Source organism: Temnothorax longispinosus, unplaced genomic scaffold, assembly GCF_030848805.1.
Source record: "Temnothorax longispinosus isolate EJ_2023e unplaced genomic scaffold, Tlon_JGU_v1 HiC_scaffold_14, whole genome shotgun sequence".
NCBI lineage: Eukaryota > Metazoa > Arthropoda > Insecta > Hymenoptera > Formicidae > Temnothorax > Temnothorax longispinosus.
Genome location: NW_027269925.1, coordinates 169833 through 241921, shown reverse-complemented (window position 1 = coordinate 241921; position 72089 = coordinate 169833). Strand labels below are relative to the sequence as shown.

The 72089-nt window shown below is 37.7% G+C and overlaps 4 protein-coding genes and 1 long non-coding RNA gene across 5 annotated transcripts; 4 read left to right on the top strand and 1 right to left on the bottom strand.

Annotated features, from left to right (window-relative positions):
* Nucleotides 1–22449: 22449 nt before the first annotated feature.
* Nucleotides 22450–24011, top strand: LOC139823585 (uncharacterized). The gene is made up of 6 exons (XM_071796114.1): nt 22450–22611; nt 22720–22815; nt 22918–22995; nt 23086–23300; nt 23380–23516; nt 23609–24011. Exons 1-5 carry the CDS (start codon nt 22599–22601, stop codon nt 23467–23469), a joined length of 492 nt encoding a protein of 163 aa, XP_071652215.1. The 5' UTR covers nt 22450–22598; the 3' UTR covers nt 23470–23516; nt 23609–24011.
* Nucleotides 24012–24614: 603 nt separating this feature from the next.
* Nucleotides 24615–26568, top strand: LOC139823598 (uncharacterized). The gene is made up of 2 exons (XM_071796130.1): nt 24615–25910; nt 25978–26568. Exons 1-2 carry the CDS (start codon nt 24615–24617, stop codon nt 26566–26568), a joined length of 1887 nt encoding a protein of 628 aa, XP_071652231.1.
* A 30-nt stretch (nt 26569–26598) lies between these two features.
* LOC139823597 (uncharacterized) lies at nt 26599–27783 on the top strand. Its single transcript, XM_071796128.1, has one exon. The coding sequence runs from the start codon at nt 26599–26601 to the stop codon at nt 27781–27783; it is 1185 nt and encodes a 394-aa protein (XP_071652229.1).
* Nucleotides 27784–35327: 7544 nt separating this feature from the next.
* Nucleotides 35328–36011, bottom strand: LOC139823596 (uncharacterized). The gene has a single exon (XM_071796127.1). The coding sequence runs from the start codon at nt 36009–36011 to the stop codon at nt 35328–35330; it is 684 nt and encodes a 227-aa protein (XP_071652228.1).
* A 3103-nt stretch (nt 36012–39114) lies between these two features.
* Nucleotides 39115–43585, top strand: LOC139823581 (uncharacterized). Its single transcript, XR_011734822.1, has 3 exons — nt 39115–42720; nt 42819–43039; nt 43448–43585. It is a non-coding gene; the product is annotated as an uncharacterized lncRNA (long non-coding RNA).
* Nucleotides 43586–72089: the final 28504 nt, after the last annotated feature.

Here is a 72089-nt window from a genome sequence, read left to right as displayed (position 1 = left end):
AGTCCTGACAGATGGAAGGGGAAATGAGAAAGAGAAACAAGAAGAAGGAGGGGAGAGAAAAAGGAACAGAGGAAGAGGGAAAATGTAGAATAAAGGGAGACGGAAAAATGAAAAGGGGGGATAGTGAGAAGGGAGGAAAAACGATGGGAGGATATGGCGGAGAGAAAAGGGAGGAGAGGGAGAGTAGGAAAAAAGTGAGTGTGGTAAGGCTGAGGGGAGGGGGGAAAAGAGTCAGAGAGAGTAAATTGGGGAAAGTAAAAAGAGTGAAAGAGAGGATAAAGAGGGGGAAAAAAAGAGAAAAGAAGAAAGAAATTAAGAAGGGAGGAAGAAACAGTGATCAATTACGCAATAGGAGATAGAAAAGCTTGGGAAAGAGTGACAAGATTGGAGGTGGGGTGTGAGGTAGATTCGGATCATCAATCAGTAGCAGTATGGTTGGACAAAGGGGGTGGTGGTGAGAGAAGAGGGACAATAGCGGAGGAAGAGAGGTAGGTGGAAAAGACGGACTGGTCGGAAGAGGCAAGAGAGGAGTTTTGAAGAAGGACAGAGGAGGTAGAAATAGGTAGGGGGGCAATAAAGGTCGAAAAGTTGACAAAAAGAATTAAGATAGAAGTAAGGGTGAGAAGAGTAAAAAGAGGGGCAGAAGAAAAGGGAGTATGGTGGGATGGGGACTGTAGGAAGAAGAGGGAGGAGATAGAAAAATTATTAAGAGACTGGAAAAGAGGAAGAAAACACAAAAAAGATCATGAGAGAAGAAAGGGTATAAGAAAAGTGTGAGGAAAAAAGAAGAAAAAAGAGAATCTGCTAAAAGAGGCAAGAGAGGCGAGAACAGAGAAGCAGGTGTGGGAAGTAATAAACAAGGAAAGGAGAAGAAGGGTGAAATTATAATAATTAATAAGGAGATAACATTAAAGGAGTGGGATAAATACTTTAGGGAGATGTTAGAAGTAACGGAATACAAGCGAAGGCTAGGAGAAGGAGAGGAGGGAGAGCAGGGGGCGGAGAGAAAGTGAAGAAAGAGAAGGAGATAGGATGGGAGGAAGTAGAGAGTGCTGAAAGGGCTGAAAAAAAGGTGTAAAGCGGCGGGAGAGGACGAGATAGGAAATGAAGTGTGGAGTTATGGGGGAAGTGGTTTAAGAAAAACGTTATGGGAGAGTATGGAAAAGAGAGTGTTTTCCAGAAGCGTGGAAGGATAGAGTATTCGTTCCGATAACGAAAAAAGAGGGGCAAAAGAGGTGAGTGAGTATAGAGGGGATTACGCTGATGCCGACGGCGTACAAAGTGTACGCGTCGATATTAGCAAATAGGTTGAGGGAAGAGATGGTGGAGAAGGGGATGATTCCAGAAAGCTAAGCAGGTTTAGGAAGAAGAGAGGAGTGGTGGACAACATTTACGCACTGTATTATCGATAGGGAAGCGATTAAAGATGAAAAAGAAGGTAGTGGCTGCTTTTGTAGATCCAAGGGCGGCATTTAATTCAGTGGACAGGAGGGTTTTGGGAAAATGTCTGAAAAAACCAGGGGTGAATGAGAAGTTGGGAAAGAGAATCATGGAAATATACGAGAAAACAAGGAGTGTAGTGAGGATGGAGGAAAGATACGGAAGGAAATTTTGGACAGCGAGAGGGGTAAACGGAAAAATTAACAGAGCCGATCAGGATTTAAACTTGAAACCTTTCGTTTTCTACCTTCGTAGTCTGTTACTGTGTGTTGCTTCACAATTGCTTTACCCCACATAGCAAAATGTTGGCAGTATCCCGACAGCATTTGCCAGTAAATTTGTTTCATAATTTCACAGCAAGATCTTCTTGTGCTGTGTTTTTTATTCTATCCTATTTGATTTTTACTACCTTATAATCTGTTTTATCAATAAGTATGCCAGTTTATGTTGCATCTCAATTTTATATTTAAATATAAAACTGCATTGTATATATGAGAAAAATAAAAAAAGAAAAATTTAAATAGTTTTAGGACGTTACAAACATGTAAAATGATCTAATATTATCAATAATATATTCACTATTATTTAAACTGTACAATTAGTAAAAGAGATTTGGGTAAATTTTATTTTTAATAATTGCTTTTGAATGATTCGTTTTTAGCATATTTTATATATAAAAATCAATAAATGTATAAAGTAAAGGTTTTTACGTCTTTAATTATATAAGTAAATTATGTCCTCATCAGCATTAATAAAGTGCGGTGTTTAGTTTTCGAGAAATAAGAAGGCGTCGCTTTAGAGGACCTATGTCGATATTAGCGACTTACCTCTTCACTTCTAATAAAAATATAAAAAATGTATAGTTGTATATTCGTGAAACAAAATAAATGCGCGCGCGCGCGCGCGTAGCGCGCGCCTGTGTTGTTCTAGTCTTCTTCTAAAAAGGGCATGTCGTATGTATTGTTGTCACTTTTCCGCGATGCCGATTGGTTCTCTTGCTGCGCTTACTTCATTTGCAGCTGTCATTGTATATTTTGACAGTTGTGTGTATCAAGGGTTAATAGTATAATAGTAATAGCTTAATGTTAAAGCTAAATAGCGCGCGCGAAGCGTGCGTCTGTAGTGTCTAGTGTTGATAGAAAATAAATGTCTAACCTCTCAGCTACAAAATGAGGGGTTAGTCATTCATTTTTTATCAACATTCGTCGAGTTATTGCGAAAAAACGAAAATTTTGGTTCCCCCAAAAAATAAAATTTTCGCGGTTTTTTGCATTTATCTTGTTTCGATTAATAGATAGCACTTTTTCGCTCCTGAGAAAGTTGTAGGGCTTGAAAAAACAAAGAAAATGAGCGGTGACTTGTTTCGATTCGTCAAAAATTGGTTCCCTCTTCTCCCCCTCAAAAAGCTCTGGGTCTCATGATACAACTCAAAAATAAGCTTTTCTAAACACCCCCAACACGCCTAAAAAGAAATAAAAAAATTCAGATCACTTTCATACCAGAATGTCTAATTTGACTAGCCTATATCCCTGATACTGAAATCGCCCAATAGAATAATTAATTTTACATAAAATTAATTTAATATTTTTAATAAGTACATTGCATACTTTTTAGGTGATATATGTGACGAAATCAATCACAGCTTTGATGATGATCAACATTTAAATTCAAACAGTGATGAAAATGAAATTAGTGACAGCGATTGTATAAGGTACTTGAAAAATAATTTTTCTTTTAGTTTTACTACTGTTTTTAAAAGCTACATAACCAATAAAAAGTGAAAAGTTTACATATTTTGATAAAAATCTTGTAACACACTGATAATGAATATTTCATGAAATAACAAAGTTTAACTCGAAAATCACACATGCATTCTATGAACATATCTGACACTGTTTCACTACCCTTCTATAACTAAAAGTGTTTTTCTTTAACTAACTTATTTGAACATGTTACGTTACCTGTAAGAATTCTTATTGTATACGAAGAATATCTGTACAAAAAGACATAATATATTGATAAATGTTGAATGTAAAGTGACAAAATTTAATTGACTTTCACTAAATTAAACTGGAATCAAGCGTATATATAATAATTTTGCTTTATAATGTTTGTAATTTACTTTTCTTAGTAATTTAACATCAAAATAACATTTAAATATTTCTTCAAAATATTAAAGTATTATTATTTTTTTTATGCAGTTCAAACAATCATGATACTGATGATGGATGTTATGATAATGACAGTGATGATAACTCAGAAAACACATGCAATGATAATGAGGCATTTGATGACATCGTTATGTTTGAAACATCTCAACTGACCGTGCGAGATGTTATGATATTAATTATGGCATTCTCATTACGGTTCAAGTTATCAGATATTGGCAGAGAATATTTAATCAATATGATTAAGTTATTAGCAGGAACTGCATAAAAAAATACATATATCTAGGTTCTATAGTCATATATAGGTTCCAGTAAAAATTTGATCCTCCAGAAGATAAAATAATATATCATTATTATTGCAATATTTGTAATAAAAAGATTATATACTCTGGATCTCATGGAAATATAATGAAAAAAAAGTAACTTGTTTGAACTGTTCAACACAAACTGAAATAAATATTAATTCAAAGAATTACTTTATGTCAATAGATCTAACATATCAGTTGAAAATGTTATTTAAAAACCAAGATATAAAAAAAAAATTCTACAGTTTCAAGATTCAATTAATGAAAACAAATCAAAAGAATCAGTTGGAGATATTTATGATAGCGAGCAGTATCAAAAAATTAATAATGAAAAGATGTAGGATTGTCCCGATTGCGCACATTACAAATCGGACACGACAATATTTCCCGATCGGACACGGTGTCGATTGCACACGGTGCCGATCGGACACGGTGTCGATTGCACACGGTGCCGATCGGACACGGTGTCGATTGCACACGGTGCCGATCGGACACGGTGTCGATTGCACACGGTGCCGATCGGACACGGTGTCGATTGCACACGGTGCCGATCGGACACGGTGTCGATTGCACACGGTGCCGATCGGACACGGTGTCGATTGCACACGGTGCCGATCGGACACGGTGTCGATTGCACACCGTGTCGATCGGACACGGTGTCGATTGCACACCGTGTCGATCGGACACGGTGTCGATTGTACACGGTGCCGATTGCACACGGTGCCGATCGGACACGGTGCCGATTGCACACGATGTCGATTGCACACAGGGTTTACTTACACAATGGGGGGGTGCAGGGGGGGCGAAGCCCCCCCCGCCCACGCATGTACTTAATACATTGCCTACCGGGCACGCCGAAGGCGTGTCCATGGGGGGGGTGCGGGGGGGGGGGCGAAGCCCCCCCCGCTCCACGCATCAACCCAACCACACCACCAGGTGCACAGGGGGGTGCAGGGGGGGGCGGAGCCCCCCCGCCTACACCCCTAGGGCACCGTGTCCGATCGGCACCGTGTGCAATCGACACCGTGTCCGATCGGCACCGTGTGCAATCGGCACCGTGTGCAATCGGCACCGTGTGCAATCGACACCGTGTCCGATCGACACCGTGTGCAATCGACACCGTGTCCGATCGACACCGTGTGCAATCGACACCGTGTCCGATCGGCACCGTGTGCAATCGACACCGTGTCCGATCGGCACCGTGTGCAATCGACACCGTTCCGATCGGCACCGTGTGCAATCGAATCGACCCGTGTCCGATCGACACCGTGTGCAATCGACACCGTGTCCGATCGGCACCGTGTGCAATCGACACCGTGTCCGATCGGCACCGTGTCATCGACACCGTGTCCGATCGCACCGTGTGCAATCGACACCGTGTCCGATCGGCACCGGTGCAATCGACACCGTGTCCGATCGGGAAATATTGCTGTGTCCGATTTGTAATGTGCGCAATCGGGACTCACTCTATTTAACGTACAATGTTAGTACCGATGGGGCGCCATTAACAAAAAGTGGAAAAAGAGGATTTTGGCCACTTCAAATACTTCCAAATTCTTTACCGCCTAATAGTAGGTCTAGGTTTATTCTTCTTGCTGGAATGTTAACAACAATAAAAGAACCCAACTGTGATTTAGGTAGCTTATATTTTTCAAAATTCAACGAAGAAGCATTGCGTTTATATGAAGAAGGCATTGTAACAACAAATTTGAATAACAGAAAAATTGTCGTCAAATTTTGTCCACTAGCTTTCTGCGTAGATTCCGTTTGCCGGCCAATTTTATAAAATAGAATACAGTTTAATGGCTATTACGGCTGTTCATGGTGCTACCACATTGGTGTTTACATTAAGGATGTTTCAGGATTAAGATATCCAATGCAAATAACTGATCCAGACTCAAGAAGTCAAGAAAGTTACTTAAAAGATGTGGAAGTCGTAACTTCAACAAATAAAATTTCAGAGAGAGGAGTAAAAGGTAATACTTCTGTATCAATAATTCCACAAATAGACATGATTTGGTCCTTTAGTTTCGATTATTTACATGGACTCTTAGCTGGTGTAGATCAACAAATTTATAAACAATGGACATTAACGAAAATGCAAAATAATTTCAAGCTCAGTAATTTTGACATAAAAGCCATTGAAAAACGTTTATTATCCATTACTCCCACTCATGATATACACAGACTTCCACGATCATTAAAAGATCGTGCCAAGTGGAAGGCTTCTGAGATTAAATCTTGGGTTCTGTATTATAGTTTACCGTGTTTAGATGGAATTATCAAAGATGAAGCTTTAGAGCATTATTCTCTGCTAGTTAAAAGCTTTCATACATTGTTAAAAACAAAAATTAGTCGAAGAGAATTAGTGGAATGTGAACGTGACCTGTTGAAATTTACAGGACTCTACGAAATAATGTATGGAACTAAAAATATGACTTTTAACATTTACAGTTTGTTACATGTTGTTCATTCAGTAAAGAAAACTGGTCCCCTTTGGTCAAATTCAACGTTCTCTTTTGAGAGCAATATTTACCAATTAAAGCAGTTTGTCAATGGGTCAAATGGGATGGATAAACAAATATCGAGGAAACACTTACAAATGTTTCATTTCAAAACAGGGAACGTTGAATATTCTTCCGCTGAGATTCAAGATTTTTGTTCGAATTTATTTACATTTAGGAGGTTGTCGACATATTTCGATTATGGAGAAAATGATGTACTGTTTGTTGGGAAAAGATCTACTGAAATAATTGACGGAAAGGTTTATAGAGTGTACAAAAAATGTATATATAAAGGTAAAGTTTTGCATAGTATTAAATACAAACGAACAAAACGCACGAAAGATTCTGTAGTAAAATTGGAATCTTCTATTTTTGGACAAATAGTAGACATAATTAGTATTGACAACAAATGTTATTTGAAAATTTCAAATATTGACTTATTTGAAGACGACCCTTTTAAGGTACTGCATATAAAAAAAATTAAGTCAGAAAATTTCGAAAGATGTAAAATTATTCCTCTTACAGATATAAAATCAAAAGTTATGCTTGTAAATGTGCGCAACAGTAGATACTTATGTGAATTAGCGAATGACTTTGAAACGCAATAAGCCAATGAAAATCACTTTCATAAGATTATTGTATGTATACATATATATATATATATATACATATATATATATATATATATATATATAGGTACACATTTTTATACATTCATATTTAAATAATGCCACGACGACGTAGAATAGAACGTTCTTTTGAAGAAGAACAAGAATTTCAACAACAACGTCGTAAAAGAAAAGCGGATAATCAACGTCAACGTAATAAAACTATAAAAACTTTAATTAATAATAGTAATGTCCAAATAAACCCTAACCCAAGACCCTATACTGTTTTATGTGTTGATGGTACTGTTACGTCCAACCCCGGGATTAGGATATGAAAATCTGGGAAGCAAGGGAAAGGCTAGCCAGAGGGGTCGGGGGAAGGGAGGACGCAGCTAGATACTTACAAATGTCGCTCGCAGGTACGCGCTCAGAGACGCGTGGCGCGAGCCGAACGCACTTTTATGACTCAGAAAGGGTCAACGTCTGTAAAGACGTTAGGACGCCTTTCGTGAGCGGTGCGATCGTCGGTCCTTTTTCGAGTCAGAGAATTTAATCCCTTTAACTCAGGATCGGACCTCGTGCAATTTCGAGAGGTGGATGGTACTGAGGATGAGGTCTCAATTTAATGAAAGAAACATTTAAGTTTATCTTAGAAATAAATAGAACATTTATTACAAATTAACATAGAATTTACTAATGACATTGAGTAAAGAAAATTAGGCAATCGTACAAATCCAGATGAAGGGTAAATGTATTAAATGTAGGTGTAACATGTGTGTGTATTTCTCGCGGGTAATACATAGGTGCGGGGGTGATCGGGCAAGATCTTTAAGGAAAAACCTACTTGAAAATGAACATCCTGCCCGCTATTATTACAATCGGAATCAGTAGTGAGATTACATGAATTTAGTGAAGTGTTGTGTATGTGTGTAAATTAATTAAGTTAAAACATATGAGAATTAAAATTAAAATTTATTCTATATTTATTAATCTAAGGTTACGATCTCAGGATCGCCTACTTCCTCAAGATCGAGAATCGAGGCAGTTGAGGAGGTTGGGGACGGACTTCGGGAAGAGGAGGGGGAATCGGGAGGTTCTAGGAAGCGGGCTGGATCGAGGTTGACGGGGATCACGCGAGGCGGGACCACGCGAAACGGAGCCACGCGGCAAATAGGGCGATGTTCGACAATTGGGCGAGAGGGTAGGACGACTGGGCGACAGGGCAGGATGATAGCGGGACGATTCTGGTGCGAACAACCGGGTTCTTCCGTAAAAGCTGGTAGGGGCGGTGGGATGGCGAGTCGCGGAGGACCGGCGTTGAGCTGCTCCCGGGGGAGTTCGACCTCCCGTCGCGCCCGCTTGTTCTGGCGATTTTTCTGTCGCCTGATCGTGCGGAGATTCTGTCCTCGAGGGGGTAGGACTTTTGGATCCACTAAAATTATTTACTTATTTAGTCGATCTCTCTCGCACCCGGTCGGAAGCGAACAAAAGGAAATCGTCGAGCTTAAAGGGGAGGAAGAGGTCAGTGGACAGGCTGGGCCCACGACAGCGACGAGACGCCGGGAGCCAAGTCAGGCCTACCACAACGCCAACGACCGCTGGGAACTCGATGCCTACACTGACCGACTCACGAGCATAAGCTCAGGGAGGTCAGTGGACCAGCTGAGTCCACGACAGCGACGAGACGCCGGGAGGCAAGTCAGGCCCACGACAACGCCAACGACCGCTGGGAACCTGATGCCTACACTGACCGACCCCAAAATAATAAGCTTCCGGGGATCCGACAATCGATAGACCGTTTAAGAAGGGGGGGGGGCGATAACGCGGAAAAAGAAGGATCAAGAGAATTACGGGACTTACTACTTGATGACTTGAGTTCAAACGAGTGGCCTTCTCTCTGAAATGGACTCGTCGGTGGGTGAGTCGGGGCGACTGATGGTCCGTCGGATCTGTTGCACTGACTCTAAACGTGGAGTCGAGACTCGAAACGAATGAGATTCAGATTATAATACCGAGCAATGCAGACTGAGACTGAGGAAATTTCTCTGAGGGCGAGTCCTGCGACGTCGCGATTTAAATAGGAAGCTTCGAAGGATGGAAGGGGTGGATTTTGTGTGGGATGTGTCTGGTTTTCGTTTAAAGGATTTCGGGTTGGCGGGATGTTTCTAATTTTTGTTTAACGGATTTCTTGGTTGAGATGTTCCTCACCCAAGAGGTAGATTCTTAAGTTTTCGCCTATCCTGGAAAGCTAGAGACGGTTATCGATTTTTGCGGTTTTCCATTGGTGAGGCCCCTCTTAAGGCCTCACTGTCTTACTGGGGGTGTAACCCATCGGTTCTTTCCAGTGACGCATTCGTTTTTCGGCTATCGCCGATTTCTCTTTTATTGGGGTTCCTCACTTATCTCGCGACCCTGTTTTTATATCGACAGACGATGCATACTTCTCAATCTTAATGGTAGGTACAAGGCAAACAGAACTTCCGCCACGTGTATTTACAATCACGTCCTAGGCTTTGTCTCTGTTTGTCGGAAACATCGCACGAGCAATTTTAGAAAGCTCGCTCGATGCAATAAAGATCTTCATCAACTCTGTCTGGGATTGAGGCCCTTTTGGCGCGTCGTGTCGCCGGGTTTATAGTTATGGGCCAGACAAGGTTGATAGACAAAATCCCATTACGTATGCCCCGTCTGTCAATATTTTACTCTGGAGGGTCGCTTCGTCGCCTAGGCAAATAGCTATTATAGTTGTATAAAAAAAAGGAATGCGAGATCTAACCTCACCCCGATCGATAACCGTCCGTACTCGGCTTGTTTATCCTAATATTAGGGCTATCTTAGGTGTATAAGAATTCCCGCGAAAAAGGGATATCGTGGAGTCCGCTGGACGTAACAGTACAATACATGGTAATCGTGTAATAAATCTAAACAACGAGATAACTGGAGGTAGTACCATAAATGTTACAACAGTATGTCATCAATCTGCCGAATATCAATCCCATTATCGAGCACGTAAGAGAAGGCAGCCATGTTTAAGTATTAATAATACAATATCTATAAACGATATAGCAGAATATTATATTGGTTCCATGGATGTGCTTTGTATCCATTGCAATGCAAAACATTTTGCAGCTGAAAAAATATCTAATAAGGGAGATTTATTTCATGATTGTTGTAATCATGGTGCGGATATCTTTAATCTTTACCTCAACCTCCACAATTTCTTTGTAATTTATTTAATGGTAGTCATGCAAAATCCAATAATTTTTTCAAATATATTCGCAGTTATAATAGTTCATTTTCATTTGCGTCATTTAATGCTAATTTAGTTAATTTTCAAAATAGACGATCAGGTCCATATTGTTTCAAAATACAAGGACAAATTTATTATCAAATAAATACAGCATTATATGCTGCCCACAATGAAAATCCGACTTACGGTCAGCTTTTTATTATAGATTCTAATGAAGCAATAAATGATCGTTTTAATGAAAATTCAAATTTAGATTTTGAAATTATACAAAATCTTGAACATATAATGCGAGAATTTAATATATTTGCTCAATCTTATCAAATGATGGGTGAAGAATTAGAAAATCAACAGCAATTAGAAATAGAATCTGGAGAATTGTTGCCAGAATTACAATTATTATTTACATTAAGACCAGGTATGGATCGACGCCGATATAATGCTCAAAAAACTAATGAAGTTGCTGCTGTTTTTCGGACGACTGCTGATGGAGAAATTCCAGAATCATACGTAACAATACGTAATAGAAATGACAAAACTTTACAAAACGTTAGTACCATGGATCCAAATGTTGAACCATGGATATATCCATTATTTTATCCATATGGTACTCAAGGATGGCATTGTAATTTAACAAAGTTAAATAGTAATAAACGAATAACTAGAGGCCAGTATATTAAATATCGAATGGCTATTCGTGATGAATTCAACGTCTTCTTATTAGGGCGTCGTCTATTTCAACAGTGGCTTGTAGACAATTATGTAAAAATTGAAAAGGACAGAATAAATTATTGTAGAGATCATCAAAAAGAATTACGTACTGAAACATATCAAGGTTTAAAAGATTATTTACAAACTACAGCGAATAATTTAAATGGACGCATTGGAAAGATGATTATACTTCCATCCACATTTATTGGATCACCGCGTAATATGTTACAAAATTATCAAGATTCAATGGTAATAGTTAGTAAATTTGGTAAACCAGATCTTTTCATTACAATGACTTGCAATCCAAAATGGCGTGAAATTGAAGAAAATCTTTTATCTGGTCAACAAGCTTCTGACAGACCTGATATCTGTGCTCGTGTTTTTAATATTAAAAAGAATTATTTAATTGATTTAATTGTTAAACAAAATTTTTTGGAGAAATAGCAGCCTTTGTATATGTCATTGAATTTCAAAAACGTGATTTGCCACATGTTCATATGTTAGTTACTTTAAAATACGATTTTAAAATCACAACTCCACAAATTGTTGACAAATATATTTCTGCTGAAATTCCTGATCCTTGTGAAACTCGTACTTTACATGATATAGTAATGAAACATATGATTCATGGACCTTGTGGTGATTGGTGTTTGGTAGATGGAAAGTGTTCGAAACATTATCCTAAACCATATCTTAAAGAAACCAGAATGGATGAAGATGCTTATCCTTATTATCGTCGACGAAATAATAGTAGAAATTTTGAACGCCCTGGTGGATATATAGTTGATAATCGTTATGTAGTTCCGTATTGTCCTACTTTATCGATCATTTTTAATTGTCACATAAATGTTGAGGTAGTTTCAAGTATTAAATTGGATATACTTATCTGTATAAGTATATTTACAAAGGACATGATGTTGCTGCTATAACAATTGAGCCAATAACAGAAAATGTAATTATTGATCATGATGAGATACATGATTTTATAGAAACTCGTTATGTTGGACCTGTAGAAGCCAGTTGGCGTATTTTTGAAAAGAAGCTACAAGATAAAAGCCATACTATTGTACGTTTGCCTGTGCATCTTCCTAATGAACAAAATGTTATAATCGAAAATGAAGCCATTGAAGAAGCAATGACTTCTGCTTTAAATCAAGTTACAATGTTAATTGATTATTTTCTCATTAAATTCTCGTGATGAAGAAGCAAGACAGTATTTATATGTAGAAATTCCACGCTATTATACGTTTAAGAAAGAGAAAATTAATGGAAGAAATCTATCACGTTGGGTTAAACGCAAAAGTCATTATAATTGTATAGGACGAATGTATTCCGTCAGTCCAACACAAACTGAATTATATCATTTACGACTATTATTATTCACTGTAAAAGGAGCTACGAGTTTCGATAATTTAAAAACTGTAAATGGAGAAGTTTGTCAATCATTTTCAGCGGCATGTCTGGCTTTAGGTTTGATTGAAGATGATGATCCCTTATGGAAAGAAACTACAGCCAGTAAATATTACACTTGTGTAGTTACTACAGGACTCCCTGTAGTTATCACAGAAAGGAACACAATAATCTGTAGTTATTACACGCTGTAATTCCTTTAGTGCGTGAAATTCCTGTAATATGGAATACATGTCTAATCATGAAGTGTAAAATCCACTACACGTGTAATCCTCTATATGTGTAATATACTACACGTGTGGTAAGTGACTTGTGTAGTAGACTACACGTGTAATCCATTATATGTGTAATATACTACACGTATGGTAAGTGACTTGTGTAGTAGACTACACAAGTAATCTACAAATGTGTAATACACTACTACACGCGTGTATTAAACGTAATGCTACCAGTAATCCATGAAATTTGAAATAGCGAGCCTCATATATGGAGGGGTAAAAACAACAGAGGTGTAAGTCAAATTTTTAAAATATTTTCTCATGCGCATAGATGCAATTATATATTGTACAGATTGCATCTATGCACACAAGAAAAGATTTTTAAAAATTTGAGTTACACCACTGTGGTTTTTACCCCTCCATATATAGTATACTTTTACTTCAATGCAGCTGTATATAAATTATTTCTATAAATATTGTTTGAAATTTATTAGATTCAATGTATCACTTTTTAACCACATTTTATTATTTTTTAATTTCATATTTTATAAGTAAATAAATATAAAAAAATATAAAGTATCAGTGTGTATACAGGGTATTCGCCATTTTGACATCATATAAATATATATTTTTCTTATATATATTATAATTATACACTACAGATTATTTTCCTATAATTCCACAGTGATATTACAGGCTATTATTATCCTGTAATATCGGCAAGATATTCACAAAAAAAATATTCTACTGATAAGTGGGGAAATTTGTTTCTTAAGATGATTTTTGAAAAATTATATATTTGCGCTGGTTATGACATATGTAGACTATATATAACACTTACATCAAATTAAGAAGTAGTCTACCACGTAAGGCAGTTGGCTCACGATCCAGAGGTCCCGAGTTCGAATCCCACCAAGGTAAGGTTTTTCAAATACAAGAAAATATTTATAATCATAGACTGCATCTTAAGAAACAAATTTAGTTATAAAATAGTAATAAAATTTCGAAAAAAATATTTTTTTTATGCCGGGTGAATATCGGAAATCAGTGTCCTCTAGTATTAGGGGACTGCAATCTTAAGTTTAGTGTCTCATGGTTAGAGGATATTCCTCTAGATTTTAAAATATCTTCTTGAGACTGTATTTCAGAGGAAAATTCTCTAAAATCAAGCGGGAGCTACTAAATGACAGAATACAGGCTATTTTCCTGTAATATTTTCCTGTAATCCGAGCGTATAGTACGAAAATATTACAGTATATTACAATACTTCAGTCTGTAATTTCGTGTAATACTTTTATGTAGTTCCTGTAATATAATTTTCTGTAATCCGCTGTAGTTTCTTTCCGTAAGGGATGAATGGAGACGAGCTATGAATGAAGCTGTTGGATGGATGATGCCAAGACAACTTCGTAGATTATTTGTACGTATATTATTACATTGTCACCGTTGCATCCTGAAGAGCTTTGGGAAAATTTTAAAGTAGCGATGTCAGAAGACTATGTGCGACACTTTGGATTGTTACAAGGACAACAGAAAGCTTATGCACAAATGGTACCATGCTTTCTGCTGAGGGTAAAACTTTCGCAGATTTTCCACAAATGGAACAATTGACAGAAAATTATGAGGACGAAGATTATACAACACTTGAGCAAGCTATGGAAGTTGGTATCAGACAATATGAACAGTTAAATGACAAGCAAAAAGAAATAGTAGATCTTATATTTAAAAAATTAGATAATAATAATCACAATAGCAATTGTTTTTATATCGATGGTCCAGGTAGTTCAGGTAAAACGTTTACATACACAACTATCTATCATTTAGCTAAAATTCGTAAGAAACATGTATGTACAATGGCTTTTACGGGCATTGCAGCGACGTTATTGCCAGCAGGAAAAACGGTTCATAAGACATTTGGATTGCCGGTTCCATTATTTGCTTTCATCATCCAGCATTAAAATCCAATCAAAAGAAGCTCAATATTTGAAAAAAAACAGATATTTTTATTTGGGATGAAGCGCCAATGGCACCACGATATGCTCTAGAGATTATGGATCGAACGTTGCGTGACATTATGAATAATGATTTCGGTGGAAAAATTATTATATTAGGTGGTGATTTTAGACAGCTTCTCCCTATTAAGATACATGGTACTCGAAATGAAATCGTGAATCTTTCGATCAAGTTTAGTTCTACTTGGAGACATTTTATAAGTTTCTCTTTAACGGAAAACATGCGAGTTCTTCCAGAGGAAACTGAATTTGCAAAATTTCTATTAGATATGGGAGAGATGGCATATTAAATGATTCTAATGATAATATACAACTTCCGGATTATTGTATTACACCAATTAATGCCGATATTGTAGAAGATATATATGGTGATCTAATACGAAATAAAGAATTTAATAAAATATCAAAGTGTGCAATACTTTCTGCAAGAAATGTCGATGTAGATGAAATTAATAAACAAGTTGTCGAATTATTAGATACATTTAAAGAACGAATTTATACAAGTACAGATAGTACTGAAAACTGTGGTGATAATGGTGACATTGGTGAAGTTTTACTACCAGAATATTTAAATACTTTGTCTCCATCATCTCTTCCTCCTTATGAATTACGTTTAAGACCGAATTGTGTCATTATGTTAATTAGAAACCTCAGTATCAATGAAGGTCTTTGCAATGGCACTAGATTAATGATTATAGAACTTGCTGATCACTTATTGAAATGTAAAATTTTAACGGGTGATAAAGTAGGAGATATTGTTTTCTTAAATCGTATAACTTTGTATTGCGAAAATGTATATCCTTTCACTTTTAAAAGAAGACAATTTCCGATAAAATTAGCTTTTGCTATGACAATTAACAAGTCACAGGGACAAACATTTGACAGAGTAGGAATAGATCTTCGTAAAGATGTTTTTAATCATGGACAACTTTATGTTGCCTTTTCACGAGTACGTTCTTGGGAAGCATTAAAAATTTATCTTGGCAGTCAGCGAAATAATAAACAAGTTAAAAACTACGTATATAAAGAAATATATGTATAATTTTTCTCCTCTTAAATTTTATATAAAAGTAGTTTTTGACATATATAATTATGTGCGTATATCATTAAAAATGTACAGTTAAAGAATAAATGGCGCGCGTATATATATTTAAGCTATAATGTAGTAGTATTGTATTTATTTTATGTTTAAGCGCGTGTAGTATTGTAGTATTTTGTGATATATATAATAAAAAAGCTAAATGGCGCGCGCGTAGCGCGCGCTTGTATTGTTCTAGTTTCTTATAAATTCTGAAAGACTCCCACTCCTTATCTCCTCCTTATCTCTAAATTGAAGTACATTTATTCTACAAACTTAAAAACTTTTTCAAAGTGTACCGTAAGGGTTACAATGTTTTAGTACTTACACTATATTCATCCTTCACCAATAGATAAGTGGTACGATGTAATATTCAAATATTCGCGAGTTTGGATTAAACGTTTCTATAATTGCAATATGTTTTGTGTGTGTGTGTGTGGGTGTGTGTGTGTGTGTGTGTGTGGTTGTGGTGTGTGTGTGTGTGTGTGTGTGCGCGCGCGCGCGCGCGCGCGCGTATGCGTGTGCGCGCGCACGTGGTGTGTGCATATACAGTACGTAATATGTACATACACAGGTCGGTATTCATAGTCGGGTCTTATATCCAAGATCGTCTTAAGTGCAGTCTTAAGGCGTCATCAGCCAATCAGAGGGTCGTATTAAGCATCTTAAGATATCACTTAAGACGGTCTTGAAATAAAAATCGACCATGAATACCGGCCACAGTAGAGTATCTACTATTTTAATCTATTATCCTTTTGTGTGAATTTTTGACTCCCTCTTATTCTTTGGCAGAATAAAGTTGAATAAAATATCTGTTCAAATGAAAGTTGTATGGCTTAAATGAGGATAAATAATGGTAAAATCAATTTTTGGAAATAACGATTTTTTATGGTCATATGAAGACCGCCATTTTTATGAAAAATTGTATTATTTTTTTACATAATATGATGGTCGACTTAATCTGCATATAAAATATTAGAGTAGATTTGTCGAAAAATCAATGGTTCAAGAAATTTTTTATATTTTATCCTGACATTTTATACTTTGGCATAAAGTAAAAAATCTCAAAATTATTTTTGACAATTGTATCTTAATATTATGCACAGAATAAGAGCTGAACCAATTGATGGAAATAATTAAAACACACAGTTGTTTACTCAATATATAATATATAGGGTAGACGTACCATTTGTGGCCACTGTACCTTCTGTGGCCACTCTCTCTTTTAATGCTAAATATTAAGATTGGCCGAGTTCGAAACATCCTGCAAAGGTGTCGAAATAGAAGAATAATTCTATTGGCAACACTTCCTTTCCTTTCGCGACTCATTTCATAGCAACGCGGAAAGCTACACAACAAAATATATCGCACCTCCAAGATTCTGGCTAAACCTTACAGAAAAGGTTAAGAAGACGGCTGGTAAGTAACTCTTCGTTATTCATTTATCTCAGCTTATCCTGCACACAATCATGTTTATATAATAGATATATCGTTTGTTTTCTCGATTACAATATAAAATCATTGAAAAATAACCTAAAATATGCTGTAAATACGGTATGGCCGAAAATAGAACATCGAAAGTATCATTGTACTATTTGTGGCCACCCCATGGCCACATATGGCGCCTGCAATTTCCATTTTTGGCCAGTTAGTTCCGAACGTTGGTTTTTCATGGAATTTTATAGTAATAGCTTGATTATTATAAAACTATATAAGAAAATAACTACATAGGATTTTTTTATCATAATTTTCGATTGATTTGCGTTTTAATCAATCGAAAATTATGATAAAAAAATCCTATGTAGTTATTTTCTTATATAGTTTTATAATAATCAAGCTATTACTATAAAATTCCATGAAAAACCAACGTTCGGATCCGCAAAAAATCGGTAGATGAAGTTTTGAACTCGATACTTCTGTGGCCAAAAAAGCAAACGACCAAATCGAAAAAATCAAACAGGACCAACGAACATACACCTTCGGTGTTAACTTCCGATAAATGGATCGAATTGATGCAGGCCAAAGAGGAAGCAAAACGCGACGAGGAAGAGAGAAAACGTATTAGAAGAGAGGAAAGAGTAGCGAGAATGGAACTAAACAAGAAGATTAAAGCCGAGAAATTAGAGAAAAGGCAACAAAAAAAAGCAGAATCTGCAGAACAAAAACTGCTAAAAGAGAAAATAGTGCAGCTATAATCGACGTTACATGGTTTTGTTTTTCAGAATATATTCTAAGATTTATTATCGATAGTTATATATTTTCTACTGGAATATATTATTTGTTGCATAAAATGCTTTTGTCGTTCGAATAAACCATTATTTAAATAAATTGCGTGGGTTACCTGTTTTATAAATTTTCTGTCAATATTTTTTGTCCAAAGTGGCCACAAATAGTACAATGACTGGCCAAAAACAGTGCATTTGTGGCCACTTTTGGTGAAATAGGGGGTTCACTGATTATATACCATTTTCGCGATTAATTATGCGTAAAAAAAACTTTTATTCGTAATAATTCGATTCCTTATACCCTCCGGATGACGTCGATCAACTTTCTAGGTGCTCATATATATTTATTTTAAACTTATCTTCAAATTAATAGTAGGCTATCGCTTAAAGTGGCCACAAATGGTACGTCTACCCTATTTATAAATATAAAAGATATTGTCTAGTAATATATTGTGTAATTGTGTGGAGAGTAAATAATGCTCAGTATTTGAATTAACACATATTTAATACAATATTTTTTCTAATAGTACATATACAAATATAAATTTATTCTTTCTCTAACGAATTAATTGGCTGAGCAATAAATTCTTTGCCATCACTAACATATGAAAACATAGGCAATCAAGAAAACAAACATCAAATGCTACATACTGGCCAGTAGAATGAACCTGAGACAAATATGATAAGCGAATTCCAGGAACATCATGAACATACCACATATATTTTTATAACGAATTCCAATGCAAATAAATCTTGCAGGCAAACATCTACATTTTTTATTAACAATTACAGTCAGACCATCTTATAAATTGATTGATCATACAGATATATGACTCATTATCATAAGTGTATAATACATAATGAGATACTTTTTTATTAGAGCAATTGTAATTTGCACTAGAGAAGAGAATGCCTTTTTTTCAAGCCAATAAAAAATTTGGATGTTGCCATTATTAATGCTTAAATTATCTATAAGAATAGCACGAATATTATATGGTACTTTAGTTAAATATTTCAAACTTCCAAGTACGTAAGTCTTTGGATCAATAATTTCAACAATTCTGTTTTTCTTTTTATTACATCTAAGCTGTTCACAGAATTTTTTTACTCTAGAATCAACAGGTAGACTGCCAATCAGGACAGACAAATTCATATAAATTGATGCACCTGAACAAACTTGTAGTCCTGCATGACGGGTCCCATGAATTAATTTACTCAGTTTGCCATTAAATCTTCTAAAAAGAAACAAGAATATACCCACAGAGGCCCTAGATCTAAAACAACATCAGGAAGATGTAAAAGTTGATGAACGTTCATACTCATATTCCTTACACCATATAATTCAGCAAATTTGGAAACATATAAGTGCAAATGATCTTTTGCTACTTCAACTTGATGTAAAGAGATACTGTCCTGGCTTAAGAGATATATAGCAGATAATAACTGAAGGTGGTGATTAAAATATCTTTCATTCATGATACCAAGGAGAATAGGTACGGAATAATAGATAAGCCACAATTTATATTCTTGAGCTTTCCATAAAGATAAGTGGGTTTTAATTGCACGTGGCATTCGCTGTACAAAACTTGGTGGTCGCATGTTCCTGAGACGAGCATCAATAACATGTAGCATACCAGATAATGAATAGGGTTCACTAGCCAATGAAGGATCAAACCATAATCTCAACACAGTTTTGCCAGACCTAAAAATATCCCATGCATAATATCAATTCCCATTCCTGAGATCATGTCTGGCATTATGTTGGAAAGAAGACATGGTCCTTTGACACCTTTTGCAGGTTTGCCTAATTCAATAGAAATTGTTGCACAGTTTTGTACTTCCTCTTGAGTGCGAAGATGTATCCGTTCATAAGGATATACTTGCACAGTCGATTTTCCCACTCTATGTCTGATACCTCTAATTTTGCAACGACTGCATCCATAGTATCCATTACTTATAAAGCTTAAATCGCATAAATAATCCTTTAGCTTGTAGATCACAAGTCGCACATAATAACTTTCCATGAACCCGTACTTGGTCTCCACTATGTGTATTAAGCAAATATCCATCAGCAAAAATTCTGAAGGTGTGAGTGAATAGGTGCAAGAAAAAGATTAGGATTTGGCTTAGAATTTCCAAAAACAAACCAGCCAGAATAATATTTTCTTTCTTGATTCTTTCTCTATGGAAGTTCGTTAATAACCAAGTACATGGGCCAAATTGAAAAATGAGATGAATGGAAAATGGAAATTCCGTCATTATACCACATAAATAAAATATTGCTTTTTCCATCCAAGAAACCTCCATTGCCAAAAAAACGTTTATAAACTCAACCATCATATATGTCTTCTATATTATTTGATGCCTTTTTTCACTCTATGAAATCTAAATTGTAATTTTTTTACAAAATTAGGTCGCAAAAACATGGCCTGTAATTGATTCAGAAGAGGCAATTTAATAAAAAAAACTGTTGCCACTTTTACTTTGACAGTATTTACAAACAGAGTCTTTTGCTGTTAATGGAACAAACAGTTCAAACAATAGTAATGAAGTACAAGAATATGCTTCCCAATATCTGCAAAATACTTTCTAAATTTGTAAAGAGTATTAATATTGATGTTACCAATACAATGTAATGCAATTAACTGCAGTATGGAACTCAGACATTCTCCAGTAAGGGAATGCGTAAAAGCTACAGTCAATATAGCAAGAAGACTCTCTGCCACAGTTATGGGAGCACCAGGATACAGAAGATCTAACAAATTCATCTCTATCATCTTCGTCATCACTAATACTACTATCAGTGCTTCTTACATTATTGAAGTCATCAACTATTTCTTCTTCAGACTCCATTGTCAGTCTCAGACTCGTGTTCATTATCACTAAGATTACTGTCAGTGCTTCTCACATTATCAAAGTCTTCAATTATTTCCTCTTCCATCTCAATCTCACAATCAGATGCATCTTCGTTGATATCTGTTGTATCCTTTTCATCATTGGAAAGAGGTTTTTTTTGATGTATAATTCAAAGAGATGTCATTGTCATCTTCTTCAAAATCATTATCTATATACAGATTATAATATATTCAAATTTAAACCTCTACAAATCAAAATCACAGATTAAATACTACAGAAATGTATCTATTTATTATCTGTCACAAATTGAAATGTATTACCTGAAATTATGGAATTGTGTTCATTGCGTCGCTGAATTTAGTAAAAGAAGCATCTGGCTGGAAGATGAATCAGTCGATGATGAAGTTAAGCCCTCAATAATAACTTTCCGGTATTTTAATCGACGTTTTTTTATAGCCGTGGAGCTCATTCCAGGGTAGGATCCAGATGCGTTATTCATTATATTTTTCTCAAGAGAAGTAAAAATTTAGTATAATAGCTAATAAATTAGCCTGCAAAGCGCAAATGTAACAAATAACCTGCAATAATAAAATTATTTTCATAAAGTTTAAAATTTATTTTTATAAAATATTTAAGCGGGAAACACAGACTTTTGCATAACGCATAATGCATAAGCATAAGAAAAATTGATTGGTCTATTTTCTTATGCACATGTATATGGACCAATCAATTTTCTTATGCTTACGCATTATGCGTTATGCAGAAGTGTGTGCTCCCCACTTATTCTTTATAAATTATTAAAGTAATTATTCAGTATAGCTACCTTTGCATGAATATTAATAAAATTATATTTATTTGACGCGTTTTTTGCACAAAACGAAGGATCTGGCAGAAAAAAGTGTCATTCCTGCCCTTTTGAACAACGATGCCAGTACGGGCACTATTTGCAGCCAGCTACAGCCAGTGTCAACTTTATATTACAATTGTCAACAATTGTCAACTTTATATTATAATTAATATCTTGTTTCAAAGGCAACGATGCCAGTACGGGCACTATTTGCAGCCATCTTACAGCCAGTGGAAGGGATGGCTCTGGCACTCGGGTACCAGCAGTACAGCACTCGCTCCACTCTTCAGCCTGCTTTGGCCTGCCTCGGTCGAATTCGATTGGTCGGCAGGTCGAAGAGTGCCAGAGCCATCCCCTCCACTGGCTGCAAATAGTGCCCGTACTGGCATCGTTGCCTTTGAAACAAGATATTAATTATAATATAAAGTTGACAATTATTCCGGTTAGCAATTAAAGATGATTGGTTGCATCTAAAAATAAGAACCAATCATTTTCAGGGCCGTGCGCACAAGAACATCTCGGGTGATGGCTTTTGAACGCAGCCTTAATGTACGCACCTTTTGTTTTACGTATCCCGCCATCCCGCGATCCCGCCATCCCGCCCGCAGTTTCTGACACATGTTTTCATAGTTATCAGAAGATTGGTTATATAGAAACTGTAACTATTTCTATTCAAAATATGAGCAAAAAAAATGAAATGGTGTTAGTGTGGTAGATAAAAGAACACTGTACTTCCAGTGTAAAACTAATAGCGTTTTCGATTTGCTGTTTGTCAGCAAATCTCAAGTTTGATTTAAAACTTGATATCTTTAGGAACGCACTCAGTATCATGGCGGAAGGTGTGTCTCCTAACCTATTACTGACAGTTCACGAAAGCTCTAGCACTATTGGCACATGCGGAACTTCATACTTCAAAAGATCTCGCGAAAGTTTTTCAGCTCGTATTAAGTAAATGTAATAAATATAACAATGAGTGGATTAGGTAAGAAATTTGTACTATGTTAGTAATTACTGTTAATTATGAAAAAGAACAAATGTACATACAATATAATTGATTGTAACAAAAAATCATAATTGATAATTTTTACAGGAAAGAAGAAGACAAGTGTGAAAATTTGTCGCGATAAAAATGGACAAATAATAAAAACAAATGAAGGGATTCTGTATGAATATGTGGATAACGACGGTAAACATTTTATTTAAATATTGTAAAATTAATAATATGCTTTATCGCCAATGAATTTCCACTGCTGTAGCATCAAAAATATAAAATCATTTTTTTCCTCAGGAAATACCACATTAAAATTTCTACAGACAACACATCCGTCCTGTAGCGAATCATCGTCATCAACATCAGTTGAAAGTGGTAAGTGATTTGTGTGCGCATTGCTATGCGAAAAACTTTGAACAATAGAAATATTGCATTTGAGATAACGATGAACCAATTTCATTCCAGAGAGCATAATGCCATGCAGTACAACAGCAAGCACTACGCAAGAAAATAATTGTAATAAAAATGTGGAAAAATTGGTCATTGCACATGACTTTTTACTTTCTTCGTCAGATAGTTCTAATGAAGAATTACAATATACATGCCTAGTGCAGAAAAAGAGAATGCCGCGAGTGAAACATTATATTAAAAATATCGTTGATCAATATACTGATAAAGAGGTAAATATAATATTTATTAAAAATATGTATTAAATCCAATGTGTTATGAGCTTATTTTTTATTTTATGATCTCTTTTAGTTTCAGAAACATTTTAGACTTATAAGAAGAACTTGTGAGCATATTATTGATTTGTTCGAACAGAGCAAATATTGTCCTAAGGGCTTTTGAGGGAGAAAAAATAAAACAGCTAAAGAACATGTTTTAGTTTTCTTATGGTACATCATTTTTTAAATCACTTATTTACAAATATATGAAACCGTTTTATTAAATATTACTTGTCGAGAAATATGTTTTTTAACGCATACAGGTTTGCTGCAAATAAAACAGTAATAAAAAGTGTAGCAGAACGTTTTGACATGCAAATCGCTACAGTGCACCTTATTATCAAAAGAGTTACAAATTTCTTAGTAGAGTTGGCTCCAACAATAATCCGATTTCCTGCAACGGAACAAGAACGTCAAGAAAAGCTTAAGAATTTCAAAATATATGCGGGATTGATGGAATTGTTGGATGTATAGATGGTACATATTGTAGAGAGAGAACTTTGTTAGAGAGCGCTTGTGTGGCTTGTGAGAGAAAATTCTTATTTTTCGAGTGGTTGGCAGGCTTGTCTCCTGTGTGGTATGAGTGTGTGCGGGCAGAGTTCGTTGAGATGTGCTAGCGACACGTGCGTTCTTGAGAAATCCCGAATAAAGATATCATTCCTTACATATCCGTGCCTTATTTACGCATCTATTCAGTTCAAGTTTTGAACATCTGGCGACCGCGACAGGACTCTGGCGTAAATAATCTCGTGTGATCATGGATAACTGCAAGAAGTTAAGGAAACCCGCGCGTGCGGCATTCACAAGGACATACAACTGGCTCTCAACGAATATAAGTAGAGACGCAGCAATCGAGGATATACAAGCACAGTTTGCGTTGTTAAAAGATAAAGCCAGTGAAATCGAGGAACTCAACGATAAGTTGCAACAGTTACTACTCGATCAAGAAGAAATGACGGATCAGGACCTCGAAGAAGAATCCGCGACATGCGATGAATAGCGTCTCAAGTATTATCGCATAAAGACACAAGTTACGAATCTGATGCAACCGATGCCCCCAATTGCAAATGACAGCGAGGCTGTTCAACCAAGGAACGGACGTGACAACGAACAAGCCATCCAAGATAAACGATTCAAGCTACCGAAGATCGAGTTACAGAAATTCAGCGGAGAGTTACGCGAGTGGCTGCAATTTGGAGTCTCTTTAAGAATATCCACGAAGATCTACAGATTACCAAGAAAGATAAATTCCAATATTTAGTTCAGGCTATGGTAAAGGATTCTAGAGCTAGTGATCTCGTGAATAGTTATCCACCGATCGCGGAAAATTATGACAAAGTCATAGACAGTTTAAAATCAAAATTCGGTAAAAGCGATTTGTTAATTGAGCTATACGTGCGCGAGCTGCTCAAGTTGGTGTTGAACAACACCACTAAGTCGGGAAAGAAGCCATCCGTCGGTAACCTGTTCGATAAGCTCGAAACGCAGTTGAGAGCGCTCGAGTCGCTTGGTGTCACTACTAAAATGTGTGCGGCCATGTTGTATCCTCTAGTGGAATCTTCGCTGCCGGAGGAGACATTGAGAGTTTGGCAGCGATCACCGGCGTCGTCTGGCGCTACCGTCGCAAAGGACAGGCTCACTAACCTCATGTCGTTTTTGGCGGAAGAGGTTCAGGCAGAACAAAGAATTGAAATGGTTGTTAGTGGTTTCGGCATCACCTCAGAGGCAAAGGTGAAGGATAGGAATAAGAGAACGAAACAGGAGGCGTCGGAAACACCAACGGCGGCAGGACTTTTAACAGTAAATGAAACGATCGACTCTAAATGCATTTTTTGTGACGAACGGCATAACTGTGTGAATTGTGAAAAGGCTAAGAAACTATCTCTGGCAGAGAGGCAGGAGATTGTTAAAGAAAAGAGAGCCTGCTTTTGTTGTGCCAAAATCGGACATAATCTCAAGAGTTGTCGTTATAAGGGTAAGTGTGCGTGGTGTGGTCACAGGCATATTCTGTTGTTGTGTCGTAGTGTGGCCTCTAATACGTCGAGCTCCGGAAGTAAAGCGAAGACGGACACTCAACAAAAGGACGTCGTGGAGAATCTGTCCAATCTGTCATCGGGCCCGGAAGTTTTTATGCAGACACTTATGGTTAAAGTATACAACGACAATCAGGAACAGTTAATTCGAGCGGTCGTTGACTCGGGGTCATATCATTCGTATATCTCAGCTGACGTGGCTGCGAAAATGCAATTCAAGGAAACAGGTAATCGCACGATGATTCATTCGCTGTTTGGAGGCGTGAGTACTCAACCTCTGGATCACAAACGCTACCTCGTTTGTTTACGTAGTCTTGACGGTGGCTATGCGTGCAATTTCAACGCATTCGAGCAGAATAAAATATGTGTCAATATTCCCAAAGTGACCGGAGGTTCTTGGATCAAGGAACTAAGTAGAAAATCCATTAATCTCACAGATGCTAACCACGATGAAGTACCGATTTCCCTCTTGATAGGAGCCGATGTTGCTGGCAAGCTTCTAACCGGTCGAATAGTTCAATTTGATAATGGAGTAACGGCTGTTGATACCAAGTTTGGATGGACAATAATGGGCAAAAAATCCATCGCACGTTTGTCAGCACAACGACAGTGTGGCGATCGCTTTTTCTATGTATGTGGACGAGGCGAAGATCGAAGACCTGTGGAATTTGGACGTTTTGGGAATACAAGATCCCATCCAAAAATCTACGAAGGAACAGCATCAAGAAAACGTCCTAAAAGGCTTTCGACACTCTACAATCATAAACGAGCAAGGACGTTATGAGGTATGTTTGCCCTGGAAGGAGAACCACCCAACTCTACCGATGAATCGTGCGACGGCTGAGCGGAGGTTAGAAAGTACAATCAAGAAGCTAAAACAAGATGGTCTCTACCAAGCCTACGACGACGTCTTTCAGGATTGGTTAAACGATGGTATAATAGAAGAACTTTCTAGCAATGAAGCAAAGGATTATGGACATTACCTGCCACACAGACACGTAGTTAAGGAAAATAGCACGACTCGGATTCGCCCGGTTTTCGATGCATCGTCAAGAGAAAGAGGAGGTCCCTCGTTGAATCAGTGCTTAGAGACGGGACCAAATTTCATCGAATTGATACCCGAGTTGCTGCTACGATTCAGGCTGCAGAAATTTGGAGTGATAGCAGATATACGAAAGGCATTCCTTTAGATTAGCGTCTCGAAACAAGATCGAGACGTTATGAAATTTTTGTGGAAGAGACGGCCTGAAGACACGGAATTTGTGGTCTATCGACACTGTCGTGTCGTTTTTGGAGTATCAAGCAGCCCATTTTTGCTGGGAGCAACCATCGATCTTCATCTGGAGAACATCGCTCGAGACTTGCCCGAGGAGGAGATCAACTTAATACGTGATCTTGCAAAATTCTTCTACGTTGACAACAGTATAATGAGTCACTCAACGGTCGACGAGGTAAAAGGTTTCAAGGAGAAGGCGACTCTATACATGAGTAAAGGAGGATTTGACCTTCGAGGGTGGGAGTATTCTGGCGATATGAATCCCTCGACAGAAACTCCAGTTTTAGGCCTTGTCTGGGATAAAGGTGAGGACATATTAAAGATTTCCGGCCATTGTTTACAGCCAAGGATCCCCGAGGTAGTCACAAAAAGGAAGATTTTGGCAGCCACACAGAAGGTATTCGACCCGATTGGCATTGTTTGCCCGGTGCTCTTGTGCCCGAAGCTGATTCTGCAGGCATTGTGGACTAAGAAGACAAATTGGGACGAGACGGTCGATGAGGAGACGGGCGCAGCATTTGTCAAGTGGCTTCGAGACTTAGAGCTTCTTCGTGAAGTTAGAATTCCGCGATGGGCTTTTGGAGGAACTAATGATTTTTTGTCACTCCATTTGTTTGTAGATGCCAGTCAAGCCGCCTATGCCGCAGTAATTTTCGTAAGAGTTGTCTGCAGCCAGGGGATTAAAGTTCACTTAGTTCAGGCCAAATCTAGACTCGCACCCCTAGGAAAGCCAACGATCCCACGCCTGGAATTGATGGGTGCTGTTATTGGAGCTCGATTACTGTATAGCACCATCAAGTATTTGAATCGTCCTGAGGTCAAGGTATACTGTTGGACTGATTCTTCCACGGTGCTTGCATGGATCAAGAGAGAGAGTCAATGGGCGACGTTTGTCTGGCGACGAGTGCAAGAAATTAGGCAATTGACAGAACCTGATGATTGGCGTCATGTTCCTGGAGATTTAAACCCTGCTGATCTTCCGTCCAGAGGATGTTCTGCCAGGGAACTAATCAAGACTAAATGGTGGCTAGGACCACAATGGCTCTCGCGCCCTGAAGAAGAGTGGCCCCTATCCGACGCTAAGATAGATGAAGATGCTGTTCGAAGCGAGATGAAGAAGGAACGGTGAGATCAAAGGTTGTACAAATCTCGTCCGTGCTAGTCGCCAATGCAACGGGGCATGAGTCTAGGGCAAGTGGAGAAATGGTGATTCCGGATACTTCTTATGAGGGAATTCTACGGCGACTCGCCTGGATAATGAGGTTTGTTGCAAATTGTCGACTAGAGGCTTCGAAACGAGTAAGGTCCTATTTAAGAGTAAAAGAAGTTACAGCTGCGGAATTAAAATTAATACGCATGGTTCAACGTGAAAGTTTCTTTGGCTTCAAGGATTCAAGGATGAAATCGATGAACACATATCTAGACGAAGATGGAATAATTCGACTGAAAAGCCCGGTCGCGAATTGGGACGATATGGATTTCAGACACCCGATCTTGTTAGATTCACGACATTCCTTGGTAAACAAACTCATTGAATACACGCACTTGAGGTTAAACCATGCACCAGCAAGTATTATGATTAACGCTCTACAAGAGAGATTCTGGATACTGGGATGTAGAAGAGGCGTTAACGCTGTTATACACAGTTGTGTTTCCTGTCGCAGATTTAATGCTAAGAGAGTTGAAACATTGTCCCCGGCTCTTCCTGGAAAACGAGTTAGAGATGCAGCCGTCTTCGAGATTACTGGAATGGACTACGCAGGCCCTTTGTTTTTCCGAGACAAAAGCAAGGCATGGGTCTGTCTTTTTACTTGTGCCATTTATAGAGCGGTCCATTTTGAACTAGTGTCTTCTCTGACCACGGAGAATTTCCTGGAAGCGTTCCGGCGATTCGTGTCGAGGAGAGGTCGGCCTTCCTACGTTTACACGGATAACGGTACCAATTTTGTTGGAGCTAACAACCTTTTGCAGAGCATCGACTGGAGAAAAGTGGAAAGGTATGGCGTCGTTGAGCGAATTCAATGGCAATTCAACCCCCCTTCTGCTGCCTGGTGGGAGGATGGTGGGAGAGAATGGTACACTCCATGAAAGATATGCTTCGAAAGGTCCTTGGGAGAGCTGCCTTGAATTTTGAGGAGGTTACTACTGTACTTTGCGACTGTGAAGCTGTTATAAATAGTCGACCCTTAACTTACCTGGCTGAAGATACCTGTCAGCTCGTGCCGTTATCGCCTTCATTATTTCTTCACGAGTTGAAAAATGACCGATTTCCTGACGTCGATATAGCGATTACCACTCAGAAAATTACTGCAAGACTTCGCTACATTCAGGAACTACGCGAGGCTCTGAGAAGGCGTTTCAGAATCGAGTATCTTGGTCAACTGAAACAGTGTCCTTCGATGCGATCTACTACAAGCACTCTCAAGGTGGAGATGTCGTCCTCATCGGCAACGACCTGCAGAAACGTCTGGACTGGCCCTTGGCCAGAATAATTGAACTTATTCCTGGAATTGATGGAGAGACGAGAGTTGTTCGTTTAAAAACAGCCATGGGAGAACTTATACGTCCTGTACAACGAGTATTTCCCTTAGAAGTACACTCTGGGGAAGAATCTTCAGATGAGCTGAGAGCTTGTCATCAATCGAAGAAGAAATCGTCAGAGAAAGCAGAGACTGTTCCCGCTAATAAACTTGCGAAATGCGAAAGGACGCTGACGTAGAAAAGCCTGAAACGCGTAGACGTTACGGAAGACTTGTGAAGCCCCCGTGTAGATTTAAGCTTTAAGGATTGTCATGTGTATGTTCTTTTGAGCTTATTCTTTTTGTAATGAGAAATAAATTTTATTTTTGTTTTGAGCCGTTAAGTAAACCCTGTGTGTTGAGTTGTTGGGACTGTTAACAACTCAAGGTGGGAGAAAATGTAGAGAGAGAACTTTGTTAGAGAGCGCTTGTGTGGCTTGTGAGAGAAAATTCTTATTTTTCGAGTGGTTGGCAGGCTTGTCTCCTGTGTGGTATGAGTGTGTGCGGGCAGAGTTCGTTGAGATGTGCTAGCGACACGTGCGTTTCTTGAGAAATTCCGAATAAAGATATCATTCCTTACATATCCGTGCCTTATTTACGCATCTATTCAGTTCAAGTTTTGAACACATATATTCCGATTAGAACACCTGCGAAAAAAATTTGTCATACATATGTAAATAGACACGACGAAACTGCACTTACTTTATAAGGCATATGTGATGCGAAAAAAAGATTATAGATTGCTTTACTGGAGTCTCTAGTAACTACATGATGCTCGTGTGTATGATATATCTTTTGTTAAAGAAAAAGTGTCTGCAATGGGTGATTTTCATCATATTATTGGCGACGCAGCCTATCCAATATCTATAAATTTTTGACCCCCTATAATGGGAAATTAACACCAGTGCAAGCAAATTTTAATAATCTTTTTTGTAGAGCGCGAGTTAAAATTGAAAACGCGTTTGGATTATTAAAGTGCAGATTCCGACAATTGACAAAACTCGATATGTGGTCCGTAATGTCAATGTCCAAATTTATTATATCTTGCTGCGTATTACATAATTTATGCATGGACAAAAATGATACGTTTGAATATTTTGAATATGAAGAACTTCCATTTCCAATTCAGCAATGTATTTCTAGTAATATAGAATAAGAATGTTAGGACAGTTGAAACGTGATTGCATAGCGCTTGATTTGATTTAAATTTTGATTAAAATTTTGTTTATGGACCTATAATAGAATGTTATACTAATGTAAATTTTATTAAATAAATTTTTTTATTTAATAACATAATACAAACATAAAAGTCTTCAGTATTACAGTAAATCTTTTTTTTTTAACTAAACGCTTATAAAATGATAGATTAATATCACATTATTTTGGCAAATCATACATTTAAATTCTTACAATGTAATATCACAATATTATGTTAAAGTATGACAATATTGAAAATAAAAAATATAATAAACGGAACTTAATGCATATTTTTCTATTAACTAAAACATTTGTGACAAATTAATATCATTGCTTCTTCAAATCTTACATTTAATATCACAATGTTATATAAAGTATAACGATATCGAAAATAAAATAAAAATTTATAATTTATATTATATATATATATATATATATATATATATAATATAAATTGTACATTTTGCTCATATATATATATATACTTATGGAAAAAGCTTACTGTTATAATATAAACTTTGGTTATTGCATATAAAAAGTATTACTTGAAATAATTTATTTTTTATTTGTGGAAAATAATTCTCGAGAACCTCTATCTTTTCTTTATGCCGACGCTCTTTTTGCTTTTCTTTCTCATTATTAATGTCTTGTAACAGTGCAAAAATGTTTGAAGGTTTCTGAATTTTCCTCTCAACTTCATCTTCACTGCTCAAAGAGTCTATTTTTCTTTTTTTAATAGTACATTGGCCTATACCGAAACAAACGTCAGGTTCGATGCTATCGTCGATACTATTGATTAATTCAAATTCTTCTTCAAAGTCGATATTACATTTTTATTCCCTGATTTTTTGTTATTTTTTCTTTGCAGCATTTCTTCTTTTTAACATACTAGAACACTACAAGCGCGCGCTACGCGTGCGCCATTTAGCTTTTTTTCTATATCATTATACAAAACAACATTTGCAACGCTATTGCTTTTTAATAATAACACATTAAGAAAAATTTAACGGTATATACATAACAACATGACTTTCAAATGACTTTGTACAGAAAAATCTTTATTTAAATTAATTTCATGTTTTTTGCAACGATATAAATACACTTTTAATAATTAATTAAAAACCTCGAAAAAAAATACGTACAATTTTTATGTACAAAATTTTTAACATGTTTCTTATCTCTTTGATTACGAAAGTGAATTCTTAACTCCCCAGCCCCGCCCCCTCTTTCTCATTCTCTTTCTCTTTCTCTCTCTCTCTCTCTCTCTCTCTCTCTCTCTCTCTCTCTCTTTCTCTCTCGTTCTTTCTGTTCTCTGTCTCTCTCGACTTTTCTTCTTTTTCTTTTAGTTGTCATCTAACTTTGTCATATCCAATCATCGAGAATGAAGAAATTACGAACACACACGCTATCGCCTGTTAGAGCAGATTGGTTGTGAGAAACGGAGCAGGAGAGAAACGGGTTTTATTCACTTGCAGTCGTTAGTCTTTTATAATGCTTTATTTCACAGAACTATTAATGCGCGTGTTCGATAACTGATTTCTCTATTGCGACTGACTAGATGTACGGCAAGACCAAACCGGCTCGAGTTTCCGCGTGCTCGCGCATGCCAACGAGGATAGATCCGGCGCTCGTCTCGATTCTCGCTTGTATCAGTATATCGATAGGCGTGATCGATGTACAGTCGTGCACATCGCGAGATATCATGGAAACGCGATTAACATTTAATTTCAACACTACCGCCGTTTGAGCGTTTCTTGTTAACCGACAACATATTTAACCTTCTCGCAAATTCTCTTGAAACGATCTCTTGGCAGAGCCTTTGTGAAAACATCTGCGCGCTGATCTTCGGACGGAACATATTTCACGACTATATCTCGATTTTCAGCCTTTTCTCTCACGAAATGATAATGGATGTCTATGTGTTTTGTACGCTTATGAATATAGGATTCTTAACTAGCTGTATTGCACTTTGGTTATCGACAAACAGTGTAGTTTCTTTCTCACATGGACATCCAATATCCGACTGTAGCCTCCGCAACCAAATCGACTCTCGCGCCGCTGCCGATGCAGCCACATATTCTGCCTCTGTTGTGCTCAGAGTTACCAGTTTCTGTCTCTGCGAAGACCATGTGATTGCTCCATTGCCAGACAGAAAACATAGCCAGTAGTCGACCTCCGTGTTTCGATATCGCCTTCGTAGTCGGCATCCGAGAAACCGATTAACTCAGGCTTGCTACCGCCGTTTTTGTACTCTATACCGTAGTCAGCAGTACCCTTGAGATACGCGAAGATTCTTTTTACTGCACGCCAGTGCTCGAAATTATGTTTGCTTAAAACCTACTGACTGAATTCACCGCGTATGCTATGTCCGGTCGTGATACTGCTGCTAGAAAAACTAAAGAGCCTACTGCTTCCCGATAGGGTACATTATTTACGTTTTCATCGTCTATCTCAGACGGAGATAGAACTACGTGCGGGTCAGCCGGCACGCTAACACTTTTCGCGTCAACCATTCGAAATTTCTCTATTATTTTCTTGTGTAAGCACTCTGATGTATGATCAGTGATTTTTCTTTCCTATCTCTTAAAATTTGCAGACCGACATACGTACTTGAATCACCGACCGTTATCTTAAATGTATCACTTAACCGCTTAGAAATTAATTCTAGAGTCCTTCTAGTTTTTGCTGCGACCAAGCCATCGTCAACAAATAAGGCTAAATATACTATTTCACCTTTAAACAGCCCGACAAACACGCATTTGTCGGCTTCGCACTCTTTGAATTTGAACTCGTTTAGGAACTTCGTGAACTTTTTGTTCCAACATCTCGGTGCCTGTTTTAGGCCGTATAGAGATTTCTCGAGTTTACACACTATAACACTCACGATTCCTCTTGCATCCTCTCCGACGTCCTGAGGCCTTCCGTCTCGTAGATAGTCTCTCACTCGAAAAAGGCTTCTGGACGTCGAACTGTCAATCGTCTTCTATTGGCGACTATCGCTAGGAACACTCGCAGCGAGTCGTACCTGATAGTTCGGTTTCGCACTGCAGAAAGCCTCTTGCACACAATCGTGCCTGATTTCCTTCTGTGTCCGTCTTAACCCATTTGGAGTCAATCGTCTTCATATTTGAGTTTTTCGGCACAAGTTCCATGTGTGATCGCACTTGCGCCTTGCCCACTGCGTGGCTTCTGTGCTATCCATAGCTTCCTTGTATGTATTGGGAATCATATACTCGGCTACGAGCGCATTGTATCTCAACGGAGTTTTGATTTTTGACCTATCTCTGAGTGTAGGCGGGGTAACCGGAGGAGTTGTTGCTACCGGTACTGCAGTTTTCGCCTTCGCAGCAGCTGCGCCTCCTGGTGCCTCCTCCTCTTCTTCGCTCTCACTCTGGCTCTCTTCATCTTGCTTCATTCTGGTTCCCGGAAGCGCTATCTCGTCTTCTTCTTCGCTTTCATCTTGCGGTTCCATCTTTGTAGATACCTTACCGATTTGCTCATTGAAAACGACATCCCTCGCTTCGCTTACCTTTTTTGTCACGGGATCGTACAATCTGTAAATAGCGGAGTTGTCCTTATAACCCACGAAGATTACCTTTCGCGCCCGAGCGTCGAGTTTCCGCGTGAACTGTTTCGGAATGTGTACGAACGCCTCCGAACCGAAGATTCGCAAGTGACTTAAATCTGGAGTTTTCCCCACCCACATTTCGTATGGTGTAACTCTATCACTCGACCACACGGTTCTGTTCAAAACATAGATCGCACAACTCACTGCCTCTGCCCACAGATTTAGAGGCAGACTCTTCGCGTGAATCATAGTACGCGCACTCTCGACGATTGTACGGTTGTCCCGCTCGGCTTTCCCGTTTTGCTCCGGGGTGTAAGGCGCGGTTGTCTCTCGTCTTATACCGCGATATGCGAGATATTCGTCCATTTGTTTATTGCAAAACTCGCGGCCGTTATCCGATTTCAAAATTTGATTGAACGCCCGAACTTGTTCGATATCATCTTTTCGAAGATTTTGAATTTTTCGTACACTTGAGATTTTTGTTTTAAGAAATATACGTGTCTATAACCACTCGCGTCGTCTTTAAATGTCAGGAAGTATCTCGATCCACCGGGTGACTCTACAGACATTGGCCCACACACGTCCGTGTGTATTTTCTCGCCGGGCTCCGTTTTCACTTTTTCCGAATTCTTCTTGAATGGCAGTCTATGGGCTTTCCCCAGCTGGCACGGCTCGCAGAAAAAGTCGGTTTCATTGGAGAGCGATACTCCACTCACCAAACCCTTTTTCGCTAGCTCACGTATCGCGCTTTTGCCCACGTGCCCCAACCGTTCGTGCCACACAGTCAAATTTGTTGTCGCGACATTCGCCTCCTCGACACTTCCCGGTTTCACGACTTTAAATAACATACGACAAACGTTGTTGCCCTGTTTCACTCCCGTCGCGACTACTCTGTCGTCGCGTATTATTTGCAGTCTAAAGCGCACTTCGAAACCGATATTTGTACACGCGCCCACCGAGAATAAGTTCTTTCGAAGTTTCGGAACTAGCAATACGTTTTCGATGTGCGCATCTCGCCACACACCGTCGATCAACTTCTTGATTCGTATTGTTTCTTCCCCGACAATACCACATACCTCATTGTCGCCAAGCGAAATCTCTCCGCCGTCTTTGTTCTCTCGGTAGTCCGTTAGCCACTCACGTCGGTAAGTAAGGTGTCGCGACGCTCCACTGTCGATAAGCCAAATCTCGCTCTGCTTTGCGGCCATTATCTCTTTCACTTGATTGCTGCCGGATTTCACGCGACCGCTCTGCGCATGCTTCGCACTCGGCTTCACACCGGTTTCCACCACGAACGCGCAATCGCGAGACTCGCAAGATTTTTCATCGTCACCTATCTTTTGCCGCGCATTTCTGCATTGTCGTGCAAAATGTCCCATCTCGTTGCACTTATAGCACTTGATGTCCTTTGTGTCTCTTTTGGCTTAAACGGTTCTTCTTTTCTCTCCCCTTTTTCGTTGCGGCTAACGCACTCGCTGCGTCCTCATCCGCACTGAGTCGCATGTCCTCTCGTATAAGCCTTTCTTGTAGGTTATTCAGCGTTTGTCGAGCCGGGTCTACGCTGTCCCACGCAATTTGTAGCGTGCTAAACCGTGAGGTTAGACTCGCCAGAGTCTTCGCCATAATCGTCGCATCAGACACCGCCTTGCCGATATCTCTGAGCTGACTCGCCATGTTCTGAATCTTCGCCACGTGCTGCATCGCCGTGTCTCCCTCGCTCATGCGATAAGCATGGAATTTTTGCAGCAGCCCCAGCTTGTTCGTCTCGGATTTTTGTTCGTGTATGAGTCCGAGTTTGTCCCACATGGCTTTTGCACTCTCGCAGGATAGCACACACACTTGTTGCTCTTCTTCCATCGACGATAAGATGATGTACTGTGCTGTGGCGTTGTCCTTTTTGAACCTCTTCACCTCAGCCTGGTTTGCGGCAGCGGCAGCCGACATGGTTCTCGTGCCATCGACCACGTCCTGAACGTCGTTCATCACGAACAGCGCATTTATCTGGGCCTTCCATGCCTGGAAGTTCGTCCCGTCAAAGTTCTTGATCCCTTTCACTGAGATCCCCGCAGACATCGCGGATGCAAATCTCTTGCTCACACGTGTCCGTTACAAGCACTCACTCGCGACTCAAGATGGCCGATTTTTCCGATTTGCCTCGTGTTTCGCAAAACTTTTCGGAACCTCTCTCCACTTTTCACACAACTGTTGCACAGATTACGGAAACTGGGCCCATAACCTGTTAGAGCAGATTGGTTGTGAGAAACGGAGCAGGAGAGAAAACGGGTTTATTCACTTGCAGTCGTTAGTCTTTTATAATGCTTTATTTCACAGAACTATATAATGCGCGTGTTCGATAACTGATTTCTCTATTGCGACTGACTAGATGTACGGCGAGACCAACCGGCTCGAGTTTCCGCGTGCTCGCGCATGCCAACGAGGATAGATCCGGCGCTCGTCTCGATTCTCGCTTGTATCAGTATATCGATAGGCGTGATCGATGTACAGTCGTGCACATCGCGAGATATCATGGAAACGCGATTAACATTTAATCTCAACATCGCCATCTTCATCGTCGACGAATTACGTACAATATAAGTTTAATTATTATTTTAAGGCTTACGTCCCTCTCCCTCTCTCTCTCTCTCTCTCTCTCTCTCTCTCTCTCTCTTTGTCTCCCTTTTTCTGTCTCCTTTACCTTTTGTTCGTCATCTTTAACTTTATCATCCCATCTAATCGTGGAAAAAAATCATTACGAAAAAACATGTTATCACCAACTTAATCATCGACGAGTTACACACAATATAAGTTTAATTATTATTTTAAAACTTACCTGCTTCTTTTTCTATTTTTTTCTCTTTCTCTCTTTCTTTCACTGTCTCTTTCTCTTCCTCTTGTTCATTATCTTTAATTATATATGCAATATCTAATCGCAAAGAATAACATAATCACAAACAAACACGCTATCATCATCTTCATCGTAAACAAGTTGCGCACAATATAAGTAATTATTATTTTAAGGCTTACCTCCCTCTCATTCTCTCATTTTCTCTCTTTCTCTTTCTTTCTCTCTCTCTCTCTCTCTCTCGTGACACGACCTCGCATCTTCATCTACTTATCAAACTGGTGGAAGTTGGTTTTTCTGATGCCGTGATTGCCTGGATCTTCTGGTACTTAACAGGCCGCTCTCAGGCTGTGGTCGATGATGAGGGGAATTGCTCTGACTGGTTATCAATGTCCCTGGGTGTTCCTCAGGGTTCGGTGCTAGGTCCTCTGCTGTTCTCCCTTTTCATTAACGACATCAGCAAGGCTCTGTCTTACTCAAACGACATGCTTTTTGCTGACGACTTGCAGATATATTTCTCATGTCCACCTGCTGATATTATTCGCAGCCTTGAGTTGATCTCTAGAGATGCCTGCGCCATTTTTGAATATGCTACTGCAAACGGCCTTAAACTTAATCTTGCTAAATCCAATGTCATCATTTTTGGCAGTCAGACTCATGTTAGTAATATTGACCCTACCCTTCTACCGCCGATAGTTATTAACCAAACGCCTTTCCCTTTTGTTAGCGACGTGAAAAACTTGGGTGTAATCTTAATGTCCAACCTATCATGGAAGAGGCATGTCCTACATGTCTCACAGAAAGTTCACCACGCTCTGTACAAGTTTAAATTTAATAAAAACTCCCTGCTTACTGCACTTAGAATCAAACTCGTTACTACTCTTGTCTTACCACACATTGACTACTGCTGCCTTGTTTATCATGGTTTAAGTGGCGAGTTGGATACTAAGTTGCAGAGACTTGTTAATTGCTGCATAAGATTTATTTTCAATCTCAGGCGAGATGAGCACATCACTCCTTTCAGACGTCGTTTGGGGTGGCTTTCGGTCAGAAATAGAAGGCTCTATTTTCTTGGCTGCCAAACTTACCGTGTTCTCTATGTACAATCTCCTTCCTATCTTCACGAACTTTTCATTCCTCCTGATTCAGCCTTGAGAAAATCTGACCGCTTGGCCTCATCCTCTCATACATTTCATATTCCTCTCCATAGAACCGTTACCTACCGCAATTCTTTCCGACTCTCTGCAATGTACTTTTGGCACTCTCTTCCTGACAATATCAAATCTGCGTCTTCTCTTGGTTCTTTTAAGAACCTCCTTTGTCCGTATTTATTTGCTTTGGAGTCTGACTGATATTGCCTGCTTTCTGTTCGCTGCTTACTGTTTGGCACACTTGCGAGTATGTGTCCTTCTATGTTGAACATTCACTCTAGATTAGTATTATGATTTATGTTTCAGCTTATAGCAATACTTGTAAACAATTTTATTATTATGCTCTGCTATTTTGCGTTGTTGAACTGTTAGCTCTAAGATTAGTATTAAGATTTTTAGTCTAAGTTTATTTGTGATACTTTGTATATGATGATTGCGTTTTGCATTCTGTTCATGCTTACTCCTACTTTGCCCTTTAGCCTACGCTTGGGCATAATAAATCTATCAATCAATCAATCAATCTCTCTCTCCCTCCTTTCCCTCCCTCCCCCCTCTCTCTCCCTCTCTTTTTCTTTTTCTCTGTTTTCTTTTTTTTTTCTCTGTCTCTCTCGACTCTTCTTCTTTTCCTTTCGTTTGTCATCTTATCTTTGTCATATGTAAGCACGGAGGACAAAAAAAATTACGAACACACACGCTATCACCATGTGTCATCGTCGACGCGTTATGCACAATATATGTTTCATTATTATTTTAAGGCTTACCTGTCTCTTCCTTCTTCCTCTCTCTTTTCTCTCTCCCCCTCTTTCTCTTCTTCTCTCTTTATCTCTCTCTTTCTCTGTTTCCTTCTTTTCCTCTTGTTCATCATCTTTAACTTTGTAATATCTAATCAGAAAGAGTAAAAAATTACGAACAAACACGATATCATCATTTTCATCATAAACGAGTTTTGCACAATATAAGTTTAATTATTATTTTAAAGCTTCCCGACTGGAAATTGGGCCCGACATATCATAAGGAGACCTGACCGGGTATTCTTAAGGCATGCCTTACTAAGGCCAACCCGATTAGGTCCTTATTATTACTCAATCGGGCTAATTATAACACGGTTAAAAGTAAAGTTTAATCAAGTATTCTGATCAGGTCTTTATGAGGACCCTGTATACATGCCTTATCGGAAAATTAATTACAAATGCCGAATTTTATAGGGTTACATAAACAGGCCCCGATTAGGACATGTTAGTCTTGTTCTATCAGAAGTTTGATAGGGTTATATAATTAGGTCCTGATCGAGATAATGTACATGTGCTTAATCGAATAAAAGTTGTACTTATAATGTATATAAAAGTTTTGTGAAGCTAATACATCTAGGATCTAAGTAGCCTAATGATATATCTGTGTAAATTTTTGTATACTGTTTCCAGCTCGTGTTGCGCGCCGATTAATAATTAATTATTAAAAATGCACAATTTTGAATATCCTTGAAAACGATCTTCTGATGCTATCTGCCAGACATAATGTCAAACTTCACACAGTTAACTGTACTGCCAGAGTGCGTACACATTATTCAAAGGATTTTGACAGTTTTGACAGTTAAGGTTACAATTACGGTGGTTTATTACAATTACGGTGGTTTTTATTTACAATTACGGTTTACTTATATATTCATTAACATGGATTTATTTGATAGAAGATTGGCAAGAAAACGTGCAGCAACACGTTTAAGAGTGCAAAAATATCGCGTACTTGGAAAAAGAAATTGGAACGAAAATTCTTCTGTAGAAAATAGCATAAGTAATAGTCTATCAGTGCCGTCTGAAATAGATAATAAAGAACAAAACTATTTTAACATGCAGTCATCAATTAATGTACAAAACAGTCTTTATTTGGAAAACGAAACACATAATTCAGATGATAATGCTACTAGCGAAGACAATAATAATGCTTTGGATATATCAGAAGATGAACCTGCAGATATTGCTTCTCTCTCTTCGATTTCATCAGACTCAATGAATAATAAAGTAATACTGAATAACACTATAAATGATCTTCGAGAATGGGCATTTCAATTTCCACCACTTGCCCATTCTCGCTTGGATGGTTTATTAAATATATTACGACCCATCATACCTCAATTGCCCAAAAGTTCAAAAACATTTTTACAGACTACATGTGAGAGTTATAAGATTGAGAAACTTGATGAACATGATGATGGCCTATTTGTGTATTTCGGTTTAACTTCACATCTTATAAAGTGTCTTAATCCTGATTTACATTTAAATAGTATACAGTTAATTATAAATGTAGATGGTTTACCACTATTTAAGTCTAGTTCAACGAGTTTTTGGCCAATTTTATGCAAAATTTTTCACCAACCTGACATTTATAAACCATTCCCAGTGGCAATATATTGTGGGCTTCACAAACCAGGAAATGTCAAAAAATATTTTAAAAAGTTTATTGAGGAAATAAACCTGCTCCAAATTGAAGGATTAAATGTAAATGTTCTTTCAAGTTTCTATTAAAGCTTTTATTTGTGATAGGCCAGCTCGTTCGTTTGTCGAATGTATAAAAAATCATAATGGATTTTGGGCATGTGAACGTTGTTTTGTACGTGGCGAACGATATAAAAATCGAACCATTTACCCAGATGGTAATTATGAATTAAGAACGGATCGTTCCTTCAGAGAGCAAACAAATGACGAACATCATAGAGGAATATCTCCTTTAATTAATATTGAACCCCCAATAGACATGATTAACAGCTTTCCACTTGATGCAATGCATCTCCTCTATTTAGGAGTAATGAAAAAACTGTTGGAGTGCTGGCTCGAGGGTACGGAAGATAAAAAATATATTAAAAAATTATCATACGGTTCAAAAGCACGATTATCATTTTTAATGACGAAAATTCAGTGATGCATCCCTGAAGAGTTCCAAAGAACAACTCGATCCCTTTCTGATTTTAAGAAATTTAAAGCTACCGCGAATTTCAGTTTCTCCTATTATATATTGGGCCAATTATTTTTAAAAAAAATTTACCAAAAGTATTTATAAGCATTTTATGCTTCTTCATACAGCTATTCGAATTTTGTCGGGAAAAGACACAGCGTTAAAATACTATACGCATGCACGAAACTTGTTAAAAAAATTTGTACATCGTATACCAAACTTTTATGGAAATGAATTTTTAATCGGCAACGTTCATAATCTGCTGCACATTGCTGATGATGTATCATTCATGCAATGTCCTCTCTCAGATATTACATCATTTCCGTTCGAAAATGCATTAGGAAAAATGAAAAAATTATTGCGTAATGGTAATAAGCCATTATCACAAATATGTCGTCGTTATAATGAAATATCTTGTGTTCATAAAGCACAACCAAAGATATCGCCTCCAATTGTAATTCTAAAAAAATTAAACTGTGAACATTTAGGAAAAATAAATATAAAAAAATTACGATATAAAGATGTGCTAATAACAACAAGATCACCAAATAATACAGTTTTACTCTCTAATGGTGAAATAATACAAATTAATAATATCTATCTTCCTGAGAACCGATCTCAGTTAAAATACATAGAAATTTGTGGTGATAAAATCTATGTATAATTATCCATGTGATTCGGAAGATTTGCTAGCCTGGACTGTAACTAAGAGAAACAGTAAAACTGTTACATGTAAAGTGAATGAGATTCAAAAAAAAATGCTAACTATAAATCTCAGTGAATTTGAAAAAGAAAAAATATATGTATTAGGACTACTGCATATGTAACAAAGTATAATGATATAATTATAATATAATGATGAAGAGAAGTTGGCGCAGTTGGCGCCTACGGGCGTTTGTTTTATCTACGTAGCAACTATTATTTGCGAGAAAATTCACGTTATCTTCTTGTGTCGTTATCTTCTCGTATTCTTTGGTGTTGGTTAAAATTTAAAATTACTTATATTACTTATGTATTCTAATAAAAATTCACGAGTTACATAAAAATATTTTTTAATCATTGTAGATGAGTAACGAATATAAATATAGGCTTGTTGAGTTTGAAAAAACAAAAAATAATGTTAAAAGTGTAGATATAGTGCCAAATTAGAGATGGGCGATACTGTATCGATATTTTGAATATCGATACTTTTGGGCTGTAATATCGATATTTTGTATCGATATTTTACATTTCGATATTAGCCTGTATCGATATTCGAACATGAATATCGAACTTTCGATACAGTCCATAATTCGACGGATATATCTTCCTCGCCTGATCGTGAGTGTATACCGTCAATTGCGCACGCAGCAGCTACTTGGCATGTGATAGTTGTGATTGGTTACCAATTACGTGTCTAGCACGGGTTGGCGCAAATTTTGCGCGGCACGTGAATGGCACGTGGCGGTTGTTGTTCGCCCGGTTCGCCGGGCATTCCGCTATTGTGTAGTGTATGACATACACTGTATGTACTGTATGTACAACTATTGCGGTGTGAAGTCTGCTGATACTGATAGCACGCTATCCGAAATCCGAACGCAGCTTACGTGAGTATAATTTAAGTAAGAATAATTGAATAATTTTCACTTCTTTTAAATCTATTGTCTATGATTGGGTTGATCAAAGTTTATTTGTTACTATGTGGCAATATTTTTCTAAATTTTGCAGAAGTTATACATGCATGATATTGGATATATTAAATTTGAAAACTGAACTGGGAACTTGGAAAAGACTTCTCAAAATCCTAATCTCACTTTTTCCACGTTGCTATTGGCCTGACCTTCTCACTAATTCTATAACAGTACTTATCTCATGCATTATCTTACTTGCATGCATTATTTTAGATTATTTTTTTGTCATTTAAATATTCTTCCTGCATTTATTTATTTCTATGTACAGTGCCACCACCCAAAAGTGATTGTTGGAAATTTTTTGCCCGAACCAGTGAAGGCGGCCAATGTAACATTTGCCACAAGATGATCAAAACTAAGGGAAATACAACAAATTTACGCTTTCATCTGACCCGAACACATCCTAAAGTTCTGTTACAAATGAAGAGGGCTACTGAGACATCTGATGTCACAGAGGCCTCAACTTCACCGAAACAGAGAAAAGTTATGGTAATAAATATATAATTACTGTTTGTATTGAAAACTACATTAAGTTTATTCAATATTTAATATAAAATAATATTACTAATGCATTTTATATTACGCTTTTTAGCCGCAAGATGAAACTGATCAAGATATTGATGACGATTTTGATATAATGGCAAAATCTGTTTCACCTCCTAATTCTTCAGAATCGCCAGTTTTATCAGTCACGTCAAATATTTCACGATCAGAGGCATCAGTTGTGTCATTACCAGTTTTGAAAAAGAGGCAATGTACTCTTGATTCTGCTTTTCAAAACCATAAATCATTTTATGGTATTTAAGTTTTATTATTTAAAGTATTTTACTTTTAAAATTTAATTTGTTAAACATTTCAATTATCTTATATATATTTCATGTTTTGTCTTTATTATAGATGGAGGAATAAAAGCTGCTGAGTATACCAACAAGCTTATTTTCATGATTGCAAAAGATAATTTGCCATTTGCGACAGTGGAAAAGGAAGGATTTCTTACGTTTATGAAAACAGTTGCGCCGTTGTACAAGATTCCCAGCCGGAAAAAAATCACGAGCTTGATCGAAGAAAAATATGAGTTTTTATCAGGTATGATAAAAGCTCAATTTTCAGATATTAAAAATTTATGTTTAACAACCGACATTTGGACGGATACGTTAAATACTAAAAGTTTCTTAGGTCTTACAGCTCATTATATATTAAAAGAAACGTACAAGTCTGTGACTATTGGGGTTACTGAGTTAAATGACCGACATACTTCTGAAAATATAAAAATGTGGTTGTTAAACATATTACGTGATTGGAATATAGATAAAGAAAGTGTGAAGCCCCTTGCACAATGCCAGGCAACAGGCAATAGGAACAGGAAATAACAAAAAAATCGTTAATTACAACCTAAAAAATTCGAATGCTATGATTGATTGGCAACAGGCAATAGGCACAGAATTTCCAACGTGACGAAAACTATATCTATTGCCTGTGTCACTGTTTATTCTGCATTTATACATGATTTCTGATTTCTATTCCCTGTTCCTATTGCCTGTTGCCTAGCATTGTGCAAGGGGCTTTATAAGTGTTGTATCGGATAACGCGGCTAACATGAAAAAGGCAATTACCGAATTGTTTGGCACTGAAAAACATTTGTCTTGTTTTGCACACACGTTGAACTTAGTTCCATCAATTATCATTAAAGAGGATATTATTGTTAGAAATTTCTGTAAAAAAATTAAAACTATTGTTACATATTTTAAACACTCTGTGGTTGCTGCAGATGAATTGCGAGCTCATTCAGCCTTCAAGTTAATACAAAGTGTCGAAACTCGATGGAATTCGACTTACGACATGCTTGTACGATTTATTGAATTAGCAGATAAAATAAATGGTATTCTTCTGCAACAACCTACAGCACCGATAATGTTGACTGCATCTGAATTACAAGCTGCAAAAGAATTTGTTGATTTATTAAAACCATTTAATGAAGCCACTAGAATTATATGCGGTGAACATTATCTTACTGGCAGCAAAGTAATTCCGATTATCCATACGTTAAAAAATAAATTAGATATGCTTACACCAAAAACTGAAATAGGTGTTCACTTTAAATGTGAATTAGAACGTCAGTTCTCAAACAGATTTAGTAATATTGAAAATGTTTATCCGTTGGTGATATCAACTATTTTAGATCCTCGATTCAAGAACCTTCATTTTTCTGATAAAATTGCATACGCTCATTGTGTTAACAAAATCACGCAAATAATAAATATAAATGCAAATGAATCAGATATATGCGATTTTCAAAACGCGCAACAAAATAATTTAATCCAAAGTGATAATTTTGGACATTACACGAAAATTTAGTTGCTAAATATAAACATACGTTAAAGAATAACGATTTCACAATGGTGAATGAACTTCAATATTATTTAAATCAACCACCAATGAAAATGGATGGCAATCCACTAAAATATTGGTTAATAAATATGCATTCCGATTTAAAAAACATAGCATTGAAATATTTAACTATAATTGCGACCTCCGTTCCAAGTGAACGATTATTTTCACGGGCCGGAAATATTGTCACCGAAAGTAGAAATCGTATAACAGGTAAACATTTACAACAGATGCTTTTTTTAAACTCTCTTTCTGTGGAAGATTGGTTACTGTAGTAACTATATATGTATATATTTTTTATATATACTTGTGGATAGATAATCGATGCTTAAGTTAGCGCATATTATAATGTAATTTGCATGTACGGACATAGTCATATCTGTCATATATACTTATGTCAGTCGCGGTCAGAGTAGTTGCAAGTTGCAACATTTTCTTTAAAATAAGTTTAAGAACGCGCATTTAGTTTCAGAATAAGAACTACTACTTTCACAATCGGTAATAATAATATTGTCAAACATACACATACAAATGTGTAGCATACGATAAGTATTATGTGCCGTGAGAAATCTGTAATAAGATAGTAGAGTTAAAAGAAAAGTGTTGCAACTACTCTGACCGCGACTGTACATTGTCAATTTGTCAACTTTCTATTTAATCATTTACAGGAACATGTACCTTCTTTTGTTCTCTGTTTGCGTGAATTTTGTATCCAAATTTATTACAATTAGCATAAAACTACTTGTCGCATATGTATCTGTCATAATTGATTTCTCCTTTTCAAACAATAACTTGATCTCCATGCCGTTTGCAATACTGTGACTTTATATTTAAGATAATTAGTGTATATTAATAGTGTATTTCTGTAACTTTTTTTATCATTATAACACATATGTAAATAACTAATCGAAGAAAACGAACTTAACAATGACGACGGATTAGCGGGCTGCTTATTTGTGTGTTCTCAAAATTAAATTAAAATATAACTAATAATAGAGGTATCGACAGTATCGATACTGTTAAATATCGATATTTTTCGCCCGATATTTTTAGTGTATCGATATTCTTATTTATGATACGTATCGATACGAAATATCGATATTTCTCTTGTATCGCCCATCCCTATGCCAAATGAATGGATAATATGGGATGACGAAAAAAGTGACTTAATGTGCTATTTTATGCCACCGCCTTATAGCAAAGAAAAATTAATAAAATTACGAAATCTTATAAAAACTTGTCAGCGACCAGATTACTCATGGCCAAAGTACGTCGTACAATCACGTGGAAAAGCAAGTAAGTTACGTTCTCAGAAATATTACTTTAAAAATATTATACATATGTGTGTGTGTGTGTGTGTGTGTGTGTGTGTGTGTGTGTGTGTGTGTGTGTGTGTGTGTGTGTGTGTGTGTGTGTGTGTGTGTGTGTGTGTGTGTGTGTGTGTGTGTGTGTGTGTGTGTGTGTGTACACATGTATATATACTTACAATTTTTGAGGTATTTTTTCATTTAATTTCAATTTTTCATCAAATTGCCTCATGCTATTACATGACAATTCAATTAAAATAATACTCAAATAAAATAATAAATTAAATAATATTCTAAAAACGCTATTTAACACTCTAGGAATATATACGAGGCGAAGAAAAATTAAAAAATTAAACGTTCAACAATACGCGTTTACAACAGACAGTGAGTTGGATGCTGCGACAAAATCAAAACATGATTTAGAAGAGTTAAAAATAAGAGAAACTCAAAATAAAAAAAGATTATCCACGCAAGAAATTTTTAACTCTGCGCAGATTAATTTAAAAAAAAATATTCATGATGAATCTTTTCGTAAGTAATAATAACAATTTTGTTTTTTTTTTTTTTGCTTTTTGGTTTTTTTTTTTTAAATTTTTTGGTCTTTTGGGTTTTTTATTATTTTCGTTAATATCGGTATATTTAATTCTGAAAATATTTATTTTATAGAAAAAAAAAATAAAAAATCAAGTATTAAAGGAAAACTACCAGTATCTTCTTCTTCATCAGACGATTTAGAGATACCCTGTAGTATTCCTCAAAAATCAAATAAAAACCAATATTCAGCAAAAAAATCACCACCCCCTTCTAAAAAACATAAATTAAACGAAAAAAATTACGAACATGAAGGTAAATCTAACTAATTGTGAAATGTGGTTGATAATTTGTGTACTTATATTTTGGAAATATACTTTTTCATGACCTTTCAGAAACTTTTGCCGAAACAGACGTGCAGAGACATTCAGAGACATGCAGTACTTCTCAAAAATCAAATAAAAAATATCATTACTCAACAAAAAGATCATTGTCACCTTCTAAAAAACATACAGAAAGTAACTACGAGTATGAAGGTAAATATTATTTATTAATAATAAATAAATAAATAGAAAATAATTAACAAATAATAAATAAATAAATTATAAATAAATTATAAATAAATAAAATAAATAAATAATATAAATAATTAATAATTAATAATTAATAAAAAAATTTCAATAATTTACTTATATTTGGGAAATGGTTTTTCCAGAACTTTCAGAAACTTTTGCCGAAAGAACGGAAGAACAATTAAAAGAATTAAAAAACGAATTAACTCTTCTTAAAGGATCAATTTTAAAACTTACAGTGGATGTGGAAAATATTTTATCAATATTAAAAAAACAAGTGAAAGTTCAATCAGGAATTTCATCAGAAGACGAAGAAAATGATGATGATTTAATTAAATTGCCATGTGATAGCATAGAGCAATTTGAAAAATTTAATAAAAAATTAAAATCAAATAAAAAATACCAAAAAAAAATTGTAAGTATATCTATATAATATCTTTCTATCTATGAGGTTTAGGTTATCCGAATAAATGAACCAAATTTGTTTCTCTGTAAATAAAAGATTTTATCTTATAATCGATGTTACTATTTACAATATATACACAAGTTACCAGTTACCTGTAAATAAGAGAAACGACAATTAAGGTTAATTATTCGTCTCTCTTTCACAACTCTTCTTTAATCACCTCTATCGTTTATAGCAATTGATTCTCTTTATGTAACCTTTTTATTCTCACACGTGTTTTCTCTTATATTTCTTCTCCCTGCTCAGCTGTTCCTTTAGTGGTCGACGGGACAGCCAGCGGGTGTCATAGAAACGCGCGTGGAGCCTACTAAGCGCGCTAGATTTAAAGAGAGTGTACTCTCTTTACATATATACATATTTATGTATACATATATGATATACTAGATATTTAGTATAATTTATATATTGTATAGATTACATCTATGCACACAATTCACATACACTATATTGTATGATTTTCGTGGCGATCGTGGCAAACCACCGAGAGTATCTTGCCATGAGAACCCCTTCTATATTTGTCGATCGGAACCGCGTTAAACTGTAGGTCTCATTTTTCAGATCTATCTTATAAAACGTTCCATCGATGAATGTCGTGCATTAGCCCGTAATATTGGCACTATTATGCGACAATACATGTGCCAAAATGTTGCGCAAAATTTTACTGCCGTCAAACAAGTCCCTGGAAAAAGTATATTTAAAGGGACAGACTTTTATAAATGCATAGAAGGTGTTTATTAAAATTACAATTTTTTTAAATGTAAAAATTAAAAATTGTTTCATATTATAATTAAATATTTTGTTTTATTATTATATTCTAGCTGCTGTATCAACAAGATTTAAAAAGGATGATAATCCGTTAACTGAGAGGCAATTTAAGCAAGCAATTCAGGCAGTATTAAATAATGTAAAAAACTGGAACGGAAAACGGACGAAACGTCGCGGCGTCGGGAGAACGCCAAAGATGCTACTGCTACACCCGAGCGTAACACTGCTACACCCGAGCGTAACGCTGCTACGCCCGAGCATAACACTGCTATGCCCGAGCGTAACAGTGCTGAAGAAGATTCTACAGATTATACTGATGAGTGATTATTTATTTTAAATATTTAAATTCAATATTAATAACAGTGTTGGGTAGTATCTAGATACATATGTATCTAGATACTACCCAACACTGTTATTAATATTAAATTTAAATATTTAAAATAAATAATACTACCCAACACTCAGATATGTTTTCACGTATTTTTTGTTTTGAAAATTAACAGAGATATTGCGAGCGACCCAACTGGCCAAATTTTATTGATTTACAACGCTACGTTTCGACCGTGGATCCGGTCCTTTTCAAGCGCTCTCTCACAAATATATTCGTCAGGCATAATGCCCTAACTACGCCGAATCTAGAAACTAAACGACATATTTCAGTACTCCGCAATAAGTAAAAGACAATCAAAAATCCGTAATTATACAATTAGAAACTTACATATTTGTGCGTCAGGATCGAACAATACAATATAAAATATTCGTAAAACGGCATACTTCGTTAGATGTTTGTGTCATGTCAGAGCCGTGCGGTGGTAAAATTTAGACTGACGAACTTGACAATATAAAAACAAACAGTTGCCGTAGTAATAAGCTAGGACGTAGAGAGGGAAGTAGCGAAGAAGGGGAAGGAGTTATAATTCTTTTATGATATGTTCGTAGAGAACGTTAAGATTCTCCGTGTCCTTTTGTAAATTGATAGTGCCGTCAAATTTTTTAATAAAAACATCTCCGCTAATTCCCTCTTTCTAGTATGTCTTTCTTGGTGTAATATTTCTGGCTTCCCCCAGTCAAAATCATGCCCATAAGACATTCTGTGTTCGCTCACTACGGAATGATTACTAGTGTGCTTTCTGATATCGCCCTGGTGTTCCCTGAGGCGCGTGCACAAATGTCTCTTAGTCTGCCCAATATACGTAGCCTTGCAATCCCTGCAGTTTATCTTGTATACTGTGTCGGTTTTTTTAAGGTCGTCAATTCTATCCTTACCTCGTCTTATTAGGCAATCGAGTTTTTTAGGGACTGTAAATAAGGTGGTAATGTGGATTTCTTTTAACGTGCGACAAATGCTATCACTCAACTTTTTGATATAAGGTAAAGGTATGCAGTTTTTTAAATCGAAGGTTGCATTATGGTCAATCGAGGTGTTATGTGTATTGTTGCGTGTTTTGAGAATGTTTAGACGCTTGGCGATGTGTTTATTAACGATTGGTTTAGGAAAGCTATTATTGTACAAAATTTCTTTGACTATTTTAATATTGCCGTCATGAAATTTTTCATCTGAGAGTAATATGGCGCGGTCAACCAAACTGGTGATAGTGTTTAATTTATATTTTACCGGATGGTTAGAATGAAAATTTATGTACCGTCCCGAGAACGTTGGTTGACACAAACATCTAACGAAGTATGCCGTTTAACGAATATTTTATATTGTATTGTTTGATCCTGACGCACAAATATGTAAGTTTCTAATTGTATAATTACGGATTTTTGATTGTCTTTTACTTATTGCGGAGTACTGAAATATGTCGTTTAGTTTTTAGATTCGGCGTAGTTAGGGCATTATGCCTGACGAATATATTTGTGAGAGAGCGCTTGAAAAGGACCGGATCCACGGTCGAAACGTAGCGTTGTAAATCAATAAAATTTGGCCAGTTGGGTCGCTCGCAATATCTCTGTTAATTTTAATTATTCACTGGCGACTCAAATTCTCTAATTTTGTTTTTAAAGTTTAACAATTATAAAATAAATATAATTAATGTTTAATACAATTTTAAATGTAATACAATGTTAATGTTAATTCAATTTTAATGTTTAATAAAAAATAACGTTTAATAATAATGTTTAATAATAATGTTTAATAATAAATAATGTTTAATGTTAAAAAATTTAAATTACATCACAATATATGGAAGGGTAAAAACCACAGTGGTGTAAGTCAATTTTTTAAAAATATTTTCTCGTGTACATAGATGCAATTTATATATTGTACAGATTGCATCTATGCACACGAGGAAATATTTTTAAAAATTTGACTTACACCACTGTGGGTTTTTACCCCCTCCATATATATTATATTCATTATCAGATCCTCTTTAGATTACATTATTCATGACCTTATATATTCCCTTATGAGGACCTAATATAATTTTACAAGGGCCTGATTGTGATAACTTATAAGGACCTTATAGAAAAACTGCGTTACACGATTACTTAGGTACCGATAAGGCAATAGTATCAGTTCCTGACAACTAAATCAGGCAAATATTATATGGTCCTTATTTGGACCCTAGTTTAATTTCCAGTCGGGTTACCTCTCTCTTATTATCTCTCACTTTCTTTCTCTGTCTTTTCTTTCTTTCTCTCTGTCTTTTTCGACTCTTTTCAATCCAAACACATGATAATCAGAGGGAGCAAGGTCAGGACTATATAAGGGATGGTTTAAGATCTGAAATCCTAGGCACCCTAGGCACCTAGCATCCTAGGCATCCACCGTGCACACAACTTGTGATACTTGAGGATCTCCGTGACAATAGTATGAGATACGTTCTCTAAGAATGTATTTACCCTGCGCGCAAGTTTGAAATGCCTAGGGTATTTATTTCGTGAAATATGAAATCTCAATTTGCTCTCTTACTTTTTAAAACATCCTTATTTATTTTTCTTGTCTTTTTTCTCTTCTATAAAATATGTATTGTGAAATATGAAAGAGAGAATAATTATACTATAATTAATATAATCTAATATACTAATTAGTTTTTATATATCCTTTAACTCTTCAACGTGCTAATATGTAATTTATAATAATATCGAAAAAGGATAGCATATTGACTTTGCAAAAATTCAAAATTGGTAGTATCCATTTATTTTTAATTCTTCTTTTTTAATATTTACAACTGTACATAAAATATTATAATCAATTATAAGTATTACCATATAAATTTTATAAAACTGTTGTAAAGTTCATAAATTTAATTATCTATGCATCTAACTAATATATTTATATTTCTAGATATTAAAAATTACCTCTTTTATTAATTTCTACCGCTACTGCAAGTTTTACCTTTTACATTTAATTATCCATTATATCTTGTTCTTTTCGAAGATAATCAATACTGTAATGCAGATGAATAATAATTATATTATTACAATTATATTAATAATTATATTATTATCTACATGGCCGTTCATCGTCGTCACGCGTTATAATAAACTCTGATGCTCCGTGTGTAAATTGTTTAACACACGTTCAAATTTGCTTTGGTGATCTCTGTAGGTGTAGGTTGCGCGGAGGCCAAATGATTGGTACTCGCTTCGTGGCGGAATCACGACGACGACGAATAATAATTATATTATTCATCTGCATTACAGTATTGATTGTCTTCGAAAAGAACAAGATATAATGGATGATTAAATGTAAAGGTAAAACTTGCAGTAGCGGTAGAAATGAATAAAAAAGGTAATTTTTAATATCTAGAAATATAAATATATTAGTTAGATGCATAGATAATTTGTTAAGGTAGCCAAATGCCTCGTCATCTAATTAGTGACGCGCATGAATGGATTAACGAGATTCCCACTGTCCCTATCTACTATCTAGCGAAACCACTGCCAAGGAAACGGGCTTGGAAAATTAGCGGGGAAAGAAGACCCTGTTGAGCTTGACTCTAGTCTGGCAAATATATTAGTTAGATGCAACAACAACAAATATAATATCCATGATGTGGTACATTAAAGTAATTAGCAATACATATATATACATATCGTAAAGAAACATATACTAATTTGTCTTTATAAATACGATAACAAACAAACTTATTTACTTTATTAAATAATATTCTTAACCTTTTCAATAAAAATTTGGCACAAGTAAGGCTCAGAAAAGTACAGAACGTAAGCAGTATAACTTAAGCAGTAAACGAATCAGTCAATTCTTTCATCTTTTGCCCATGTTTATTCGCTCTTGTCTATTTATTAAGTAGTTTAGTGCGAATATTTGGTCCATCGTCCCTATTCCTTTTCTGAATTTTGCTTGATTATCGGGAATCAAATTCTTCGTTTCTGCCTCCTTTTTATCCTTTCAGCTAGTATCGCTGTGTAGATCTTGTACATCGATGACATAATTGTTATTCCTCTGTAATCCTTCACCTCCTGTCCTTCTCCTTTCTTTATTATTGGAATTTCCAATGAGGTAGGAGGCCCTGGGAAACGCAATGATTCTTCCGGGACCCCCCCCCCGCTGTATATTTATTACTTTAGCTAATAATTTTCTTATTACTTCTTCTGTCTTTCTTTTTACTGTTATCTGCTTTTTTTCTTATTCTTGTGTTATAATCTCTTTCAAATATTATATAACTTTCTTCTTTTTTCTGCACTTTTTTAATCAGTATCTCCAACATTTTTGCAATATTTTTTCCATACAAAATAATTACATCTGTTTTTGTTAAGATATCAAGAGGCACAAATAAACCAATCATTGATCAAAAATCAATTTTTGAAAAAATCGATTCTTTAAGGTCACATAAAGGTCATCGCCATTTTTTAAAATGGAATTGTATGATTCTTTCATAATATAATTTTTCTCATTATTCTACATATAAAAATTTAAGTTAGTTATAATTAACAAATTAATAGTTTATACATTTATATATTTATATGTAAGGTATGCCATTTTAAACGCCCCAGGCAAATATCTAAAAAAATATGGAAGATATGAAAAAACGTTTTAGACAAAAGTTGTATCAAAGAGGACAAATAATAATAAAACCAATTTTCGAGTAAATTAATTTTTTAAGGTCACATAAAGGTCATCGCCATTTTTTAAAATGGAATCTTATAATTTTTTTCATAATTTGATTTTTCTAATTATTCTACATATAAAAGTATTAAGATAGTTGTAAAAAAATTAACAGTTTACAAGATATTTCATATTTTATTCTGGTACATTTTAACGAAATATAAAGTACCTCATAAGCTATTCATTTTTTGGTAACTGTACCTTTAACATTTTTATGTACAGAATAATAAAATGAATCAATTGGTGTAAAAAATTGTTGCTTGGCAAAAAAATTATGTAATTTGCAATATGCAACCATATGTCTTTCTTAAAAAGTAACAATGTGTTTTCTTTACACCAACTGATAAAAAAGTTGCATTGCAAAAAATAAAAAATGCTAGTATGTTTATTCTATACATTCTTAACTATACTGTAATTTTATAAAGAAAGTGAAGGTATTTACTATAATTATGTTATTCCTTATAAACAAATATACTAAAACCTTATAAACAACATATTAAAAAGTTACATATCGATGCATCCAAAACATTTTTTATTATAGGGTAACTCTTTTACGCCGCGAGGGGTTTTACGCCACAGATCAGATGTCAAAAAAAATAGAAGGAATGAAGGTACTTGCTCGCAATTATTCTGTTATGTGCCTTTATGCCATATTAGTATTGTGTTGTAATTTCAGTTCTTTACTGTTAATATTAACAAAACTGTCGTGATTTGAATTGATTTCTCACCGTAGTAAGAAGCGCGATCTTGTATTACGACCTACGTAAAATAATTACTGTAGGGAAAAGGTTTTTAATGGTTATTTCATGATACATAAGTGTAGAGAGATAATAAATAATAGAATACAGCAAAATACAAGTGCATAGCTCTTGTATTTTGCTGTATTCTATTATTTATTATCTCTCTACACTTATGTATCATGAAATAACCATTAAAAACCTTTTCCCTACAGTAATTATTTTACGTAGGTCGTAATACAAGATCGCGCTTCTTACTACGGTGAGAAATCAATTCAAATCACGACAGTTTTGTTAATATTAACAGTAAAGAACTGAAATTACAACACAATACTAATATGGCATAAAGGCACATAACAGAATAATTGCGAGCAAGTACCTTCATTCCTTCTATTTTTCTCACATCTGTGGCGTAAAACCCCGCGCAGCGTAAAAATATCAGAGTTACCCTATAATAAAAAATGTTTTGGATGCATCGATATGTAACTTTTTAATATGTTGTTTTATAAGGTTTTAGTATATTTGTTTATAAGGAATAACATAATTATAGTAAATACTTTCACTTTTTTTATAAAATTACAGTATAGTTAAGAATGTATAGAATAAACATACTAGCATTTTTTTATTTTTTGCAATGCAACTTTTTTATCAGTTGGTGTAAAGAAAACACATTGTTACTTTTTAAGAAAGACATATTGCATATTGCAAATTTGTTTAACTTAATATCTTGTATATCTCTCATGTGTTTAGGATATTTCAAAAAAAGGTAAAAAAATGCGCCAAGTACACGCATAGTAGTATATATGTATTATGTTGTTACCTCGAAAAAAAACAAAGTGGTAGTATTATACCTCAAAATAACACCCTGTACATATTGTTTATACAATGCGTAATACTACAAAAGGCGTGATATCTGTACAAAATTACCTTTTTTAAAAAAAAGGTAAAGAAAGGCGCCAAGTACACGCATAGTAGTGTATATGTTGTTACCTCGAAAAAAAAAACAGTGGTAGTATTATACCTTAAAAAAATCTAAGTAACAAGTGGTAGACGAAATCTTTGTATCTTGAAAAATCTCGAAAAAACCTAAACAGTAGTATCTTCACCTCGAAAAAAAAAACAAAGTAGTAGTATTATACCTCGAAAAAACCTAAGTAACAAGTGGTGGACGTAATCTTTGTATCTCCAAAAATCTGGAAAAAACCTAAGCAGTATTATTTTTATTTCCAAAAAATTATTACTCAAGTGATACACATCACAAAATTACGTTACCTTATCAAAAAATGAGTCGCGCTTCAAGTGATCTATTATTACAATTACAAAAAAGAATAATATCTCTTTTTAAATTACAGCGCCAATTACAGAGAACATATATTTTTCGAGATACAAAGATTACGTCTACCACTTGTTACTTAGGTTTTTTCGAGGTATAATATTACTACTGCTTTTCTTCGATTAGAATAAAAATTGAATCATGAAGAATTACACAGAGGTAACAGTACAAAATACAAATATTTTATTAAAATATTTAAACCCAACAAAGGAATACAAGGTATTTAAATACAAAGTTTATATATGTATTTTAAAAGATTTAATCGCATCGCAAAGAATTACAGAGGTAACAGTACAAAAAAATAAAAATATTTTATTAAAATACATAATTTTTCTTGTCAAAAAACTTGGCGCTGCTAGACCTCAAAATTAGGTCAGCCTGGTGTGTATGTGCGAGCGAGTGGGTGTGGGCGATGTGTGTGTGTGTGTGTGTGTGTGTGTGTGTGTGTGTGTGTGTGACGGTGAATAATGCGGCTTATTACTAAGTATAGGATAAGTTAGGATAAGTTTAGATTTTTAAAGCGATTAGAATTAAGTATAGAATAAGTATAGAATAAGTAATATCTACATTTGTAAAAGGTCTCTCTCTCTCTCTCTCTTTCTCTAGCAGCGCCAAGTTTTTTGACAAGAAAAATTTATGTATTTTAATAAAAATATTTTTATTTTTTGTACTGTTACCTCTGTAATTCTTTGCGATGCGATTAAATCTTTTAAAATACATATATAAACTTTGTATTTAAATACCTTGTATTCCTTTGTTGGGTTTAAATATTTTAATAAAATATTTGTATTTTGTACTGTTACCTCTGTGTAATTCTTCATGATTCAATTTTTTATTCTAATCGAAGAAAAGCAGTAGTAATATTATACCTCGAAAAAACCTAAGTAACAAGTGGTAGACGTAATCTTTGTATCTCGAAAAATATATGTTCTCTGTAATTGGCGCTGTAATTTAAAAAGAGATATTATTTCTTTTTTGTAATTGTAATAATAGATCACTTGAAGCGCGACTCATTTTTTGATAAGGTAACGTAATTTTGTGATGTGTATCACTTGAGTAATAATTTTTTGGAAATAAAAATAATACTGCTTAGGTTTTTTCCAGATTTTTGGAGATACAAAGATTACGTCCACCACTTGTTACTTAGGTTTTTTTCGAGGTATAATACTACTACTTTGTTTTTTTTTTCGAGGTGAAGATACTACTGTTTAGGTTTTTTCGAGATTTTTCAAGATACAAAGATTTCGTCTACCACTTGTTACTTAGATTTTTTTAAGGTATAATACTACCACTGTTTTTTTTTTCGAGGTAACAACATATACACTACTATGCGTGTACTTGGCGCCTTTCTTTACCTTTTTTTTAAAAAAGGTAATTTTGTACAGATATCACGCCTTTTTGTAGTATTACGCATTGTATAAACAATATGTACAGGGTGTTATTTTGAGGTATAATACTACCACTTTGTTTTTTTCGAGGTAACAACATAATACATATATACTACTATGCGTGTACTTGGCGCATTTTTTTACCTTTTTTTGAAAAAGGTAATTTTGTACGGATATCACGCCTTTTTGTAGTGTCATATAAGACGTCGGCGTTAGAAGTAGATAGAAGAAGTATCTTAATAAAAAATTTTCACATTTAGACTTTGCGTCGCAATATCTCCGCTCGTAGGGCACGGAGCGGGATATTATAAGAGAAAACTCCCCCCCCCCTAATTGGACTCCAAGCTATCGATCAAGCCTACTTAGAACTTGATCCGTTCACTCGTTATTGAGATCTCAACATCTCGGGTACTCGCAACCCGTCGCGTCGCGTAAAAGAGTCACGGTCGGTCTCGCTCCGCGTGTACTTGGCGCGAGACACTACCGTGTCTCTTGATTCTGCCGCTAGGGAATTTTTAAGTCGATTCTTATGAATCAAGCTTGAATTCGATGTCTAGGTGTCCCAGGTTGCCGATGACGAGGTTCACATAGTGCGCTTCATAGTTTTCGGTATCCAGGTGTATTAATACCTTGAATTTGATGTCCACGTGTTCCAGGTTGCTGATGTCGGGTTCCAGATAGTGCGCTCTACAGTTTTCGGTGTCCAGGTATAATAATACGTTGAATTCGATGTCTAGGTGTCCCACGTTTCCGATGACGAGGTCCACATAGTGCGCTCCGTAGTTTTCGGTGTCTACGTGTATTAATACCTCGAATTCAATATCTACGTGTCCTACATTTAGATTTAAAGTTATTAATACACCTAGACACCAAAAACTACAAAGCGCACTATGTGGACCTCGTCATCGGCAACCTGGGACACGTAGACATCGAATTCGAGGTATTATTACATCTAGACACCGAAAACTACGGAGCGCGCTATCTGGACCTCGTCATCAGCAACCTGAGACACCTAGACATCAATTTCAAGATATTAATACACGTAGACACCGACAACTACGGAGCGCACTATGTGGACCTTGTCATCGGCAACCTGGGACACCTAGACATCGAATTCAAGGTATTAATACACGTAGACACCAAAAACTACGGAGCTCACTATCTAGACATTGTCATCGGCAACCTGGGACACCTAGACATTGTATTCAACGTATTATTACACCTGGACACCGAAAACTACGAAGCGCACTATGTGGACCTCGTCATCGCCAACCTGGGACACCTGGACATCGAATTCAACGTACGATTACACCTGGACACCGAAAACTATGAAGCGCACTATCTGGATCCCGTCATCAGCAACCTGGGTCACGTGGACATCAAATTCAAGGTATTAATACACGTAGACACCAAAAACTACGGAGCGCACTATGTGGACCTCGTCATCGGCAACCTGGGACACCTAGACATCGAATTCAACGTACGATTACACCTGGACACCGAAAACTATGAAGCGCACTATCTGGATCCCGTCATCGGCAACCTGAGACACGTGGACATCGAATTCAAGGTATTAATACACGTAGACACCGAAAACTACGAAGCGCACTATGTGGACCTCGTCATCGGCAACCTGGGACACGTAGACATCGAATTCAACGTACGATTACACCTGGACACCGAAAACTATGAAGCGCACTATCTGGATCTTGTCATCGGCAACCTGGGACACGTGGACATCGAATTCAAGGTATTAATACACGTAGACACCGAAAACTACGGAGCGCACTATGTGGACCTCGTCATCGGCAACCTGGGACACGTAGACATCGAATTCAACGTACGATTACACCTGGACACCGAAAACTATGAAGCGCACTATCTGGATCTTGTCATCGGCAACCTGGGACACGTGGACATCGAATTCAAGGTATTAATACACGTAGACACCGAAAACTACGGAGCGCACTATGTGGACCTCGTCATCGGCAACCTGGGACACGTAGACATCGAATTCAACGTACGATTACACCTGGACACCGAAAACTATAAAGCGCACTATCTGGATCCCGTCATCGGCAACCTGGGACACGTGGACATCGAATTCAAGATATTAATACACGTAGACACCGAAAACTACGGAGCGCACTATGTGGACCTCGTCATCGGCAACCTGGGACACCTAGATATCGAATTCAACGTACGATTACACATGGACACCGAAAACTATGAAGCGCACTATCTGGATCCCGTCATCGGCAACCTGGGACACGTGGACATTGAATTCAAGGTATTAATACACGTAGACACCGAAAACTACATAACGCACTATGTGGACCTCGTCATCGGCAACCTGGGACACGTAGACATCGAATTCAACGTATTATTACACCTGGACACCGAAAACTATAAAGCGCACTATCTGGACCTCGTCATCGGCAACCTGGGATACCTAGACATCGAATTCAAGCTTGATTCATAAGAATCGACTTAAAAATTCCCTAGCGGCACTTTCTGCCAAGCGTAGAGAACCTTCTTTTCCGTTGACTTAATATATATTATATCAAGCTTGATTCATAAGAATCGACTTAAAAATTCCCTAGCGGCACTTTCTGCCAAGCGTAGAGAACCTTCTTTTCCGTTGACTCAATATATATTATATATTACCTAATTTACCTAAATAGAAATCTTCCTCCTGACCGATAAGTCTATCGACCTAATTTCGAAATACGCGCGCGATATCGAAACTGGCGATACCTGCGCCGCCAGCGTCGAAAAAGTGAAAGGGACGTTTCTGTGATAATCATAATAATATTGAGACGTCGGCGTTAGGAGGAGGAGGAGGAGTATCTTAAAAATAAATTTCCCATTTGGACTTTGCGTCGCAATATCTCCGCTCGTAGGGCACGTAGCGGAATATTATGAGAGAAACCCCCCCTAATTGGACCCCAAGCTATCGATCAAGCCTACTTAGAACTCGATCCGTTCACTCGTTATCGAGATCTCAACATCTCGGGTACTCGCAACCCGTCGCGTCGCGTAAAAGAGTCACGGTCGGTCTCGCTCCGCGTGTACTTGGCGCGAGACACTACCGTGTCTCTTGATATGGGAAGTTAGCATGCGGGATTTATGCAATAGTACGGATACTTTGTAAAACTCGAAATCTCCTACGTTCTTTTTCCTTCTTTTTTGGATCGTATAACAATAATCTTTAATACATCTATTGCTCTTCTATTTTCCTTCTATAATTTTTTAGCTTTATAATCTGTTTATCATTCTTACATCTTAATAAACTTCTTACAAACATTTTATAACTTATTATGACATTTTATTGCCTTATTTATAAACATTATTTGTAATTTTTTATAAGGCGTATATTTTACCCATGAATGTCATGATATAACCCACCCTTCTGGGATATATGGCAAAAATGCAAGAGTTTCTAAGTTTTTTTATTAAATAAAAAAAATAAATATTTTATGTTTCTATTTTCTTTATAGTAGTAGACAGTATAAAGTTTTTATTGGTATAATTTATTTGCCTTAAACATAGTAAATAGTACTCGATAAATTAAGATTCCCTTAGCTGCAGCGTATATACCAGAGTTACCCTATTATATGTTTTTATAAACAGATTGAAATCAAACTGCAAGTAATTATTCGAGCATTGAAATGATTTATAAAATAATTTATAAAATTAATTCTAATTTAAATTGAAATTTACTTGGATTTTATTTTGACTTGAATTAAAATTAATTTTGACTAAAATTGGTTTTGACTTTGATTAAAATTGGCTTTCATTCGAATTAAAATTAACTTTGACTTGGATTAAAGCTAATCTTAACCTGAACTGAAATCGGCTTTGACTTGAATTATTCTTTGTTTAATTTGGATTGAAATTAACTTTAACTTGGGTACAAGTTAACTTTCATTAAGATTATTGGATGAAAATTTAATTTAAATGAATACAAAAGCTAAAGATAAGTTAGACGAAAATAAATTTAAGAGAAAAAAATTTATAAAAATTTAGTCAGAAAAAAAAGAAAAAATTAGTTAATTTTCCAAATAAGATAAAATAAAAATTTTGAATAATATTATGCAAGAAAAATTTAAAAGAAAATTGTATATACAATTAATAATAAACTATATGTTATGGAAAAATAGAAGTAAAAATTAATTTTAAAAAATTGAAAGAGAAAAAGGGAAAAATTTAAACAACGAACAATAATTATAAAAAAAGTTAAATTAAAAATCTCATTTTATATATTTGTAACAAAGTATTAAGAAAAAAAAAGAGAGGAAGAAAGAAAGGGAGAAGAGGAACAGAGAAGAGAAAGAGAGATAGAGAAGGAAGAGAGAGAGAGAGAGAGAGAGAGAGAGAGAGAGAGAGAGGGAGGGAGGGAGGGAGGAAGGAGGAAGAGAAAAAACAGAAAGAAAGAGAGAGCAAGGTAAAGTAAAGAAAAACAGGGAGAGAAGAAAGGAAAAATTTATATGGTAATACTTATAATTGATTATAATATTTTATGTATGTACAGTTGTAAATATTAAAAAAGAAGAATTAAAAATAAATGGATACTACCAATTTTGAATTTTTGCATATAAGGTAAATCATTAAAGGGAGGTTGTTTCGAATTTGGTGAAGATTAGTGAAAGGATTATCGATTTCTGCCTAAAAAATGTATAGGGTAGACCGAGGCAAATTGGATTACTAATTAGCACGATAAAATTGCTCGTTAAAATAAAATACTAACGAAAATTATCTTACAACTTATATTAATGCGATTCGCCTCAATCTACCCTAAGTTATTTGTCATTGGATAGCCAATCCTCAAAACCGATCCTCAAAAATTTAAATTCGACGTTTTCGAACATAAGCAACACATTGGCATCAAAAACTCAAAAAACAATTTTTACTTCGGTCTTTCCTATCTCTATTTCATATATAATTTTTTAAATTCGATTGATCAGACTTAGCTTTATATACGATCAAAATTATGGACCTTTGATTGCGTATAAAACTGGGTCTAATCAACCAAATTTTAAAAAATTATATATGAAATAGGGGTAGAAAAGACTAAAAATATAATAAAATTAGAAATAGATCGATATTTCCAAATTTGTGGAAGTTAGAGCAATCACGGACATTTCTAAAAAAATTCAAAATTCTTTTAAAAAAGAACCCCTTTACCGATCATCGCCAAATTCAATACTAACCTTCCTTGAATGATACTCTATCAATTAAAAAAAAAAACAGCCCGATATCTCAATATTTACGGAAGTTAAAGCAACCACGGACATCAAATCTGCACGTACACACATACGGACATGCGATTTTAATGCGATATTTCGACATTTTAGAACACTCTGAACATATGGCATCAAAAACTCAAAAACCAATCTTTTTGATGGTTTCTTCTACCCATTTCATATATAAATCATTTAAATTTGATTGATTAAACCCAACTTTATACACAATCAAAGGTTCATATACAAAATTCACGAAAACAAAGCTTCCTCTATGAGGAAGCAAAATGTTATTGAATAGCGTAATATTAATATGTAAACAAAAGAATAACGAGAATTTAGGTTCGAAATATACAATATCAACATTTTTTTTTATTTTTTATTTTTGCTTTGTTTTTGTTTAAAATTTTTTTTATAAATTGCTGTTGCTAATGTGTTCAGAATGTACTAAAATGTCGAAGAATGCATTTTATAAAAAAACTTCCGCGCGCGCGCGCGTGGGCGTGTATGTGTGTATGTGTCTTGTTTTTTGAGAAATATTTATTTCCACCGTAATTCCACCATACAGTGCCAGACTAGAGTCAAGCTCAACAGGGTCTTCTTTCCCCGCTAATTTTTCCAAGCCCGTTCCCTTGGCAGTGGTTTCGCTAGATAGTAGATAGGGACAGTGGGAATCTCGTTAATCCATTCATGCGCGTCACTAATTAGATGACGAGGGATTTTAATCCTTCCATCATTTTGACGTCATTTTGATTTTATTGTAACTTTCTGTTCTCCCTGGGGTATGTACATTTGTTCTTTTTTATAATTAACAGTAATTACTAACATAGTACAAATTTCTTACCTAATCCACTCATTGTTATATTTATTACATTTACTTAATACGAGTTGAAAAATTTTCGCGAGATCTCTTGAAGTATGAAGTTCCGCATGTGCTAATAGTGCTAGAGCTTCCGTGAATTATCAGTAATAGGTTAGGAGACACACCTTCCGTCATGATACTGAGTGCGTTCCTAAAGATATCGAGTTTTAAACCGAACTTGAGATCTGACTCGACCCGACCCTGAGTCGGGTCGAGTCAGCAAATCGAAAACGCTATAAGTGACGTGAATGAAGAAGATCGCTATACTGGATGCGTATCTCAGGTTAAGTTCGGCAAACAAGCATTTCCAGCTCGCATTTTGAAAATCAGTAGTAAGTTTTTATGAATTTGAAACATATATTTTATTTGATTTATGTACTATATATATTGTTTTTTTTCTTCTTACCGTATTTGTGTCCAGCTATTCGCTATAACCTATTCGATATAACCTATATTAGAGGAAAAAATATTACAGATTGTGTAGGTATTATGGTCGCTCGTATTATCTTCGTTAGTAAATAATGAAGTAATGAATTATTCTATTTTTACATTATAGAGGAAAGTCCCCTATTATGGGATAAGGATCTTAATATGGGATATTATGTGATAGAATCTCATAATATGTCTCAGTGGAACCTATTTTAGTTTAGCAGAAACCTCGCTATCTCATATTAGGATATTATCCCATAATAGGAAACTTTCCTCTATGTATTATAAATTTTTCAGTACTGCAGTCTCTAATGTGAAAGGCTTTATGTGAATGCGCGTACATGTGTTTGCACATATTTTCTCTTTATTTGCAATAAACATATAATTTTATAACAAAATACTGTATTTTCTAATTAAAATCAATTGTTTAAATTTATTGTGGTGGGCTATATACCATCCCTGCTCTTCTTTGACCTATTATTCATTTTTATAAATAATATTCAATGCATAAATATATGAGAGTTTGAGTCTAGAATCTATTAAAGAATACTTTGAACATAATTGTTCAGTTTTCAATTAAAATATTGATAATTTTAATAAAGTTAGTGTATAATTGTAAAATATAAATGGCCATAATATCATCTTTTCCTCTACTGTTTAAATTAATATTGCTTATTCTTAATATCATATATATATATATATATATATATATATATATATATATATAGTACTATTACATGTTTCTTTGATAGGTAGTCAAGTGGTTCTTAAAATTGCTGAAAATGAATTTTTTAAAGAAATGGATAATAACCTAAAAAGCAAAAATGATGGTAAAAAAAGAAAAACAAAACCAAAAAAATCATTTGGCTCTGTTGCTTCTGAGCATGAAGTTGCTGTTGCCATTGGGAAAAAATATAATTTGCCACCCAAATTACACGCGATAAAGAGAAATGAGATGAAAAATGCAAAAGAGAATTTAAAGAGTCATAATCAAGCGCAAGTTGAATTTGACAATTTTCTTTTTGCCAAAAGCAAGTCCAAAGATGTTATAGATAGGAAAAAAAACAATTGTCCTGTTAACAATGTAAAAACAATAAAACGAGGCCAAAAATGTCTGCTTTCCAAGCACACTTCAATAAAGCATTATAACGTTTATATGGGTCAAAATGACCCCAATGACTGTGAACAATTATCGCGTTCAAACTATTAATTGTTTTAAGTAAAAAATTACATAACATTCTTTAAACAGTGTAAAATGTTAATCAATTTATTTAATGTTAAATTTTAACGTCAGTTTATATAAATTTTATATTTATATAAAATTTGTTTATATAAGATGGTTATATAATGTGTATAAAATATTTATATAAAAAAAATATATATAGTTAGATTATCCTTAACATCTACTTGGTATATATTTCATTCGTCTAATTTACTGAAGATTATTCGCGGTCATTTGCTTTGAAAATTTCAATTTAGTAAACAGTTATATAGCAAATAACATATATTTGTCAAGTATAAGTAAATGACATACATTCAAGACTATAATTTTTTTTAACTTGTTATTCAGTTGAACTTTTAAAATAACAGCTTCTGGTTTCCTGTTATAATTAGGTTTATTGTAATCATGTATAACTAGGACATAAACTTTGTAAAACAAATCATTTTTTTCTTCATTATTTTGGCTTAAATCATTAAGTAACACATAAAAAATTATTTACTATAATTATATTGCAAGAAACTGATGTATATATTCAACTTTCAAAGCAAATATAATTAAAATAATAATCTTCAATAAAATAAATCAGATTAATTATTAATATTTTCTTTCTTTTCATATTGTTGAAATAGATTTTGTCACACGAAACTCCGTAGGCTGTAATCTATCATGGTCACAGTTCATAGATACTATAAATAGAAAATGTGAACAAATATCTAGACCTAAAAAGCAAAAATTAGAGCCTCAATGTTCTGACATTTCCATTGACCAAGAAGCAGTAAAAAAACTTGTACCAAGTAAAAAAACAAATAAAAGATGTCAATCAACTTTGAGACCACCGAGGTATGCGATATCATACTAGCAAAATCCTTTGTTATAAAAATATTCGATCATGTGAAAAATGTAGAAGTGAAATATTATATTTGCGATTTTCAATTTCATGGCACAAGTCGACACAAACATTCTATCTTTTTTACAATTCAATGAGAAACAAAGATAGAAGCCCTTGTGGCGACTTATGTCACTAAATATAAAAACATCATTTCCAATTTATAATAATTATAATGTATTTATAATAAATGTTATATTTTATAGTGCCCATCAAAAACCTTTACAAGATATTCAGTGTATCTTAATGAACAAAATACCTGCAAAAAGTCTGTCAGTTGATAGCAATACTTCACCTTTGCATCCTGTAGTACAAACCAGGTATTGTTTTTTGTGTTACATTTTCTCATACTGCATAACGTATTTATATTAATTATTTATGACATAGACTGATAAATTATAATATTTTTTTTACATTATACATTTATATATATAATATTATTTTATACATTTATATATTATATTCTATTTTTCAGTTCTCCTGGAACAAAATCGAATAATCAAGAGGCTCATAGTACATCAGTAGATTCAACACTCCATGAGTTATCTTCAATAAAACATGTTTCGTATTCCAATGTCGCATCTAATCAACAACTCCAACCAGCTTCTAATTCTGTACCATTTGTACCTTCTTTTCCTCTTCAGTCATACAACTATAATTCTGCCCATTCTTATAATAATTCTTCTATATACAATTACCCCGGTACAATTCCTATTCCATCTGATCAACTGGAGCAGTTAAACAACAATCAGAAAACCAATAATTTATTTTTTACTAATTTTTCATCTAACTATGCTAATACTTTTTTTTTTTACATGGGGAAATCTTCTCCTGCCGGGTTCCCGAACCTGACCTGACCTGCAGGTCCGGTATATGGCCCGGCAGCCCCCTCAAGTGTTGTGAGGGGGAAGACCCCCCGGCCCTCCGGGGAGAGGAACGGGGGGAGTGTGGGATTCCACGCGCGCGTGCCGGTTACGGGGGGATGCACCTAGTTCTTGCCCCCAAGGCAGGCGCGTGACCTACCTACTAAAACCCCATGGGTGTCCGACTTAGCGCCTTGGGGACGCCCCGGGAACTGGCTATCACTACGTCCGGGGCGTCTCCAGCGCCTGGCCTAATGGAAGGCCCGCGTCTCTCGTGCTTATAGCTCGCGGCCTCACGGCCGATCCTTTATCTGTTGTGTGGCGGGGTGTGACACCACCTCACCCCGCCACTCCTCTCGTTGTTCCTGAGAGTGTTCGGCGCCCCGTTCACCCCGCCGGGACGCCGAACTTCTCATCCCCCGATGTCCCCCCTTCTCGTCAAGGGGGAGACCCGGGGGTGCTGTACCATTCGTGCCGCTGGTTGTGCGGCACTGGCGCCCCCTGCGTCGCAGGGAGCGCCGCGAGGATCGCGGTGATTCGCGGGCCTCGCGCTTTTCTCTTATTGTTGCGAGGGATCCGCCGGTTGGAGAGGAGGATCTGCCTCCCCCCGGCGGATCCGCTCATCCTCTTCTTTGCGGGCCATCACCGCCCCGCAGAAGCTGGTGAAGGCCCTTCACCTGGTTTGGTCCCCGACCATAGCCGCCACTATGGCCGGGAAGGAGAGGTCTTGGCCGACCTCCCCCTGTAGGACACGGCGCTGTTCTGCCCACGCTGGACAGTGTGCCAGCGTGTGCTCCGCCGTGTCCTTCTCCTCGTCGCAGTGGTGGCACCGCGTTGTGGCCTCTTTGCCGATTCTGTGCAGGTACACACCAAAGCAGCCATGCCCGGTGAGCACCTGCACCGCGTGAAAGGTTATCCCTAGTCTCCGGCTGTCCAGCCATTCGGCCAGACAGGGCCGGATGGCGTCGACCGTCCGTCGGCCGAACTCGGCGCTGTCGAGCCAGCTCCGCCAACGTTCGACCATAGCGGTCCTCTCCTGGAGCTTTATCAACGCCAACGCCCTCGGCGGGATTGGCCTTCCCCTGGCTCGCAGTTCCCGCACGCGCCTGTACACTTCGGCGTACTGGCGGGCCGCGAGCTCTAATGGGGGAAGTCCCGCGAGGGTCGTTGCCGCCGCGTGTGAGACCGTGCAATACGCACGTGACACCCGGAGGGCGATCGGCCGCTGGATTTGCCGAAGCTTCATCCTTATGCGGCTCGACCCCTCCGCTGCCGGCGCCCAAACCGGGGCGCCGTATAGTGCCACGGCGTGCACGGCCGCGGCGTATAGCCGGCGAGCACGTCCGCTCGCCCCTCCCAAGTTGGGCATGAGCCTGGCCAAGCTATTGGCGACCCCCTTGGCTCTGGGGGCTAGACGAGCGAAATGCTCGCCGAAGCTCCAGGTGCCATCCAGCCAAAGGCCCAGCAGCTTCATGCTGGGCCCCGCGGAGACCCGGACTCCCTCCACCGTAATGTGTGCCTCGGGTGGTCTCCCCTTCCTCTTCTCGTAAAAGAAGACTACTTGAGTCTTCTGGGGAGCCACCCTTAGGCCCACCCTTCTCATTGCGGCCACGACTGCCGCCACTGCGACATTGGCACGGGCGATGGCCTCCTCCCACGTATCGCCCTCGACTCCCAGGAATGTGTTGTCGGCGAAGCCGTTGAGCCAACATTCCGGGAGGAAAGCGATGCGGAATACGCGATCGTACCCTAGGTTCCACAGGAGCGGCCCCAACACCGACCCCTGCGGAACCCCCCGCACGACCAGCCTTACGCGGACCACGCCATCGCGGTCCGTATAGGCCAATTCCCTGTCCCGGAGGTAGTCGAATAAAACGGCCACCAGATAGGGAGGCACCCCGTGATAAAGGAGCGCCCCCCTTATCACCGGCCAGGGCAGGGTGTTGAATGCGTTCGCCACGTCGAACGACACTCCTAGCAACACCCTGCCCTCCTCCAAGGCGGCTCTCAGGAGGGCCTCGATGCGCTTAATGGCATCGACTGTCGACCTGCCCTCCCGAAAGCCGTACTGGGCCTCCGACAGGTTGGGCCCAGTCCGGGACAAGTGCTGGACGATTCGGTCGGCGATTATCCTCTCGAAGAGTTTGCCGACCTCGTCCAACAAGCAGATCGGCCTATACGCCGACGGCTGGTCGGCGGGCTTCCCCGGTTTGGGGAGGAGGACCAATCTCGCCCGCTTCCACGCCCTGGGGAACCGGCCCCGCCTGAGACACTGCGTGTATATCGCGCGCAAGCGTTCGGCCAGTTCCCCGGTGACCAAGGACCATGCTCTCGCCGGAACTCCGTCCGGCCCTGGCGCCTTTCCCGCTTTGAGCCTTTTAGCGGCTTTGCGCATCTCGTCCATGAACACGCTGAACTCCTCGTCCCACTCCACGCGTGGCGGTGCGGGACCTCCGTTCTCCCTCTCCCCGGAATCGTCCGGGAAGAGGGTGTCCACCACTTCCTCGAGGAATTCAGGATCCATGGACTCCGTTACAGGGGGCGCCCAGGTCCTCAGCTTGTTGAGCACCATGAGGTAAGGGCGCCCCCACGGATCTTCGTCCAGGGCCCGGAGGAGCTCCTCCCACGCCCTGTCCTTGGCCACCTTGATGGTCCGGGAGTAGAGCCGCTTGGCGGAGCGGTACTCCACTCCCGTCTCGTCCATTCGACGCTGGTCGCCGCTACGTCGCGCGCGTAGCCAGCGTCGCCTGGCGTGGACGGAGGAGCGCCTCCACGCGGCTATCTCCTCCGTCCACCAGTAAGCGGCCTTTCTGGGCTGCGGTCTCGATCGAGGCATGGCGGCGTCGCACGCTGCCGCCATGAGTTCCCCAATCCACCCCGCCGCTTCGTCGACGTCTTCGGAGGAGGCCGCGACGTCGCCGCTCCAGAGCGCCGCGTTGATCGACGCCCCGAACACGTCGGTGTCCACCCTCCTCCACGCCCACCTTGGGAAGCGGGCTTCCACCTCCCTGCGGCGAGCCTGGACCTCCGGAGGGATGGCCGAGAGACTCATCTCTATAAAGAGATGGTCCGACATGGACTCTATGTCCTCGGCCACCCTCCAATTTCTCACTTGGCGGGCGACAGGGGGGCTCGCCCACGTCAGGTCTATTATTGATTCCCCCTGCCGCCTCACGCAGGTTTGCCTGTTCCCCATGTTAAGCACGACGAGGTCCAAGCCCGTCGCCCACGTCTCGAGGATTCCGCCCCTCCTGTTGGTGACCGGGGAGCCCCATAACGCGGACTTCGCGTTAAAATCCCCGGCCACGACGATCTTTCTTCGGGCAGGCGGGATCCCCATTAGGCAAGCTCTCAAGCTCGCCAATACCCCTTCGTACGTGGCCACGTCGACGTTCGGCGATATGTATACGCCGGCCACGTACAGCTGACCCCACCGCACCACCGCGTAGCCGTCCCCAGCCGCGAACTTTGCGCAGGGGACGGGATCGCGGGTTTGCCTCCACGTTATGGCCACCAAGCCGCACCGACTGCCTGCCCACAGAGAATGATTCTGCGGTATCCTGTGCGGCTCGGCGGCCACTCCCAAGCTGCAGCCCCGCTCCGCCATGGTGTGTAAGAACACGTCCTGCGAAGCGGGGCTACGGTTTAAGTTTGCCTGGAGGATGCGGTGCGGAGGCATCAGCAGTAGCCAGGTATTCGGCCCTCCGCGTTCGTCTTCTCCCTTGGCTCATCGCCGTGCGCTGCGCTGGACGTTAGATTCCCGTCCTCTCCGTCCACGCTCATTGTCTCGATTTGAGCCACTTCCGGTGGCGGAACTTCCACCTGTGGCTCCCTTTCCCGGCCAGCGTTGCGCTCCGATGCCTCCTTCTCCGCCACTGTGGGGGGAGGCAGCTGTTGCTGTGGCGCCTGTTCCGCGGCATTCTTCTTTCTTCGCTGGGGTTTCGGTCCGTCCTTAGCCCCATCGCTATAGTCCGACGTCGGCGCCGTTCTCTTGATCGGCTGCCTGTTGATACGTACCGGCGGGTCCACCGTCTGTATTCCGGTTATTGTCGGCCCTGATTTGTCGGGCCTCCGTTCCTTCTCTTCAACGTTCGTCGCAGTAGCCTTCGGCTTCCTTGTGGCTTTCGTCCTCGCCGAGCTACAGGCCTTCCCCCCAGCCCGGTGCCCCGATGGTCTTCCCAGGTCGCGGCACACCGGACAGTTTGGCGGCTCTCCGCATTCACGAGCACGTTGGCCGTCCGCGCCGCATCTGTAGCAGCGGGCGCTCCTGTCCACTTTGTTGCCGCACTGCGCCCGGACGTGCCCTCCCTCCAGGCACCGAAAGCACTGGAGGGGTCTAGCCTCCAGTGCCTGGACTCTCGCCATAAACCACCCCACCCGGATTCGTCCCCCACATTTACTGATGGCATTGATCGCCATCAGGGGGTATTTAACCCAGGCGGTGTATAGTCCGTTAGCCCCTTTACGCCGGGGGCCAACTTGGACCAGGGTGGGCGAGCATCCCCCCCTTTCAGCAATGGTCATGACGATGTCTTCACCTGTAACCGAGTCCTCGAGATCCATTAATCGGATCTCCCCGGTCTTGACAGGCCTCGTTACTTTTACCTCCGGCCGATTCGCGAACAGATCCCTCAGTCGCGACGCCAGCATGTCCACCTTCTGGGCGTTGTCTTTTCCGGGGATCTCAATAATGAGGCCCCCGGTTTGCGCCCTTTAGGCCTGAATCCCTCCGTGAACCCCAGTTCAGCGGGGTTTATTTTGGCCTTTGCTTCTCGTATTATCTCCTCGTAATTGGCCCCCGCACTGGTAATTACGATGGCCGCGCTACGAGGAATCCTCCTTTTCGCCGTTTTATTGGCTTTTCCGATAGTAGCGGCAGCTCTGGACTTGTTATCCGTCTTCGACGGTTTGATCTTAGGCCCGGCTGGTGTCTCCCTGGTGGTGGGAGTCCCGGTGGCTCTCTCGTTCTTGTCCGCTGCCGCTCGCTTGCCTCCTTTCCTCCAGGACCCATCTGTTTGTTTTGGCGTTGCGGGAATAGTGGCAGCCTTACTCGGCTTATTCTTAGCGGGATTGGCCGCTTTACTCCCCGTTGTCTGTTTTCCGCCGATGGCGGATTTCTTAACCATCTCGGCGAACGAGGGTTTCGGTTGAGGTTGAGGGGGAGGGCTTTTCTTGTCGTTGTTCGGCTGGCTTTTCCTCTTCCCCTCATTACCCTTCCTGTTGCCCGGCTCGCCCTTGGCTGCTGGTACAGCCATTTCCTTGCTCGGACCCGTTGTCCGTCCTAGCCCTAGATGCTCCGCGATTGCGGAGAACATGTTCTCTAACCTGTCGATACGAGCGTTGACTGGATCGCTCGTCGCACAGGGCTCCGTTGGTGTCGTTGGTTTTGGCGGTACAGCTTCCTCCAGTATGACACTTACCCTGCCTATCGGCAGACGTGTCGCCTGCGGCTTGCCCTCTTTGTCTATGTTCG

What these genes read in the sequence shown, in the direction of transcription:
- LOC139823585 (XM_071796114.1), top strand. An exon ending in TGAATATGTGGATAACGACG is followed by an intron (nt 22,816 to 22,917) that starts GTAAACATTTTA and finishes TTTTTTCCTCAG; the next exon opens with GAAATACCACATTAAAATTT. An exon ending in ATCAACATCAGTTGAAAGTG is followed by an intron (nt 22,996 to 23,085) that starts GTAAGTGATTTG and finishes ATTTCATTCCAG; the next exon opens with AGAGCATAATGCCATGCAGT.
- LOC139823598 (XM_071796130.1), top strand. Translation starts at nt 24,615, where the DNA reads ATGGTAAAGGATTCTAGAGCTAGTGATCTCGTGAATAGTTATCCACCG. An exon ending in TAGTTCAATTTGATAATGGA is followed by an intron (nt 25,911 to 25,977) that starts GTAACGGCTGTT and finishes CACGTTTGTCAG; the next exon opens with CACAACGACAGTGTGGCGAT.
- LOC139823597 (XM_071796128.1), top strand. Translation starts at nt 26,599, where the DNA reads ATGAAATTTTTGTGGAAGAGACGGCCTGAAGACACGGAATTTGTGGTC.
- LOC139823596 (XM_071796127.1), bottom strand. Translation starts at nt 36,011, where the DNA reads ATGTCTGCGGGGATCTCAGTGAAAGGGATCAAGAACTTTGACGGGACG.